At 43.7% G+C, this 72,089-nt stretch overlaps 4 protein-coding genes and 1 long non-coding RNA gene across 5 annotated transcripts in view; all 5 read left to right on the top strand.

Moving 5' to 3' along the window:
- The first annotated feature begins 1,610 nt into the window (after positions 1-1,610).
- LOC310794145 lies at positions 1,611-2,650 on the top strand. The gene is made up of 3 exons (XR_014553550.1): positions 1,611-1,745; positions 1,991-2,329; positions 2,484-2,650. It is a non-coding gene; the product is annotated as an uncharacterized lncRNA (long non-coding RNA).
- An 18,295-nt stretch (positions 2,651-20,945) lies between these two features.
- LOC310794136 (TBC1 domain family member 24-like) lies at positions 20,946-29,474 on the top strand. The gene is made up of 11 exons (XM_083656042.1): positions 20,946-21,171; positions 21,882-22,057; positions 22,689-22,950; positions 23,104-23,220; positions 23,557-23,973; positions 24,641-24,880; positions 25,159-25,314; positions 26,276-26,339; positions 26,506-26,604; positions 27,047-27,302; positions 27,736-29,474. Exons 1-11 carry the CDS (start codon positions 20,969-20,971, stop codon positions 27,912-27,914), a joined length of 2,169 nt encoding a protein of 722 aa, XP_083512168.1. The 5' UTR covers positions 20,946-20,968; the 3' UTR covers positions 27,915-29,474.
- Positions 29,475-29,809: 335 nt separating this feature from the next.
- On the top strand, positions 29,810-38,451 carry LOC310794138 (uncharacterized protein). Its single transcript, XM_083656044.1, has 3 exons — positions 29,810-29,895; positions 30,852-30,917; positions 35,139-38,451. Exons 1-3 carry the CDS (start codon positions 29,811-29,813, stop codon positions 36,245-36,247), a joined length of 1,260 nt encoding a protein of 419 aa, XP_083512170.1. The 5' UTR covers position 29,810; the 3' UTR covers positions 36,248-38,451.
- Positions 38,452-39,596: 1,145 nt separating this feature from the next.
- cfap52 (cilia and flagella associated protein 52) lies at positions 39,597-62,553 on the top strand (the record flags this gene model as incomplete). Its single annotated transcript, XM_083655847.1, has 14 exons — positions 39,597-39,657; positions 40,012-40,211; positions 40,512-40,651; positions 41,741-41,869; positions 42,183-42,282; positions 43,409-43,525; positions 44,414-44,514; positions 44,662-44,832; positions 45,461-45,609; positions 46,080-46,225; positions 51,928-52,079; positions 53,110-53,212; positions 60,157-60,268; positions 62,369-62,553. 14 exons carry the CDS (start codon positions 39,597-39,599, stop codon positions 62,551-62,553), a joined length of 1,866 nt encoding a protein of 621 aa, XP_083511973.1.
- A 5,314-nt stretch (positions 62,554-67,867) lies between these two features.
- The window catches only part of usp43a (ubiquitin specific peptidase 43a), a 99,621-nt gene continuing 95,399 nt past the window's right edge, over positions 67,868-72,089 (top strand). The window contains exon 1 of the mRNA XM_083656036.1: positions 67,868-68,586. Coding sequence (XP_083512162.1) covers positions 67,900-68,586 — 687 coding nt within the window. The 5' untranslated portion in view covers positions 67,868-67,899. The remainder of the gene's footprint in view (positions 68,587-72,089) is intronic.

Genomic DNA, 72,089 nt, shown 5'->3' with positions numbered 1-72,089 from the left:
CCAGAGTTTTGCATTTAATGAGTTAGCTGATGCAAATAAATGATGTATGATTTAGCAGGTAAACATTGTTTTAGTGATTGTGCCATTGCCACCTTGCCATTGCCACCTAAGTAGGATACTTAAATATTTCAAATATTTAATATTTTCACATTTTATGTTCTAGTATTTTCTGATAGGCATCTATCTTGCTCCAAATGAAATATCATTATACTCACACGTGACAAAGTGAAGTGTTAGCAGCCATGTTTTCTGGACTCATTCCTGCGACTCTATTCACTCTTGACCCAGCTGGCATTTCAACATTCAACGGTGAATCAACGTCATGTCCATGGTTGAATCAACATTGAATTATATTTCAATTTGGAGAGATGAATCAACGTTGATATTGCACCGTTCTTTCAATGTTTCTTTCTTTTCAACATTAAAGTCTTTCATCAACGTTGACTCAACTGTTGAATTATGTTTTTAGATTTTGAAAGGTGAATCAACGTTGATATCGCAACGTTGTTCCACCATCTTACTTTTCAATTGTGAAAGCATCTAATGTGGGTGCACATTAAAGAAGCTACGAGCAAGATTTTCGATTGTTATTAAACAGTCTAAATTTAATATCGATGCCTCACATCTTACCTCTAATATAAGGTGATCAGATTTCTGAAATGAAAATCGGGGCCATTTTCAGTTCTGCAGTCAAGAACACCATAGACAAATTCATGCTCTGATTTGATATTTAAAAAAACTTTGACATTTGGAGATTTCACTAATGAATAACATCTGTAGCATGACATGGTTGGGACAATGGAGGCTGTAGGTCTATTTTCACATGATATAAGTTCTTCACTATAGCTGTAAAAATGAGCCCGCTAGAGCCTCTTAAAGACAGTAATGTCGGCAGCAGATGAGTAGAAAATCGGGGATCATTTCCTTTTGTATTTTGTTCTAGAGATCTGTGATGAGTATGTTGGGGGGATCGGTCACCATGTGGGGGAGGTGAGGGAGGGTTGGGGATTTGAGTTGGGACTGGGTTTGTACACACTGTGGGTTTGTACACACTGTGGGTTTGTACACACTGTGGGTTTGTATCACTGATTCTAAAATGCTGGGTACTGAACCTCTCCTTTAAAAAATGAGCACAAAAAGGTGTTGACCTAATTTGATGTGTGATATGTTGTTTATATTTTGAGTTAAAAACAGTGTATATGCAAATGATGTTGAACACAGAATTTACACTCTTCTGGGCAAGATGCACCTAGTGACGAGTGATTGTGGAGATCTGAGCAGAGCAAGAGACCGAGAGGAAAAGGGACATAGGACAGGAAACACACACACACTGACGTGACAATTCATAATTCACTCCTTTAGATAAAACCTGTTGGCAACAGGATGTGCTGTATGTACGAGTCAGAGTGGTCATACTAAAAGCAAAGGTCAAATGTAAAAATGACGGGGGGGGGGGGGGGGGGGGGTGCGTGCAAGTGAGTGAGTGAGTGAGTGAGTGTGAGAGAGAGTGAGAGAGAGAGAGAGAGAGAGAGAGAGAGTTTAGGGTGAGGGTGGAGCTTTAACGGTATAAAAAGGAAGGAGACAGTTGTATTGAGTATTAGCAGGTTAGAGTAGAAACAGAAACAGAGGTTTCTTCAAAGCTAAACAGACTCTGGTTGGACGTACTGGACATTTTCTTCACACTGGATCCTTGATAGTCGTCATGATGATGAGAAACATCTACATTTACTGTTGTCTTCTTCCTGGTGAGTTACTTCTGTCTGTCTGTGTCTCAACCTGCTTTGTGCAGACATTGACAAATAATGAGCTGTATTGAACCATATCATTTGAGTGACACCCATTCAAAATTCAAATAAAGGATATTTACTTTCAAAGGATTTCAAAGTAACTTCAGTCTTCAGTTGATCAAATGATCGTCTATATTGTAGAGATGTTGAATGATGAACTCCAGGTAATAATTGTAAACTGTTTCCTTGATTCCCTCTTGTAGCTCTGAGTGTTGTGGAGATGATCACCGTAACCGGCCATGTTGGTGAAAATGTGACATTCACATGTTCAGACTGGAACTCCAGATCTTTTTTTAATGATAAAAATAAAGAAAAGTACCTTTGTCGGGAGCCATGCAAGAGACATGAAGAGAAAGACGTCATAATCAGAGCAGCATCTGGAGAATCTAAAATTAAGGACAGAATACACTTAAATAACACAGGAAAAGATTTAATTGTCACCTTCATTCAACTCCAAAAGTCAGACTCTAAGAAATACTTTTGTGGATTGGTGGAGATAGGCCGTGATCCATATATAGAGGTGAATCTTGAAGTTACAGATGGTAAGTTTATGCTCTTCATTGATAAATTATTTTTCATGTTTCATGTTAAGATATACAGTAAAATAAATCATGCTACCATCACCTTTTCTTCAATAGGTGATGATCTGCCCAAATAATTGATTGGTACTATAAATATATTATCTATTGATTTCAGCCATGCTTCCAGCTCCCAAGACAACTCCTAAACCAGTCATGCTTGGATCTACTCTCTCAGCTGCATCTGTGAACAGTTCCACCATGTCTCCATTTGATTCAGAAACTACTGATGTGTTTACATCGTACCCAGACCTTTCTACAACAAGCCCTGAACCATCAACACAAGGAGCTGGTATGGACCGTGCTCATCTGACTTCTATATTTACTAGCAGTATACCCGTGCAGTGTATTGAGCTGTTCAGCTATTAGCCTAGTTCACATTACACCCAAAGCAGCCATTTTTGGGTGTAATGTGACATAGGCATATTAGGCAGCATCACAAGTTTGGCCGTTAATCGACCTTACTTACCTCAAATCTGGCTCTTGTAGGACTGAATACTCACTCACTCACTCACACACACACACACACACACACACACACACACACGCACGCACACACACACACACACACACACACACACACACACACACACACACACACACAGACTTTGCGTTCTTATTCTGATACCTGTTGGGACACACAATCACTGGCCAAATGTAGTCAGGCGTCGCTCACAGAGTTGGCATGCAGCCTCTCCTCTCTCCCAGAGGGTTTTCATAGTCCAGTTAGGTTAGGTTATGTAGGTTAGGTTAGGTTATGTAGGTTAGGTTAGGTTATGTAGGTTAGGTTAGGTTATGTAGGTTAGGTTAGGTTATGTAGGTTAGGTTAGGTTATGTAGGTTAGGTTAGGTTATGTAGGTTAGGTTACAGTATGTAGGTTAGGTGAGGTTATGTAGGTTAGGTTAGGTTATGTAGGTTAGGTTACAGTATGTAGGTTAGGTGAGGTTATGTAGGTTAGGTTAGGTTATGTAGGTTAGGTTAGGTTAGGTTATGTAGGTTAGGTTACCCACATGCGGTGGTCTTTATACTTCCTGAAAGATTCAGCGTGATCACACGTAAAATGGCATAGCTGTGCCCGCACAGAGTTTCTGCTCACTCACTCATAGAGACTTTGCATTATAGGATTTGAATGGGTGGTGGTAATGACCCGCCGATAAAACCTGATACCTGAACAGAGCCTAACTTATGATAACTTATTGATATTGAAATTCACATCACTGTATCGTCAAGTTTCAGGTTATTCAGAGAGTAATGGTATTCACTGACTTACTGTAAGGCCAAGTTTAAAGAGAGACATGTTCAGTGCAGAGAATGTGAGGAGGAAACTGTGGTCAACTGTCTGACAACTATTATAACATTAAGTTTTCTTTCTTCCTCTTTTTCTTTCTTTCTTTCTTTCTTTCTTCCTCTTTTTCTTTCTTTCTTTCTTCCTCTTTTTCTTTCTTTCTTTCTTTCTTCCTCTTTTTCTTTCTTTCTTTCTTTCTTTCTTCCTCTTTTTCTTTCTTTCTTTCTTTCTTTCAGGAGGTGTACCATATTTTGTTGCGGTTGCAGTTGTCATGGTAACCTTATTACTGATAGCGGCGATGATGCTTTACAGGAGGAAAACCAGGAATCCACCAAGTAAGACGCACGCGCGCACACACACACACACACACACACACACACACACACACACACACACACACACACACACACACACACACACACACACACACACACACACACACACACACACACACACACACACATTTATATTCATATAATCAGTAAAAGGTCAGTCATGTTATCACAATCATGTTGTCCAATATGTTTTCAGTGGTGGTGTCCAGTGCTGGGAGCCCATCTGAAGATGCTGGAGAGGTGAATGACAACTTCATCATGAATGCTCATGTCATTCTGGCCAATAGTCCACTTCTGTTGTTCAGTCTGGAATAATTGTTCAATAATCTTGATGACTAAAAGGCTAAATGTAATCTCCTGTGTAAGAAATGACTGTTCAACACCGAGGAAGTTATATACAGTTATACTGTATATATACAATATTCCTCTAAATCTGGCTTCAAATGGCCAAAATGTTTCAATAGTTTTGTGATGCACAATATTTCTTTCAACTTTTTTCTTTCAACTTATCTTCTTTCTCTTTCGACCACTCCCTCCTATTTTCAAGGCTAATCCTGAATATGAAGAGATCAGAGGTGAAGGCCAGCAAACTGTGAGGTCACCTGTGATCGTCTCTACGACTGTCTACTCCTCTGTCACCAACACTGAAGGTGACCTGACCAGCGATCTCTATGCCAATGTTTCTGTCCACCAGGCCCCTGATGTCTACTCACTGCTGCAGCTACCTAAATCTCCAAAGAACGACGAGGTTCCAGTCAAGCCGCTGGGTCAATGTGCAGAAAGTAGAGCCACAGATCCCCAAAGTGACTTGTACTCTGTTGTTCAGTTCCCCAGAGGGCAGACTGATCTAGCTGGACAAAGCAACCAAAATGACTCTCTCTATGTCCTTGCTCAGTTTCCAAAGTCAACCTGAAAGTGTCCAACATGATAGAACTAGACTGGACAAAAAGGAAACCTCATTGATAATCATATTTATGACCTTGTATCATATGAGGGTGTGATGTGATGTTAGATAAAACAAAGAAACAAATTCAATCTAAACTAGAAAGGTGCACTTGGTGGAGTGCAGATCTCCGCCAGGCACCGCTACACCTAACAAGGAAAATAACTAATGTGCACATTTAGAGAGAAAAACATCAGTCAACAACATCACGTAATGTGTTATCTTTAATCTGGCGGAAGCAATCAAAGGTCAAACAACACAGATATGATGGTTTAGTGGGACTTTTGTGAAATAGGCTTCACCCACCAAAATTTTGAAGATGATTATATGAAAACGGTGTGGACTTTCCAAAACAGGTTTTGTGCAGAACAGTCCAGACATGCTGTGTGTTGTGGTTTGGTGAAGATTGGACCAAATTTGTAGGAGTAACAAAAAAGTAGTTTTAGACAAAATTCTAAATGGCGGCAATGTGACTTGACCCAAAAGACTGAAATATTACATTCGCTGCACTCCACATACATAAATGAGTCTGTGCCACTTCACAGCCCTCACTGCTGTTTTGAGGGCAGAACAATTGAATGACTGACAGGTCGTAAAACCAAAGAGAGAGTGGTTCATTTTCAAAAGTCAACAGAATGAGGTTGGGTGGGCCCGCTGATCACTAGTCGTTAAAGTCGTTATTGTTTAGTAGGTTCAGGATTTGATCTCTTTTCGTCTCAACGCCTCCTCGGCGCGCATTGAACCCGCCCACAACTCCCATTAACTTCATGCCTGGCAGCTTCAAGCTTCACGCACGCTTGGAAAATAGGACTGAATCCTGAACAATCGCTTGAGCAAGGCGTGAGCGTGGCTTCGTGACACGCTGGTGGTGCGAACGGCCTCGCCTGTTAACAAGGACGCCTAAATGAAACTTGTGGGTTCAGAGTCGGTTGAGCTTAGGTTGAGCGTTGCTTCGGCGTATAGTGTGAACGGGGGCTAAGACACTCACAGACATACACACACGCCCGTACACATAATCTCCTCCCGGCTTTGCGACAACTCGTCCAAAAGTTTCTTGTAATTGAAAAGCTCTTTGAGTTTTTACTACTGTTTGATATTTTCCTAGAATGAATATCATGGGTTTCCTGTACTGTATAAATGTAATACTGGACCTCCAAAATGTTTATGTAGGCTATTCATTAAAAGCTTGTTTTTATGCTTTGTGCTTTGCTTTATCTTCCTGTATTCAGAAATGTTCAACAACATTACGATGGCTCCCAGGGTCACAAAACATTTTCATCAGCCATCAATTACAAACTGCTAAACTCATGAAGAATTTCCTCTTCATGTCAATTGCATGTGGTCCACCACAGTTCATGTTGAGCTCCTGTGGTTTTGAAAACACAGTAGCAAGTCCATCACTTCATGCTTCACACATGCGGCCATTTTGTTTCCTTCATCACTGCAAACCTCCAAGTAACCGTCCTGTTTGGCCTGATCAAGCATCCTGTCACACACTGCCTTACATTATAATGTTATATCATTTCTCCACTGGCCACGTGCACTTTAACACATTGAATGCCAGCCATGTTTTCATTCCTGTAGGTAAGTTGTGCCAGGGGTGTTTTTGACGATTCTGGCTCATTTTAGAACAGCCGAGGATTCTTTTCTGTTAAGAATTCATGAACACCAATCATCTAAAAATAACTAATAGAATGTGTGCTTTCTCTGTCTAAAAGAGTTAGTTTGCAGAGTTAGTAGTTATGTAGATATTAGCCGTTGAGTACAGCATGGTTTCAGCGTCTGGAAATTTATTCAGAGATAAATGGCTTTTTGTGAAACAGTCACTTTAACCATTCATTTTTGGCATCAGTAAGACCGTCAGACATTCTAAACAATAGTTTTGAACAGTAATTTCCTCCATAACAACAGGAAACACCCCTCTCATTCAAACTCCTCCCTCCGTGTGTCTTCTCCTCCTTCCTCCTGGCTGTACAGCGGGCGTGTCAGAAGCGCTTTTGCTGCTGCCTGCCTGTGTGCCTGCCTGCCTGCTTGCCTGCGTGCGGACGCTCCTTGTGCGAGTCAAGATGGGCCGGGGAATGCGTGGGCGATGGGCAGATGTTGATTCTGGCCTTTCTGAGGTGTTTCAAAGTGTGTTTCACCTATGATCTATTTTGCAAATCGCTCTCCGCTCTCTGTGTGCTGCTGCCGGTGCGCGGCCGCTCTCAGGCAAGACAAGTCTTGAATGGATTACTGTAAAATCGCCACGGCATTTCCTTGAACGGCTTGGTCCCGCGGCAGTTTTTTCTTTGATTTCGGTCGTCTGGGGGAGCACTGTCAACACTTAGTGGGTCGGTAAAATAGATTATACACATTCTCTTGCTCCAATAGTGATCTCGAAGATGTAAAAGTTGTTGATTGATGTCCCACCGTCAAAAAAAAAAAATGTTTATGTAAGACGAGTAAACTCGGCTCTGGCACTTAAGCGTTGGATTATGTAAGACGAATTATTTCGGCTATGGCACTTAAGGTGTTAACATTAGTGAGAAATATAGTTGTCCTGAATATTTTATCCTACAAAGTAAAACCTGTAATATTTTACACATTACATTAATTTCGTCGATTTTAAAGATACTGGTATAATTTTGTACAGATTTTGAAGGCAAAGTCTGAAAGCAACCAAAAGAATTTGGGCTCTCCTTTGGATTATATTATTGATTATATTACTGATCAGAATCAGCAGAAGCAGGGGAAAAGGTATATGCATACAAGCTAAAACAAACAAGGGCAGTGGGTTGACAGAGGTACATAAAACAAGTAAACTGCTATTTACAGTAGAAATCTTACGCATGCTCGATTTCTATGGTGGAGACTTTCCCCTTAACTTACCCATGTCCTCCTCAGCCAGGACGGATTTATTGCATCACTGATGACACCACAATTGCTTGAGTGACATCACTGATGACATCATAATTGCTCAAGTGACATCACTGATTACATCACTGATGACATCACTTACGTCACAAATCATGACTGACACTGCCCGGACAGACAGACAGAGCCCAATTTTTTCACCAAGAAGAAGATACTGTAATAAGTGTGAGGTATAGTGACCGTTATAAATATGTTTATAAGAAAAGAATTGTATACCTATGTCCAGGAAGTCAGGGGTGGGCAACATTTTTTTTCTCCAGAGGGCCATATTGACATACATCAAATACGTGAAGGGCCACACATTGGAGGGCCCTATTCTCCCACAGGCCTTCGGCGCTAAAACGGGCCTTAAACGCAAAAAAACGTGCCTTGCGCCTGCTTTGGGAAGATATCAATATGGCTTTACGCTGCCAAATGCGCTTTAGGCCGAATGGGCGTGGCGCAGTCCCAGAATGGGCCAGAATGGGCGTGTCGGCCTTAAATCTCGGCGTACTGATATCTTCCCACCTGGCGTAAATTTAGCGCTTTGCGCTTTTGAAAACCAGGCCTATTCAGTGCGCCAGTTGCAAGGAGCGCTCTTCTGCCTCTCCCCTGTCACCCTTCTCTGTCTCTCTCTGAAACCAGGCCTATTCAGTGCGCCAGTGCTCTTCTGCCTCTTCTCTGTCACCCTTCTCTCTCTCTCTCTGACTCCCTCGCTTAGACAGGCACAACACACTTCCCATATAGGAAAAATAAGTTGTAAGTTGCCTGGCATGTCCCAGCATGCATTGTGCTTCTCCATTTTGCTACTAAATAGCAACCAAATGAGGCGAAATAGATATAAAAGGTCGATCTAAATTAATGTGTAATGGTAACACAACCTGCAATTGTACACATTTCAATATTGGACCAAATGAAACATCGAAATGAATACACCACCCTATGTGAAACATATATGTCCTCCTGGGCCTATATATATCTCTTGTGGATTTAACGTGATTTAGATAAGTGACAGCGTAACGTGCTTCTACTGTCATGTGCTATACTGTGATAATAGGGCCAATAACTTGGCCCTACTTCACATTTAGTTTTACAATAAAAACACATTTATGCCATGACTTTACATAATGTAGGGTATATTTATGTGCAAGCACATGCAAGCAAAACACTAATGAGGGTTTCAAACTTCCATGATTGGAATTTGGAAACCCTCATTAGTGTTTTGCTTGCACTTGTGTTTACCCTGCCTTTTCGACCCAAAATGGCCGCCGGGAAAAGGGTCTATTGCTCAAGTGCACATACTCAGGATGCGGTGCTAGAAATAAGCATGTGATATTTCTAGCACCCATAAAACCTTGCGACCTGCGTGTCTGTAGATACTTCAGTGATGTAGAGGCTACTGCATCTTCATCGTACCACATAATGCCTGTAATGACCTGTGTGGATACTATAGCAGGCAACAGTCATGTTCTGTTTCCACAGGCTGCAGGTCCAGACAGCATCTATCAAACCCTCAGCCCAGCCACTATGGATCAGGACCAAGTCTACAGCACTCTCCCACCCTCTGACAGAGTCAGCCATGTATGTGTTTCTCTCATTTAGCTACAGAGTTCAATGTACTCTGCATTTCCAAGTTGTGTTCTCTCTCTATTCTCCTTACCTGCTGTAGATAATATTCTCCATTTTCTCAGGATGCAGCTCCAGAGCCCATCTATCAAAATCTGACCCAAGCCACTGTGGAGGAGACCTACAGCACTGTCACAATTAACCTGACATGATGAGACACAACACACACACACACACACACACACACACGCACACACACACACACACACACACACACACACGGTGTTGGTCGATCCTGTCTATATCTTAGGGACATCCACTTTTAAATAGAGGCATATCTAAGGTATGACGGCTACTGGCCTGATGTTATTTTCTTATGTACTGTGCCTTTTCTCTATTTGGTTGTATAATATGTGTATATATTTGTATACATGTTTTTTATTAACATCTATTATATATCATATATATTATTATATTATGTATTCTCATTGTGCTGTTGTTAGTGGCCATTTTGTTTCCTTTGACACATTACATTGATTGTATTGATTTTAAAGATACTAGTCATTTTTGTACAGATTGTGAAGGCAAAGTAACCTGAAAGCAACCAAAAGAGTTTGGGTTCTCCTGTGGATTATATTATTGGTTATATTATTGATTACAATCTGAAGCATCTAATGATTAGATGATTAGATTGTAATCAGTCAAATGTATTTTGAAAGTAAACCCATCAAGCCTGTGCTTACCTATTTCTATAAGGCTGGCTCTTTTAAGTGAGGTTCTATCAACCTCTGGTTTATCTGAAATCCTGAATCCCAGCTCAGTAACCATGGTAACATATGCCGCAGAACTAGCCTGGCTTATCTCGATATCAACCGGGCTTAATATGAGCCCACTCAGTAACCATGGTAACATATGCCTCAGAACTAACTCCCTAAAGACAGTTATGCGCTGTGTATTTTCACTCTGGCTTCACTCATATCATGTAAAAAATAAAATAACTCATGAAAAGAATGTCTCAGCACTTTCACTGTCTCCAAAATCAATCAAACTTACATTCACTCCCATTTATTTTCTTGGACCTCACCAGAGTTTTGCATTTAATGAGTTAGCTGATGCAAATAAATGATGTATGATTTAGCAGGTAAACATTGTTTTAGTGATTGTGCCAAGGCTTGCCACCTAATTTTAAGTAGGATACTTAAATATTTCAAATATTTAATATTTTCATATTTTATGTTCTAGTATTTTCTGATAGGCATCTATCTTGCTCCAAATGAAATATCATTGTACTCACACGTGACAAAGTGAAGTGTTAGCAGCCATGTTTTCTGGACTCATTCCTGCGACTCTATTCACTCTTGACCCAGCTGGCATTTCAATGTGGATTCAACGGTGAATCAACGTCATGTCCATGGTTGAATCAGCGTTTAATTATATTTCAATTTGGAGAGATGAATCAACGTTGATATCGTACCGGTCTTTCAATGTTTCTTTCTTTTCAACATTAAAGTCTTTCATCAACATTGACTCAACTGTTGAATTATGTTTTTTAGATTTTGAAAGGTGAATCAACGTTGATATCGCAACGTTGTTCCACCGTCTTACTTTTCAATTGTGAAAGCATCTAATGTGGGGTGCACATTAAAACACGGGGTCCATGAACCTGTTCCAACTATTTATTGGCAAGTGAAGTAGTGGATGATGGTGGATGTACAAAGGTGTGTGTGTGTGTGTGTGTGTGTGTGTGTGTGTGTATTTGAGAAATGTATTTGAGGTACAAATACGTATTTTGTATTTTGAAAATACATGAAAATACATTTTATAAAAACTGATAAAGAGCTGCAACAATTAGTCAATCCATCAATTCATTGCCAAATATTACATTAATTGCCTATTTTGATCATCTTGTTCATCATTTTGAGCCATTTCTGTAAGGAAAATGTCCTAATTGTCTGATTCCAGCTTATCAAATGTGAAATTTTCTGGTTTCCTTAGATGGTAAATCATGTCTTAGTCCTCTGTGACAGTATTCTCCTTTGTGTACTAGGGTTGGCACCATGGACGATGGCATCGACTATCATCGATGGGCCGACCCCCATCGACCTCTGACACTTCTACATCGGACCATCGTGATTATCTGTTTGAATTAAAAATTTGGCAGATTTAATAATAAAAAAGGCTATCTCCACTCAACCGCGACACACAGGGGACGCACAGGCGGCATTAAACAAGCGGCAAAGCGTACCTTATCCCCAGTTCAGAGAAGTGGTAAAGCGGAGAGGAAGATAAGATAAGCAGAAGTCGGTTGTGTTGTGAAAATGTTAAGAAAGAAGAAACTTCACGTTCTTTCCTGTTTGCAACCCAATGTGAGTAATGTTAAGTCTTCAACTGTGAATTCAACTCACCTTTTTCCAGGAACTCTCTCCATTACATACTGTGTAGGCTGCCTGCTGCTGTGTTTCTATCTCTCCTTAACGTAACCTAATGTTAGATTCAAAACTGAGCCCACACAAATCTAATGTTAGCCGCCAGTAATTTTGCCCCTTTTCTGCCAGCTAGTTAAATTAAACACACACACGTTGTTGGTCACGATCTGTAACGTTAACGTTTGATTGTTTTGCGCCTTTCAATATTGCTGGTAGTGATAGCCTACTGTTTGAATCGCCTGGCTCTGTGCTGTAGTAGTAGCCTATCCAAGCCCGCTTGTCTCTCATGACATGTAGAGCTCAGCTGTCCTGTTGTAAACGTGAACGTACATTGCAGTGGCGCAGCCAAACGGCACCACATGGACTTCATAAATCATTAATTAACCCCATCCCCCGTCAACGACGATGCCAACGTCCATCGCGATGTTTCACTGTGGAACCATCGCAATGGTTATTTAGGTGACATCGCACAACCCTATTGTGTACCCTAACACATTACAGTTCTTTCATTTCAGTTTTAGCTGTTTTTCAGCACAGCAAATTTCTCCCTCACTTCAGCTGTTAATCACCTTCTGTGAGGGCTTTTGACTTACAGGCAGCATTTCTACATGTTAACCTCAAGCTTTGGAACTTTGACCATGTTAGCCCTAGATATCTGACATCATAACAGTATCCCTGGAGATGATGCGCCATGGCTGCAGTTATGGAAATCGCCGGCTCCACGGGCTCCCAAAATCATGACTGACAGACAGACAGACACCGCCCACCCACCTTGGTGCCATCGTGCAAATGTGCGCCATTGGCTCATACTACATCAGAGTTGCTCGAGTGACATCACTGATGACATCACAACTGCCTGAGTAACATCACAGTTGGGCAATCAGTGGCTCGAGTGACATCACTGATGACATCACAATTGATCGAGCGACATCACTGATGACATCACAGTCATCACCCACACTGCCGCCACACACACTGCCACCCACTTTGCCAATTTTAATTAAGAAGATAATTAGTTGTGTCTTGATACATACAATATGATACACTGGTTTGAATATGCAGTAAACCATTTCATTTGCAGATAGGCCAGTGCATGCAATATCTAATCATCAATTTATATTAGTAATTTATCTCTGGGGGAATTTCCACCAATACAAGGCTTCATACTAGACGAAGAAGTGATGTGAAGTCTGAGTCAAGACCCACCCTACTCTGCCTCTGATTTGTCATTGAGTTTGTTCTGAGGGTAAGCCAATGAGAGGTAGAGTAGAAGTGACATGTCACATTTTTTTCCCCCACAGTTTAAACCTGTGTCAATGGTAAGAATGTGTCAATTTGAGAATCAAATAACATAGAATTAAAGAAAAAAGTATTTTATGTATTTAAAATACACAAAATACAAGGTCTGAAAGTATCTTGATACAAATTACATCTTATTTTTCTCGGTCCAGCCAAATACAAATTAAATTTAAAAACAAATTTCAGACCAATCAGCATACCAATACAATAGTTGGTTAAACTCATACAACTAAACGTTAATGTGCTGTTAGCTTAGACAGCTAACGGCTATTAGCATCCATGGTTTTGCGAGATGAAGCCTGAAGCTCGAACGCACGTAGGTCGGAGTCGGAGATGACGTGTTTCTCACTTGCCACTTGCCAGCTCCTACCATGTGTGTGTGTGTGTGTGTGTGTGTGTGTGTGTGTAAGTGTGTGTGTGTGTGTGTGTGTGTGTGTGTGTGTGTGTGTGTGTGTGTGTGTGTGTGTGTGTGTGTGTGTGTGTGTGTGTGTGTGTGTGTGTGTGTGTGTGTGTGCCTGTGTCTGAGAGGAAGAGGAAGAGAGTGGAGCTGTAAAGGCTGTCTGGTTATTGAGTATTAGCAGGTTAGAGTAGGAACAGAAACAGAGGTTGGACGTACTGGACATTTCCTTTACACTGGATCCTTGAATCCTTGATGGTCGTCATGATGATGAGAAACATCTACATTTACTGTTGTCTTCTTCTTGGTGAGTTACTTCTGTCTGTCTGTGTCTCAACCTGCTTTGTGCACAAATGCCATGAATGAGCTGTATTGAACCATATCATTTGAGTGACACCTATTCAAAATTCAAATAAAGGATATTTACTTTCAAAGGATTTCAAAGTAACTTCAGTCTTCAGTTGATCAAATGATCGTCTATATTGTAGAGATGTTGAATGATGAACTCCAGGTAATAATTGTAAACTGTTTCCTTGATTCCCTCTCGTAGCTCTGAGTGTTGTGGAGATGATCACCGTAACCGGCCATGTTGGTGAAAATGTGACATTCACATGTTCAGACTGGAACTCCAGATCTTTTTTTGATGTTAAAAAAAAAGTAAAGTACCTTTGTCAAGAGCCATGCAAGAGACATGAAGAGAAAGACATCATAATCAGAGCAGCACCTGGAAAATCTAAAATTAAGGACAGAATACACTTACATAACAAAGGAGATGTTTTAATTGTCACCTTCATTAAACTCCAAAAGTCAGACTCTAAGAAATACTTTTGTGGATTGGTGGAGATAGGCCTTGATCGATTTATAGAGGTGAATCTTGAAGTTACAGATGGTGAGTTTATGCTCTACATTAATAAATTGTTATTTTTCATGTTTCACGTTAAGATATACAGTACAGTAAAATAAATCATGCTATTATCACCTTTTCTTCAATAGGTGATGATCTGCCCAAATAATTGATTGGTACTGTAAATATATTATCTATTGATTTCAGCCATGCTTCCAGGACCCAAGACAACTCCTAAACCAGACATGCTTGTATCTACTCTCTCAGGTGCATCTGTGAACAGTTCCACACACACACACACACACACACACACACACACACACACACACACACACACACACACACACACACACAGACTTTGCGTTCTTATTCTATACCTGTTGGGACACACAATCACTGGTCAAATGTAGTCAGGCCTCGCTCACAGAGTTGGCATGCAGCCTCTCCTCTCTCCCAGAGGGTTTTCATAGTCCAGTTAGGTGAGGTTATGTAGGTTAGGTTAGGTTATGTAGATTAGGTTAGGTTATGTAGGTTAGGTGAGGTTATGTAGGTTAGGTTATGTAGGTTAGGTTAGGTTATGTAGGTTAGGTTAGGTTATGTAGGTTAGGTTAGGTTATGTAGGTTAGGTTAGGTTATGTAGGTTAGGTTAGGTTATGTAGGTTAGGTTAGGTTATGTAGGTTAGGTGAGGTTATGTAGGTTAGGTTAGGTTATGTAGGTTAGGTTAGGTTATGTAGGTTAGGTTAGGTTATGTAGGTTAGGTTAGGTTATGTAGGTTAGGTGAGGTTATGTAGGTTAGGTTACCCACATGGGTGGTCTTTATACTTCCTGAAAGATTCAGCGTGATCACACATAAAATGGCATAGCTGTGCCCGCACAGAGTTTCTGCTCACTCACTCAAAGAGACTTTGCATTATAGGATTTGAATGGGTGGTGGAAATGACCCGCCGATAAAACCTGATACTTGAACAGAGCCTAACTTATGATCACTTATTGATATTGAAATTCACGTCACAGTATCGTCAAGTTTCAGGTTATTCAGAGAGTAATGTTATTCACTGACTTACTGTAAGGCCAAGTTTAAAGAGAGACATATTCAGTGCAGAGAATGTGAGGAGGAAACTGTGGTCAACTGTCTGACAACTATTATAACATTAAGTTATCTTTCTTTCTTTCTTTCTTTCTTTCTTTCTTTCTTTCTTTCTTTCTTTCTTTCTTTCAGGAGGTGTACCATATTTTGTTGCGGTTGCAGTTGTCATGGTAACCTTATTACCGATAGCCGCGCTGATGCTTTACAGGAGGAAGACCAGGAATCCATCAAGTAATGCCTACCCCACACTACAGGATAATTTGCAAGATTATGGCCAAGATTCCCCCCTCCCGATTTTCTCGGGGGTGCTCCCGATTTGAGCCGCGTGGGGCAGATAATCTTCCCAAATTATCCTGTAGTGTGTGGGGTTCAAAGATTCACAATCGGGAAGACTGCCTCTTCCCGATTGTGAATCGGGCATATCTAACATGTTAGATATTTACAACCCGACAGGCGATTGCATCTTGAGCAGAGAGCCAGTAGTAGCTGTGTTTCCATTAGAGTTCTTCGCAAAATAATCTGGTCCACGTCCGCCCGCAGAAACAAAGGACGAGGAAATTGTCATCGAGGTGAAATACCCGTGCGTCTTTGAACGGGACGGAAAACTAATGCTATACTGCAAAGCATGTAGCCTACAACAAGCGCTTAGGTCTCATATGCTTCCCGCATCGGCGAGTGTCTGCACGGAAAAGTGAGTCAAATCAGCAGACGCCCCGTCCACAAGGCACCTGTGCAGACGGTTTTCGCCTGGCCGTGCACAGTAGGCCTACACCCCGAATGGACGCGGCTGGGCGGACAAAGTGGAGTTTTCAAGACTTCCGTGAGCAGAAACCCACACAGTGTATAAAAGCGCCACACGTTTCCTCGTCAAGATTCAGTGTCTCTCATTTCCGTGCGACAGCCCAAACTTCAAGCATAATTCCAGCATAACGCTATACTGCAAAGCATGTAGCCTACAACAAGCCTACAACATACACCTCGACCAGCACATCCTTCAAAAACATTTTACATTTTTTTTAAATAAGATTTGTTTAGAAAACGAAATGACACAAATGTTATTATTATTATTATTATTATTATCATTATTACTACTACTACACCCGGTGCGCACACTGAATAGGCATTTTAAAAGTTAACGTCGAGCCCTGCTTCCAAGGTGAATCTTCGGCATAATCTTCTAGTGTGTGGGGTTGCGTTTGAACAGACGCGATTGTGTGTGTGTCCCAAGATTGAAATGTAAAAAAATCGGCTCTTTCTGTCCTGTAGTGTGTGGGCTCTCAAGATTTTTATAATCTTCAAGGATTTGAAAATCCTGTAGTGTGGGGTAGGCAGACGCGCGTGCGCACGGACGGACACACACACACACACACACACACACACACACACACACACACACACACACACACACACACACACACACACACACACACACACACACACACACCTACACACACACACACACACACACACACACACACACACACACACACACACACACACACACACAGATATTCATATAACCAGTAAAAGATCAGACATGTTAACACATGTTGTCCAATATGTTTTCAGTGGTGGTGTCCAGTGCTGTGAGCCCACCTGAAGATGCTGAGGAGGTGAATGATACATTTATGATAGCTGTTTCTTCCATGATGTTCTGATGGATTTCTGATAGTAATGACATGTTTTGATGTCTAGTAACAGTGTTGTCCTTTGTTAGAGAACCAAAGTTACACCCACTTCCTGCTTCAGCACACAAACTAAAATCAACAAGGTTTACCATGCATGAGTAAACATAGAGTAAAAGCCATCATCTCACTACTATACTGTATAAAATAAGGTGGAGGGGTGCGCTATGTGGCACACAATAGACCCTTCTCACGGGGGCCATTTTGTGTTGAAAAGGCAGGGTAAACACGTGCAAGCAAAACACTAATGAGGGTTTCAAACTTCCATGATTGGAATTTGGAAACCCTCATTAGTGTTTTGCTTGCACTTGTGTTTACCCTGCCTTTTCGACACAAAATGGCCCCCGTGAAAAGGGTCTATTGCTCAAGTGCACATACTCAGGATGCGGTGCTAGAAATAAGCATGTGATATTTCTAGCACCCATAAAACCTTGTGACCTGCCTGTCTGTAGATACTTCAGTGATGTAGAGGCTACTGCATCTTCATCGTACCACATAATGCCTGTAATGACCTGTGTGGATACTATAGCAGGTAACAGTCATGTTCTGTTTCCACAGGCTGCAGGTCCAGACAGGGTCTATCAAACCCTCAGCCCAGCCACTATGGATCAGGACCAAGTCTACAGCACTCTCCCACAGGCTGCAGGTCCAGACAGCATCTATCAAACCCTCAGCCCAGCCACTATGGATCAGGACCAAGTCTACAGCACTCTCCCACCCTCTGACAGAGTCAGCCATGTATGTGTTTCTCTCATTTAGCTACAGAGTTTAATGTACTCTGCGTTTCCAAGCTATGATCTCTCTCCTTACCTGCTGTAGATAATATTCTCCATTTTCTCAGGATGCAGCTCCAGAGCCCATCTATCAAAATGTGACCCAAGCCACTGTGGAGGAGACCTACAGCAATGTCACAATTAACCTGACATGAGACACAACACACACACACACACACACACACGCACGCACGCGCGCGCGCACGCACGCGCGCACGCACGCACGCACGCACACGCACACGCACACGCACACACACACACACACACACACACACACACACACACACGGTGTTGGTAGGGACATCCACTTTTAAATAGAGGCATATCTAAGGTATGACGGCTACTGGCCTGATGTTATTTTCTTATGTACTGTGCCTTTTCTGTATTTGGTTGTATAATATGTGTATATTTGTATACATGTTTTTTATTAACATCTATTAGATATCATCTATATTATTATATTATGTATTCTCATTGTGCTGTTGTTAGTGGCCATTTTGTTTCCTTTGACACATTACATTGATTGTATTGATTTTAAAGTAATTTTGTACAGATTGTGAAGCCAATTAACCTCACCAGAGTTTTGCATTTAATGAGTTAGCTGATGCAAATAAATGATGTATGATTTAGCAGGTAAACATTGTTTTAGTGATTGTGCCAAGGCTTGCCACCTAATTTTAAGTAGGATACTTAATATTTTCATATTTTATGTTCTAGTGTTTTCTGATAGGTTGTATCCTTCAGTAGGCATCTATCTTGTTGTATTTTGCTCCACCATTCATTAAAATAAAAGGGAGTAAGTGGGCTCTGTTTGTTTACATTTTTGTCCCACAGCGAGTGACATTACTGATGATGTCATAGGCATTGTGACATCATTATTGACCAAAATCCTCTTATATCCAGGTGCACTACAGGTGAATTACCTGTGGCAGAGTCTGGTTTTGTCTCTGGCTTGTTATGTCATCTTTGTGGGTGAATAAATAGCTTTGGTTGCACTGTATACCACCACCGCTAATCGGGTCAAGCCTAACAAAAACAATGCCTAAAACACTCCCATAGAGATACCACAGACCTGAACATCAACATCACCTTTCACATCTGGAAAAAATGTAATAACTGTTGTCCAATCACAGTCATGATTACCTCATTAATGATTCATAATCAACTGTGGCTTGCATCATCTGCCAGCCAGGAGACTTGAACTCAATCAAGTTTATAGTATAGGCTGTCCGTCCGTAATTAAAATAATTGATATGTTTACTGTGACTGTTTACAACCTGGGCATGCAGACACAATTCCCTCTCTACACGAGGAAGTGAATTCATACCAGTGAAATTCAAATGTCAGGCAAAGAAGAGGTGTCACAATAAACAATAATATATTTGCCAAATGATTATGGAAGTTTAATACAGAAAACCTATGAAGGCATGAGAGGACAAATTTAGATTTTATGACGCTATCATATTTAAGTTAAGTTAGTTAAGTTAAGTTAAGTTAAGTTATCCTTTATTTATCCCCATGGGGAAATTCATCCTCTGCATTTGACCCATCCTCTAGGAACCTTCCTAGAACTAGGAGCAGTGGGCAGCCGCAGTGCAGCGTTATACCATAATTCCATTACAAGCCAGTTGAGACAGGTGATTGTACATAATTTACCTCCAGCTATATATAATACTCTGACACCCACAATTGTAAGCACAAGCATGTGTGTGTTGTCTCTGCCTTCAAGGGAGTCTCTATGTAGGAATAAAAACATGCCCATAAAAGTACATTTCAAAGTGAAAAAATATGACATTAGAAATTAGGCCAAAGAGTTTGTTTTTGTACTCCATTCATTACATGTGGAGCCCACATAGGCCTATGTGAGATAAGGTACTTGTAGAGGTTTTCTGTTTCATGGCCAAACAATGGCTGTGTTTAGATCAAAACATACACCTGTTGTGTGGAATAATAACGTTTGGTAGAATTCTTGGAATAGCCTCATCGTGGCATTTCAGCGCTACGCATGAAGCACTTTCACAGAACCACTGGAGGAGCTTTCTCAGAGACGAACACTGACATCTACGGCGTGATTTGTTGTCTATTTTTAGTGGAAGTATTGTCATGTTGTCAAGTTAATGACCTCTGAAACCATTTAAAATAGCCTACAGCAATGTGCGGAGCGCAGTAGTGATGAACAAAATGGAAATGTTACCCTTCATTATTATTATTATTATTATTAATATTATTATTATTAATAAAATAAGCATTGCTTCATACTGTACTAGCGGTACCCATGCCGTGTATCGAGTGATTTTAAAGCTGTCTTAAAGTTAACTTTCATTTATAGCCTAAAATCAGGTGCACAACGACATACCCTGAAATTCATGTGTGGAGCCTCCATGCTGCAGAACGGTGCCTGTGTGCCACACGGTGCCTGTGTTCCTGCAAGATTCAGCGTAATCATACGTAAAATCGCATAGCTCGCATAGCTCACTCACTCACTCACTCACTCACTCACACTCACTCACTCACTCGCACTCACTCACTCACACTCACTCACAGAGAATTAGCATTCTTGTTATAGGATTGTTGTAGATACTGTAGACTACTGCAGTAGTGCAGTGTATTGCATATATCGATGATCTCCGTTGTCTGGCATTTTTGTTTATAATATGATTTATTGATTTATTGATATGATTTACAGATTTATATGGGGACAATAAAGTTGCAGTTGTAACCTATTCTATTCTATTCTATTTTACTGTAATGGATTCATACTGGATTTTGAAGGCCACTATGGATATTTTTTGTTTTGTTTTACAAAGCTGCCAATGTTCAGTATCTTCTATTCTATTCTCCTTCTGCAAATTAAGTCGCCTGCAGGAGACACTTCATGTTGCCACGTTGGGTATAGGGGACAAGAACGACAGGGGAATTTTCCACTTGCAACAACACCTGAAATCACCACAAACAAAGCGTACCACTGTGCTGCCCTCACATGACCGCCTTGTATAAAACCCTCATCCTCACAGCGCTCTCGGCTAGTAAACAGTGAGACAGATGAGACGCCATACGTCCCAGAGTGATCATGATTGATGTGACAAGAAAGCCGGAGTTCTCCAACTGTGGGACCATGAATTTAGGCTCAATGGACACAACCGCTGAAGACCTGAGCTCTGCAGCAGGAGGCGGGAGCAGGCAGAGGTCTCACTCCTACTACAGCCCCGAGGACGCCAAGAACTACGGCCTGCAGACCCACACAGAGGAGAGCTTCCTGAGGCCTCGCTCCAGGTATGTGTGTTCAGCTCCACATCTAACGGCTTTCTTCTTTGCAGTGCGACATGTTGTCATCTCCAGATTTGTTATTTGCCAGGAACTAAGTAAATTCATATTATATGTTTGTATTTTTGCACATTTTTGAGTTGTTGCTGAGATTAAAGACAGAAATTTGCAAGAAAAAAAGTTTTGTCTCTTTTTTCGGATTTCCCCCATCTTCTCCCCCAATTGTACTTGGCCAATTCCCCTGTTAGGCCGGTCATTGCTCCACCCCCCTCTGCCGATCTGGGGAGAGTTGTAGAGTAGACTAACACATGCTTCATCCGATACATAGCCGCTTCTTTTCACCTGATAGCGAGGAGTTTCACCGGCAGGACGCATGGTAGGATCACACTAGTTCTACCCCCAGTTCCCCTCCCCGCTGACCGACCAGAGGGGGCACTAGTACGGCGACCAGGACATATCCCCTTAATCCGGCTCCCCGCCGCAAACACGGTCTATTGTGCCTGTATGGACGCCTGACCAAGCCGGATTATCTCTTTTTTTTTGCAAATTTCAAAACTTTACCTACATTGGCCCTAATACCCACCCATACATCAAACTCGTATGTTTAGTTATGTAATGTTCAGTTAAGCTGTTACAAATTTGGATGACAGAAGCGCCACAAAACAAAGAAAGCGATTGAGATTGAGCATCAATCTGATACTGAACCAACTGGTCTCCAGGTCCTTTTACAGCTATGAGACGTCAGAGCTTGACTCCGACGATGCAGAGCAAAACACCAGGAGGTCCCAGCGGCCCAGATCCAGCTCCCTACTGCAGTACGAGGCCACCACAAAGGACAAGAGGTCCTCCAAGAAGTCCAAATCCAACAGGCACTCGCCCTCCAGAGAACTCAATGGTAATGAATTTTGAAAGTGTTTAGCTCATTTCTGTTGGAAAGAGGAACTACCCATGCACAGTGTTGGGCAAGTTACTTTCAAAATGTAATATACTACATATTACTAGTTACTTTCATTTGAAAGTAATAAGTTACTTTACAATATTACTTTCTGTGTAGAGTACTCGTTACTTGTTACACTACCTTTGCATTACTTTTACCAAAACAACAGCAGCAGCAGAATGACATCGCCGCCCCGGAACCATCCCGAAAAATAATTTCAACCGCCTTGAAATCAGTGTAAACAATCCAAAATTCTAAATGTTATTCTTTTCCTTTGTTATTGTCATCTATAGTGGTTATTTGCATAAAAACACACAGTTTGATTATGAAATAATTGTATCTTTTTTAAATATGTGCTTTGATTTGATCAAATGTAACTCAATTTGTAACTTCAGTTACTTGACAAAGTAACTGGTATAATATTACTGAAATCCTATAAGTAATAAGTTATATTACTGAGTTACTGCTAAAAGTAATATATTACATGTAATATGTTACTTTTGTAATGAGTTACCCCCAACACTGCCCATGCACAATGCATTCATATGCTACTAAGTCCAGTTACAACCACTACTCTGTGTGTTTTTAGGCAGTAAAGGCAGCCTGAAGTCAATGTCCATGATAACCATCTCTGAGTCCGACAACTGGGAGGTCAGCTCGTGCTCAGGCATGAAGTACGGACAGTTTGTGGACTGGGAGAAGATTGACCCTGAGGCGGCGGAGAGATACCAGCGCTTCCTGAAGAGCGAGCAGCAGGAGATGAAGATGATGGGCCGTGAGGGCTCCTGGGCCACGCCCCACACACTGAGGGCCAAGGCGTACTATCACATCATCCATGGCATCTACTCCAGGTGAAGCTTTGCGACTTTGAACGGAATCACATACAATTTAGAAAGATCTGTCTTAGCTGTCATTCATGTGTAGACTTCACTGACCTCTCACTGTGTAGATTGTGACAAAAATCCACTGAATCAAATTATGTGAATGTGAATTGATCTCTGCAGCTGTTCCACCACTCCAGACAGACACGTCTACTACGATGTTGCCAAGAAGCTCTTTGGAGAACAGAAAATGAGCACCCACCTTGTCCCGGAATACATGGAGGGTGGAGAAATACCCAGGTATAGATAGCTATGGGACTGTGTTGCTAGGGAACAGTTTGGAACTACTATAGCTTATGTCCTGTCAGTTATTCTACTAGCAAACACTGCAACAGGAAGTAAGCTGAGGAAAATTTTGAATGTTTATGTATATGAACCGAAGACAATTTTCAAACTTGGTGGACAATAAAGTTATGTTTAATATTCAATTCTATTCAATTCTTGGGATGGTCTTCTCTGTTGTAGCCACAATGTGTGATTTGAACTGAGTACAGCTTGAAGACCAGAACATGTGTGAATATATGGTGCATTAGATTGCAACCTGATTGAGATATTGCTTCCTCTTCCCATATCCAGATACTGTCTCAACAAAGCCGGCCTGAACTCCGTCAAAAAGATCCTTCTTTGCCTCAGCAAGTATTTCCCAGACATGAACTTCTGTCCCATCCTGCCCGCCCTGGTCTCCCTCATCCTCCACTTCAGCGAGGACGAAGCAGAGTGTTTCCACAGCGTCAGCCGGTTGATTTCCTACAAAGACCCCAACAAGCGTTACATCGACCAGACCTTCCTCACGTACCGCGCCTCTTGCATGACCTTCGGAGACCTGGCTAACAAGTACTGCCGCGGCATCCGCAAGCTGATCGCAAGCTCTCATCAGAACCTGTTTGAGTTCTACTCAGACTGGATCATGTGGATCTTTGCCGACCTTCCATTCACCTACGCCATTAGAGTTCTGGATGTCTACCTGTTTGAGGGCTACAAGGTCCTCTACAGGTGTGTTGTATAATATTTCATTGATTCCCATATGGAATGTTTTGGTTGACCCTTGGGCACGAGGTCAAGCATTTGCACGTGTAAACAAAAACTCTGAATGTATATTCTTATGAAATGATCATCGCGTACGCAAGTTTGTACAGTAGAAGTCTATTAGGGCTATTGTAGGTGAAATTTGTGTGAAATTTGCACAGAAAATAATCCAAGATTAAAATCTGAAACTTGCAAGAAAAATAACCCCTGGAAATTTGTGAGGGAGAGAAAAACGCAATTTCTGATATTAACCCATTGATACCCGATGCAGCATTTGCGTGTATATCCCTCATTTGTGTGTGTATCCCTTTAAGACCGCGAACCGCGTCACGTGGTTAAAGGGATACACACACAAATGCTGCATCAGGTATCAATGGGTTAAAGTAAGAAATTTGCATGAAAAAAGATGAGAAATTTAAAAGAAATCTTGCAAATTTCCGATTTAATCTCAGACATTTTTCCTGAAAAGTTTGTATTTTTCCCCTTGCATATTGAACTTTAATCTCGTAAGCGATGAAAAACAAACAAACAAACAAACATACAAAGTCACCTATAATGGCTCTAACACTCTTCAATACATTTCACATGAATGAGAAACAACACAATAAAAGCATGGAACGATGCTCCTCCGTAGGGTGGCCCTGGCTCTGCTCAGCCTCTACAAGGTATCTGTGTCGTCGCGCGTGTCCGATGTGGAGGACTTCAGAAGAGACATGAAGAGCTTTGTGCAGAACGTGGCGCGCCACTGCACCGCCGAGAAGCTTCTGGAGAGGGCCTTCGTGATTCAGATGGCCACACGGAGAGACCTCAACCTGCTCTTCAACGCCAACAAGACCTCGCTCATGCAAAAAGGCGTCAACATCCACCAGAAGAGGTGGGTGAGAAGGGACAGTGTTACAAAGCAGTCAGAGAGAGCCACTTTTGTGGGCAAAACTTGGATAGGGTATATGGGCAGCTGCACCTGCTCCAGGGCAGGGGGGGTGGAACAGTACTTGGGCACAATCCAGAACCTTGTGCTTTTCATAAGGAATGTCGAAGTGAACAGTAGACTGTCAGGTTATGTGTGGATATTATTACTGAAAGAAAGATCCACGTTTCCCCTATTTGAACCCCATATTCCCACACCATAGCTCTTGTTTGGTGTTCCTCCAGGCAGTCAGTCCAGACGGTGGACTTCAGCACCTTCAGCTCCAGCGTGGTGACGGGGACGGAGATGAGAGTGGTCTGGGCCTGGATACCGGAGCGCTTTGCCCTTTTCAGCCCCATCAGGCTGTACAGCACAGCGGAACATGACAGAAGTCTGGCTTCGTGAGTAACTGCTTTTCACTACTTGAAATTCCACTCAGAAAGCATCTGTGGCACTTATTAAGCATATGAGGTGTTACCTTGCAGGCATGAATTATGGCTATAGATATTGTTTCCTCCATATATCCAAATCCTCCATATCTTTCAATCTGTTTGTTCTTACTTGCCTTTCTAAAATGAGGCCAGCTCTATGGATCAATAACCACTGACTGAACAACAAGACAGTATCTCTGGGCAGTGAAAAACTGCCCCAGGGGTTCAGTTACATAACAGAGAGAGACTGTTTTCACTATCAACATGTTTGCTTTCAGTCTCACACAGCTAATTGACATGCAGTTCATATAGGTGGGAAGTGTTGTTTAAATGGAGAAATATCTCAAGTTGAAATTTGAAACCCCCAACAAAGGTAATTTAGTTGTTTTGTTTTGTTTATTATTTTTGTTAGATGATTCCACCAAACAGCACAGCTCCAAAGTGAGAATACTGAATTAGGCTAGGCCTCCAGGCTATGATTTGTGTTTTAGTTGTTGTTTTTGTTCTATAAACAAAACCTTGGGTACATATGTACAGTATGTTGAGCATGTATCTATGCAATATGTAGGCATATATGCAAGTACCTGTTTGTGTGTATGGGTGGTATGCATACCTGTTGACTGTGCCTTTTATTCAAATTATTTGTCTGTATGACCGAATGCACATTTTGTATTTAAAAAATATTGTGAGAATACTAGGAATTCTGATCATTACTGACAACTGTTATATAACTATAAAAAGAGCGAATTATAGTGTCTCTTTTTTCCCTGACTTGCCCTGATCTTAACATGTCTCTACAGCAGCTCTTATAGTAGTTTTCTCATCAAATAATCAATCAATCAATCATGTATTAAATCAAGACATTGTCTGGCTGATGCCAATCTGTGGCATGTTAATAATGTATCACATGGGTATGTTTTTCCTCCTAAAGATTCTACTCTCATGTGGAGGGGCACGAACCAGCAGTCTTAATTCTCAAAACTATTGATGAAGAGGTAATGTTAAATCACAAATTTGAATAAAGGGATGCAACTGCTGCAAACCAGTTGGATGAGGTGATTACACCTCACATTTCTCCTTGCACGATGTTGATGATAAGTGTGCATAATAAATTCTGTATATAAATAATATTTTATGGTAATTTTGTTCCCCATTTCACAGGTGTGCGGTGCCTTCCTGTCAACAGATATGATAGAAAGAAGAAAGCATGATTCTGAGGGACTCACATATTTTGGAACTGGGGAGAGTTTTGTTTTCACGGTGAGAAAGTGTCCCTCATGAGGAAGGGCTTCCCTTCAACTCTGATCAGTCACATTCAATGATTCAAATTTGCTGAAACTTGAGTTGTTCGGGTATCGGCGAGACTATATGCACCGATCCGATACCACATAATTTATTAGCCCAAATAAAAGGTTTAACTTGAGGCCATACAATAATAATAGCAAACAATCATATCACATCCATACAGGGTTAGTAGTATACAGCTGTAAAAAACAAAAAAAAACAAAAAAACAATTAAAGAAAAAATTAATAATACTAATAATTATATAGGATCGGTACTCGTATCGGCCGATACATTAGTTCAGGTATCGGGAAAGGAAAAAGATGTACCGTAACATCTGTAGCTGAAACATGCATGAAATCAGTGCATTCATTACCAGTCAATTATTAATTATATCATCATTATCAATGATTCTTTTAGCTGCGGCCCAGGATGGAGCGCTACCAGCAGCCCATGGTGAACATCATGACCAGGAGAGCTTCCCCTCAGCTGTCCGGCCCTGACGACTGCACCGCCACCCTGACCTGTCCAGCTGGGACCCCGCAGGACCCCAGCTACCTGACCATCCCCTTCACTGCCCCCTCAGAGGAGCCCATGTCTGCCAAGGAGCCCAAGAGGCCCAAAGAACAAGGAGCCTCCAGGTTCATAGCGGGCGATGACAGTCGGCTCGTTATTGGTAAGTGAACATTGTGTAATGTACCGTAAGCCAGGCTTTGTGGGCCATTTGTTTAGATGTAACCTGTGTTGTGTCACGTCACGCCCCCCCCCCCCCCCCATGTGGACGGCGCTCTAGCTAGGAAGCTAAAACCCATGGGCTCTAGAATCTGTCACTCGAGATGTCTCTTAAGGCATCGGGGGAGTGAAGTTTCCTCACACGGCTACCGTTACATAGAAAAGAATAGTACAATACAATACAATAGAGGCTGCTCATATAACCATGAGTTTGTGACAAAACAGTCTGACGTTTTTTGTTGTTTTTTCAGAACTACCCTCTCTGTTACTTATATTCTTAGTAGTGATGTGAGCAGGCAGGGGGAGTGTTGACAGTATGCATGCATTGCTGACATGACGTCTTTACAGTGGCTGTGATGACACATGTGTTCCCCCAGGTGGTGACGGAGGCCACGCCCTCTGCCTGCAGGAGGACCTTGAGGGAGGACACACTGAGCCCTGTGACACATTCAATAGCGTCCCCCTCTGCAAGGGACAGTTCAAGATCCAGTCCCTGGAAGTCTGGGGGGTCCAGAACTCCATTTCCTTCTCTCACTGCTTCTCCTCCTCTCAGTAAAGGAGACCACAACTTGGTAGTCAAGGTTGAATCCGACAGTTTTTCTTGATATCCTTGGACTTGATTTTTTTGTGTATATTTTCAAATATTTATTGTCCAAAATGCACATTATGCACGTTATAGAGCACTTGAGTGAGATTTTACTTGTTGACTTGTCAGATGAATCATCTTGTCTTAATAATGCAAGTTTTTTTAATGGTTTATTTAGAATTTTCTTTCTTCTATTTTCTTATGACATTTTGCCATTCATCAGAATTTGACAATTAACATAATTACACTGCATGCCCCATCATATCATAATCATTGCAGGTATATCTTCCTGTCTATAAATGTGTATCCCCTCTTCAAATCGACTTACACATTTTATAGCCTATGTGCAATAGGGCAAAAGCAAAATTAATTTCCAGATAGCAAAATTATTTTTCCCCCCTATTGATATTTGATATAGTTGAACCTTTTGAACCTATGAGGAACAGACATAATGTCAATATCATTGAATTCACTCTCACTGTCTGAGTTCACCATCTGGATAATGTAATCACTTGTATTATGTTATGATGTGTGCATGCTTCTATGTGTGTGCTTATAATGTACGGCATGCTACTCTGCTGTACTATACTTTGTTGATTATGTACCCAGACATGTGTTATTAAGAAATAGCTGACCCAATGTGTGCATGTGCACGCCGTGTGTGTGGTGTGTGTGTGTGTGTGTGTGTGTGTGTGTGTGTGTGTGTGTGTGTCTGTGTGTGTACTCGCTTGAGCTAATGTGCACGCGCTTGACCCAAATTATTTATTTTCACTTGCCCCGGAGACACAGGCAATGGGGACCTAATTTAAATAGATTCCCGACCCATTTTGGGTCCCTGGTTTATGAAGCCCTTGCTGCCTTCAAGTGCTGGCGGAAATATTTCAATTTCAACATTGAACTGGTAAATACGGTGTGTTTGGAGACGGTCGGAGTTACAAAAACATACACAGCTAGCTAATTTCATTGGTAAAATGGCTGTTGAATTCAACATATTGCTATAATCAGAGCAAAACATATACACATATTGCATAATTACACCTCAAATTAGGTCAACAAACACTTTGATGACGTCAACTCGGACGAATCGCAGCTCAAAATGATACCCGACTTTCCGACCTGTAATTCCGACCTCGATGACAATTTTTTCCTCCGTTCCGAGTTGTCTTGAACGCGGTATTAGTGTGGAGCATGGAAACTGTGTAAACAGCAGCAATTAACTTAATTAATTAGTAAGTAACACAGAAGTATTTTTTTAGATTATTTTTGGGGCATTTTTGCTTTTATTTGGATAGGACAGTAGGCAGACAGGAAGGGTGGTGAGAGAGTAAAGGACCTCAGGTCGGCCGCGCGAAGGACTGAGCCTCCGTCGTATGCGTGCTACCAGGTGAGCACAGTCATTTATTTTATTATTATAACTTATTGTGTGGTATTCTATGTAAATAATTTGTATTGTTATAAGTTATATGTTCTCTCATTGTTAAACTTTTAGTTGTCATACATTTTTGTTTTTAATAAAAGTCACTTACATGCCTGGTACAAAAAAAATCCTCTTCACTCTGCTGCTGCAGCACAAAGCTCTGTGTCACTTGATGCCTGAAATAAAACAACATAACAAACATCATTATTATCATCATCAGCATTATTATTGTTGTTGTTATAATAATAACAACAACAACAACAACAACCATTAGTAATAATTATAATCATAATTTGTATTAGTATTAGCATTCGTAGTAGTAGTAGTAGTATTCGTAGTAGTATTTCCAGCCAGAAGCATTTAAATGCAGGTTATGTACCAGGAGAGGTTACGAGTAACACCTGAAGGCAGCATCTGGGAGGCCAGCTTGCGGCTAGTTGCGAATTGCGATGCATCGACGCACCAGGCTGCAGCACCGCGGCGCCCGACACACACCAGGAGAACGAACATCTACTAATTCAGCCAGCTTTACAGGTAAGATAACGTTACTGGTTATATGAAAATAAGTAGCGCTACGGGAAAAACGATTATCGTGCCAGCTACAAAGGTGGAATGCAACCGCTTTCCCCATCGGTAATATAGAAGCTAACGCTAAGCTAACATTAGCTAGCACATTTGCTTCACTGTTTGTATGGCGCGCGCGTGTTAAACTCAGCTAAACATAATTATTGAGCTTGGGTTTGTAAAACCGATATCTGCAAAGCAACCCAGATAATCTGGCCACGACCCGTTCTGGGGAGAGATCATTCAGTTAAAATAGGAATCGGTCCGTGTCCTGTGGCAAGGAACACCAAGTTTGAAGCTAGCCAGCTAGATGGCTAACATTAGCCGTTTTGTTTGTTAGCTTGTATTCATGGTTGCCAGATCAAATTGACAGATTCCAGCGGCCCAATCACAACTTTAAACCAGCCCAATTCAATAAAAGCCAGCCCAAATCATAATTTTGCCAGAAACCTGTGTAAAACCGTAAAAACATTAACGCATACGCAGTATTAAACACATCAGTAAGCTTCATACGGTATCTGCATAAAATAACCAAAGATGAAAATGTTAACAGTGAAGAGAACATTGTAGGTTAACGTTAGATCAATAGGCTATCGGCTATCGCAACCAACAAGACTTCAGTCAGACAACCAAATACACAAAAGAAAAAAAAGCACTGTTCTAGTAGACCTTAGGTCTAATTCATACAGCAAATAATTCCACAGATTGGGACCATAATGGCTGAAGGCACCTCCTAGGCCTGAAATGGTGAATAGGCTAATTCAACTTTAATGCTAAGTTACCCATTCTAAATGCTCTCACCTTTGTTACCCCTTAAAAGAGCAGCAGCGAATTACTCTTCTACGCTAACATAACATGTTTACAATTCCCCTGTGTGTGTGTGTGTGTGTGTGTGTTTGTGTTTGTTTGTGTGTGTGTGTAACTAGGCTGCAGTCAAAGCATCATGGGCCCAGACACGCCAACTGTGATTAAAACCGAATCCTCGGAGGAAAGTAAGTGTACATCAATCACCAGTAACAAAAATATAGAAAAAAGTAAATGGGATAGAATATATATATTCATATAAAATTATTATTATAGTTGGATCAACTCGGACCTATTTCGTCATGCAGTGGTTCAAAGAAAGTGCCTGTAAATGGAGAGAAATAAGGGGGGAAATGAAATGACTAGAGCGAAGCCTAGTGTATGGCCAAGCCTTTCAAAACGTTTCCAAACTGGTCAGTCCTCCTACTGCGTGGTGAAGTTAAAGTGCTCCGGTGATGAGACGGGTCTGTTAGTATGTCTGTATTCTGCAGCCGCGGCAGGGCGTTTCTGTCAGTGTTGGAAATTAACTTTTTCTTCCACCGGCCAAAGTGGCTGGCATATTCTAAATTCTACCAGCCATGCATGATATATATATATTTTTTACCAGGCAGGCACATGTTGTAATCACACTTTTGTGTTTTGTGGCTGTTTTGCCCTCGCTTAAAGGAGTGTGCGCGCACGAGGGAAGCACTATAGCATGATATTATAAATTGATCTATGCTTCTCCATGTACCCCTAGGGATACATGGAGGCACTAGTACAGGGTTACCTGAGAGAAAGGGGAAAATGGAAACAAATTATTGGATGACTGGCTGTCGGCAGTGCTTAATTTCTAAACCAAGAGGTCGCAGAGCACAGTGAGTGCTACTAAAAATAGAACCGTGCGAATTGTAGAACGCAATTAGGTGCACATGGGTGAATACAGAGTTCAATCCTTCAATTCATTTTTATAAGCCGTGCTTTTATCAAGGCTGGTGGTCGTTATTCAGTGTTGCCCAGAAATCAAACTCGAAAGAATGACCACGACCTCTATTTCCAAAGTCTCAGGTGAGGATCCTGATCATGTTGCCGACACTGAAGATGAGAGTCCTCCATCATCGCCACTGCAGCTGGACAACAATTTGTTCAATTTGATGCTATGTGCTTCAGGTATAAGTATACATGTTCTCCGCAGCGATTTGGACCGTCGTAGGCGTTGTGGTCGAAATAGTACTCCAAGCCAGTCCTTGAATGCGCTCCGTCGGGGCCACGTGGCAGCGTGCTTTTCCTCCGTGTAAATAGACCGTTTTCTTCCCGTGTTCTACCCATATCGTCATTATATGACCCCTAAAGAAACATCAGACTGCTATTCACCCCCGGGCTATTTCCACTACTCTTTACAGGGATCTCATTTCCTCATTCGGGGTGAGTTTCACCAATTCTCGTCAAGTCAGTACACAGCCCAGCCGGCAGGAGCTAACCCTAACCAATCATCACTCCCCATGCCTAAACTCAACCAATCATCACTCCTCATGTCCCTCCGGCTGATTCATCCTAGCATGGACCATTCCCTCCAGTGTTTGCCAGGCCACACATTTGCTTGAGTGTTTCGCCATGGAGCTTGAGACAAATGGAGATAATAGGCCCGGCTGCTGCCTGGCCAAAAAATGGCAACATCATGCACAGGGAAGAGCCCACATTAACATGAGTCATGACATAAGTTTTCTTATTTCTCGCCACTTTCAGGCACTTTCTTTGAACCGCTGCATGACCAAATAGGGATGAGTTGATCCAACTTTGATGTTATGAGTGGAAAAAATAAAATGAAAGACTTGTTTTTTTAGTGTTGATTGATGTACTTACTTAGACTGCTATTTAAAATGTCAGATGTGAATTTAATATTTCCAATAATTACACAGATCTATGCTATCCAATTGAGGGAATTTGACATCAGGTGGAGAATAGTTCATTCTGAGCCTCAAGTGAAGGCTTTGTCACCAATATGTCTTTAATGATTGGTCACTGTCGGGGTGTGAAATTAACTTTTTGACTCGCCAGCCAAATCTACTCGCCATTGGCAGTTGGCTAGCCTGGGTTAGTCTCGGCTCCCAGACGTTTGGTGAGCTGCGCCACCAAACGTCTGGGAATTTCACTTTCAGAAACTGTCTGTCAGAGCCCGGCGAGAACGGCCGGCAGCAGACACGCCTACATTTATTATTAGAATTTTATTTGGTAGCGGCAATGCCATTTATCATAGTTCCAATATAGAGCAAGACACCGATGTGCTGCAAAGAGAGTTTATACCTGTTGTTTATTTTACAATAATTTTTCCTACCCGGAAGTGGTCCGCTTGCTACTGTGAGTCATCAGCAGGCTCTGTAACGTTAGCCTCGGGAGTCAGGTTTATCGCTGGGGAAAAGACCTCTAGCCGCCGGGGCTGGATGAAACACGCCCTATTAACAGGTTATGTTTGTTTCTAAGTGATTAATATGTTTCTCCGCAAACGCGCCGATGTTTTGCGAGACACTGGTTCTGCATGAGCGTCACTGCCCCCAGAAAGCAGGCCCGCCCACAACACTCATGATTGGTTCTCCGATGCAAGGCTTCCAACAGCGCCACCTAACGTTATGCAAAGATTTAAATAGTAATATTCTCAGTCTTACAGGAGTGAAACGGATTTAAGACTGAGGGCTAAGTCTAAGCCTGGGTAAACCCAGGTGACCTTTATGTGCTATCAGTCATGCCTGTGATGTCAGGCTAGCAGTTGGCTACTGTTAATTTCGGACCGTGGCCACTGTGTGAACCTAGCCTTTTGCATATGTTTTTTCTTTTCATCTGTCAACCTGTACTTGAAAAGGGTCTTGTAACCACAATGTTACAGGATGTAAATGAGCAAGTGAAGACAGTGTGTGGGTGTTCCTTCTTCAAAGTACATATACTCCGCCTACACAGTGCACACCTGCCACAAGACTTTTCAGGTGTGCAAGAGACTTTTGATGATCAGAGAAAAAAAATACTAAAATTATATTGTTCCAGCTTCTCAATAGTGAATATTCTCTGGTTTTTGTGTGTATTTAACCCATTGATACCTGATGCAGCATTTGCTTGTATATCCCTCATTTGTGTGTGTATCCCTTTTAAGACCGCGAACCGCATGACGCGGTTCACGGTCTTAAAGGGATACACACACAAATGCTGCATCAGGTATCAATGGGTTAAGAGCCATTTGAAACGGTTAATTACGTTCGTGAAACCAAATCGTGTGTGCCCCGTTTATTATGAATATTGCTTCTTCCTAAACATGACGACTCCCCCGGCACCGTGTATTCAGGCTTAATTTAGTCCATTAACTTTCTGAAGCCTTTGCCCTTGACAAAAATGATGCATTGCCGTGATGAACTGTTTGCAGTGTGGCTAACTAGCACTGTGGCTAACTAGCAGTGCTAGCTAGCACCAGCAGCCTCAGCTTGCAGGTTAATGTCCACAATCCGCATGCCCGTGCTGAATGTAGTTACGCATTGCTCTGCCAGTTTGATCTGACATAGCCTTACTAGATCAAAATACTGCCAAACCGCGCTGGTTTTACATGTCATCACTGTCCGTTCCATAGACTGTAAAAACACTGGCTTGTGTACATCTGTGCATGGCTACCGAACCTTGCTATACGCAAGTTTACGTATGCTGGCATTGTACATTATTAATTTGTCCGACTAGTATTTCCAGTCCCGATTAGAGAGGTAGCAGATGTCTTCTAAAACGTTTAACCGACTACCCGCACACATCCCTATCTAGAGACAGATCAGATGGGTAATCTTCTTTTAGGTCATGTACCCATATCAAATGAATTCCTCATGCTTTTCAGTGTTGCAAGGACACGTCAGGGATATTGTTTTGATATTTAAAATGAGAGAAAGTACTGCTAACCCTAAAGTAGGTCAAGTTGTAGACCTGGGCTTTGGCTACCTTTGTTCTCCACACCTTTTTGTATCGGGGATCCCCAAATAGATGCACAGCGAGGCCAGTCTGAGGAAATATGCTAGATTAAGAATGCTGTGCTTAATTACTAAGGACTTGTCTGTCTATACTGTACGGGTGTGCTATTAGCAAGCAGAATGAAGTTGACAGTCATTCCTATACACTCTCTCTTGCTCATTTCTAATTAATGTAAGTCTAAGTAAATGTGGAATAAACTACCCCTTCAAAAGCCAACAAGGAACTCCTAAAGCACCAGACCCCCCTTGAGTTTCCTCTCTGTGCTCAGTTTATTTGAATTACAAGCCATTGGCAGTAGCTTATCGTTATGTGTTCATTGTGTTATTAGCCATATATTTCCCTCAAATCATTCAATAAAGACTAGCAGTGGCAGATTGCGTTATATTGACATTCTGCTAATTTGACAAATGTTGTTCTTGGATCTGCTTGTTTCTCAGGTGCTGGCGAGGTTGGCGTTAAGGTCTCGGACTCTGACTCTAATGACGATCCAGCCCCCTCTGCATCGGAGGAGCCCAAGGCCGAGCCAGAGAGCAGCCTCTCGGACAGGTGCTGCGCCGTCTGTGGGAAGATCTTTGACAAGCCGTCCAGGCTGAAGAGGCACATGCCGGTGCACTCGAGGAAGCCCAAGACCCTGCACCAGTGCGAGCATTGTGACAAGAGTTTCACCCAGCTGGACAAGCTGATCCGACACCAGAGCAGCCACAGGAGCAACACGCACCCCTGCCCAGACTGCGACAAAGTGTTCAACAGGCCGTCCAAGTTGGAGAGGCACCGGCACACTCACCTGAAGAAGCCCAAGGTGCCTCATCAGTGTTCCTTCTGCCCAAAGTCCTTCAACAAACTCAACAAACTCGTCCGCCACGAGCGGATGCACACCGGCGAGAAGCCCTTCACCTGCGCCACCTGCGGCAAGGCGTTCGCCGACTCGGGCCACTGCAAGGCGCACGAGAAGACGCACGAGGAGCAGCCGGAGAAGCCCCACTGCTGCGCCGACTGCGGCATGTGCTTCTTCAAAGCCTCGGAGCTCCGGCGGCACTTCCGCTCGCACACGGGGGAGAAACCGTACTGCTGCGCCCTGTGCGACAGCTGCTTCTCCCGCTCGGAGGGGCTGAAGCGCCACATGCGGAGCCACACCGGCGAGCGGCCGCACAAATGCCTCGTCTGCGCGAAAGGCTTCTACACCCGGCAGGATTTGAAACTGCACGGCCTCGTCCACACGGGGGAGAAACCGCACCTCTGCCCCGTGTGCGGCAAAGGCTTCTCGCAGCTGGGCAACATGAAGGAGCACGAACAGAACGTCCACATTAAGGCGGAGAATTACATCTGCAACGATTGCGGGGCGACGTTCCACCGGTACAAGTCGCTGACGTATCATCAGCGCTGCCACACGGGAGAAAGACCCTACCTGTGCCTCACCTGTGGGCTCAGGTTTAAATGGAGCCACTCGCTCGCGAGACACCGCAGGACGCACGCACACAGACAGATGTCTATGGACTCGTCCAAGGACTTCACTTTTGAAGGGCCCTCTGAGAGTTCCAGTTGTTGAAAACTGGAGGATAAATCCTGTGGGAAGTGATAACATTGAATCTTTTTCTGAAGCCGAAGTTAAGATAAGATTCTGTTTTACATTAAAGTCAGGAGGACTAATCTTATCTGAGTGACCTTTCACCTTTGCTGTTTGCTTGGCTCATTGTAAACAAAATATTTGTGAAGAAATGATGAAAATGGTTAATTTAGTACAGGGCTCCAGACTAACCTTGTCCGTCAACATTTTAAGTTATTGACACCAGTAGACAATATTGTGGCATCAATATTTTCAGCGTTCCCACAGTCACGAAAAACCTGGAAAAGTCATGGAAAATCAACTTGTTTTGTTTGGCAATGAAATGCCACTGAACGACAAGCTTGATATACTGTAACGGTTATGTTCAAGTCAAGCTCTTTCCATAAAGCCCACCAGCTTTGATATCTGTTGGCTAGTTGTTGATATATTGGCGCTCTAAAATCACCTCACATTACATGAAATTCTATTATCGATCCTTGAAAAGTCATGGAAAAGTTTTTAAATTGTATCCATGAAAATGTGTGGGAACCCTGTATTTTGGTCCGGCGATTGCTTCACACACTCTGTAATTAATATGATCATGTCTATTGAAATGTGTCGACAATGAAAATGAATGTTGTGCCTTGAATGTTATTGTGCTGTATCGATTGGATAAACATAAATTGTGCACTCCAGTCAATATTGAATCAGTCAATATTGAATTAGCCTATTATGTTGGACAGCTCTGTTCACATTCTCTATACCAGATTTTGGCTTGCTATTACCGTAGTTAGAACTCATATTGTGATGTGAATTCTCATTTGTTTGTAACCAAAATGTCTATCCCAGACAACCAAAGGAGACTTGGCCTACCTTATGACCGAACACAACAGGTGAAGTGTCATAGTCAGCATTTTTTGACCCACTCCAATCATGTAGAACCTCAACCAACCATAATTTAAGTAAATGTTTTTTGCATTGGGCTAATCTTAACTTTATTGGAATTTTAGTTGAACCTAGCAAATACTAGCTTGAGTGCATGGTCTGGGCTAATTGTATAGATCAGAAGACGTACAGAGAGCAGTTATCACTGGGATAAAGAGGAATTGACCTGTGCTTTTCTAAGAATGGACCGACCCTGGTAAAGCATTCTGATCACATGAGCAGTACTGAGCACAAGGTGTGAGCACACTATCAGGATGGTTTTAGCCAGGCTTAACTGGACCGGGCTTAATCATAAATAGCCTATGTTCTTTAAAGGCTTTGTAAAACACAAAACATCCGTAGTATCTTTTCCTCCCCATGGGAAATAATGAACCAACATTTCAGATTCTTGATTGGATTTTGCCACTGGCTCTGATGTGAAGAAAGAAATTCAGTGGCTCTGCTAGGAAAAGCACAAATACGACCAAATGGAGGCACTCTGGACTGGAGCCCTGTCGATAGCAAGTTGCTTAGTTTGCTGCATATGGAGTAGTATAAAATGAGCTGCCATTCCAGTTTTTCATGTTTGTAATAGTTCATGGGGAATGTGGGATTATCTGGGGTCTTAAATTTTTTTCCCCTAATTGATATTTTGTAGACGGTTAATGCAACTATTATGATTTGATGCTATTGTTTAAGTGGACTCAACAATACACAATGTGTTTTTTATATATATCTATACTGAGCTGTATACCACATCTGTTTACTTGGTAACCCACTGTTTAACCCTTGTGCATCCATGTATGAACAGCCAGACGCATTGCATCCTGCTGCAAGTTTCTAGTTGCAACAGTGGTACTTAACTGTAATCTGCATCCTAGATCATCAGTATTGCAACAAACAAGTGGTACTACTTAAGTGTAATATGCATCCTAGATCATCGGTATTCAAGTATTGCTGTGCTCAAATACATTTTTCAGTTATAAATGCTCATACCTTGCAGTCTGCATAAAAGCAGCTAGATGCGTGTAGAGATGGTACAATGTCCTTCTAGAAGGTCGTTTGAATAGAAAACTGTTGAGTCACAAATAAACTGATTTCATATATAAGAAGAGCTGTTGCTATTGCATATGTTTTTTGTAGGTGTATGATGACTTCATCACCTGTTGTGTCCTTAAAACACTATCTGGATTATACTTATACATTAGCATTACATATGACATTACATGAAGAAGATATATCGTGAGTATTAATTGCGTGAGTCTCTCTACATGTGTGTTAAAGACCCCTGTAAGTCATGTTTTAAGATGTATATAAAATACTCTACTTTCAATAATGTGTGTCTGATGGTTTTTTCCACAAAAAATGTAAATGATCTTATTAAAATCTAGGGGCGTGCCGGTACGTCCCGGTGACTCACCTGGTAGAACGCGTACCATTAGTCCTTCACACAGCCGATCCAGGTTCGAATCCGATCTGCGGTCATTTGCTGCATGTCCAACCCCTCTCTGCCAGTCCGCCCCCGTCGCTGTCCAGCCATACTGTCCTATCAAATAATGGCAACAAATAATCTACAACTAAAAACAAGTCCGCTCCTTTTACAATTGAATCCACTTTATTGGAAGAAATACAGGAGTCCACAATCGCCAAACTGCATAACTGTAAACATTGCAGCCTCTCAAACCTGAAGTGATGGCATGGGATACAGTATAGAATGATCTATCTAGCATGTGGGCAATGTTTGTTTTCTGTTTCAAGAAATTTGGCCGGCCACAGCTATGCCGTTTTACGTACGTTTGGGCTGAAACTTTCAGGAAGTGTAAGCCGGATTTTTTTAATAAGTTAATTGCCCTTACCTAATGATGATGTGATGTCATCAGTGATGATGTCATCAGTGATGTCATCCTTCCTGGCTGAGGCTATATAAGTTCAGTGATGATGTCATCAGTGGACACCCATCTCTGTACACAGGCTTTACAGAAGTTGTGGCTACATGACAGGAGCACAGGATGTTTAAAGATGTCACCGCATGTCTCCCTCCCAAAGCAGAAACACACCAGGCAGACAGCTTTGAATCAAAGCCAGTTACCAGTCCGTTGTGTTGCCGCTCCCTCCTCCAGAAAATTAATTGAAAGTTTGAGTCGTGGTTCTTCTGAAACTCCTATTTCGTGAGAGCAGTCCATGAGCAGTCGGTTAGCACGTGAAGGCAGCATGAAATTGTCAGGAAGTCACACCAACCAATGGCATTGGCCAACAGACCCCCATCTGTTGCTAGGTAACGTTTGTTTGAGATTAGCCTCGAGGCTAGTTGATACTGTACCAATCAACCCGTTCGCCAAAAGTTTGCGTCTGTAACTTGACTTTTTTTTTTTACACAAATAAAACTATACCTGCAGAACAGACTGAATATATATCTAGTTTTTCAGCCATGTCCCGTGATACTCAGGACACTCCTCAGCTGGAGTTGGAGGCTGTCATAGGATTCAACGGTGAGTGATTTCAAACCTAAACGGTAATTCGTTGAAGATGTATCAGGAGTTCCAGTGCACTGTGGGTTGGCATAGTTAGGTTACAGCCTCAGAGTTCGATTAGCCTACTCATGATTTACGTTTTCACTGTAGTCGAATTCTGAGGCTAGCTTACTTAGGCTACACCTTCTGACTACAGTGATGTTATTTACCTACTAGCTACTATACATGATCTGGTCTGGCTGTGCTCGAAATTAGCTAGGCCATTCTCTTTTTTTGACACTATTGACAACAATGCATTTCTCTTCCTCTGGCCTTTCCTTGCTTAAAACAAAATGGCACACTAAACTTATGCTACTTCTTTTGTTTCATCAGGGTATTTGTTTTCGGGCCTGAGAGTGCATCCAGACAGAGAGCACCTGATATATCCTCTGGGATGCACAGTCATACTGAAGGCAATCAAAGATGGCAAGCAGGAGTTCCTGCACGGACACACAAGCAATGTCTCCTGTGTGTCAGTGTCCAAAAGTGGATGCTACGTGGCCTCTGGAGAGGTCACCCCCATGGGTTTCAATGCAAGCTTAATTTAAATGATGCATGCTACTTACTCCCTTGTGTGAAGTTGATGATGATAATGGCCCAGATAAACGCCTCAGCTTTCAAATCATCATAATTAATTATGTATTTCACCGTTTAATGAGCGAAGGCAAGAAAAATATCTAGGTTTGAATCCATTCAAGGGATGGCAAAAATGTAATCGTAGTGAGAACTCCCACATGGCCACTCCTACATTTCCATTGCCCGTGTGTCCCGTCGGAGTCTGTCTGAAACGGCCTTTAGTCTGTGATTTAATCTGTTTTTTTTTGTGTGTCTAGGCTGATATAATAATCTGGGACTACGCACAGCGAGCGATCTATGCCCGACTGCAGCAGCTCCACAAGGCCAAGGTGGAGGCCCTGTCCTTCTCTCCCAACGACAAGTACCTGGTGTCCCTTGGGGGTCAGGATGACGGCAGGTAAACATCCCGCTGGCTGGTGCAACCCGGTGCAAGCTGTGCTCTCTCACTGATACTCAGCACTGTGAGGAGTAGGCACACTTTTTCAACTTGGATGGAGGCGACTAGTCTCAAACAAATCAGGGTATACAATGTGCTCACTCTAAATCTAAATGTTACATACATCGTAAAAAACAAGATTTATCAGAGTAAGCAACAACATTACCATACATAGTCATCTTTTTTTGAATGACCAAATTGTTTCCCACAGTAAAGGTTCATTCATGGTTACTGCGGTGTGTCCGGTGCGGGGGTCTGACCGAGCTCCGCGCCCCTCTCAAAAAATTGTAACTCCGCAGAGGTCTCCGCTAAGGGCGCAGTCAGTTCCGAGGCGGATTGGCTAATGGTTGCTATGTTAGTTGGTTACTAGGGAAGTATTCTATTGGAGCAAACTGACTACCTGACAGCTGATTCTGGGCTCCCTGCAGACACTGTGCTGGTACTGCATTTAGCATAAAATGCTGTGCCTCTGCACAGACAACGGTCTTGCTGTGAACACCGCAAAGCAAACACTGGACACTCCACAGTAACCATAAATTCACCTGAAGGCTTATACAGCATTTTGCATGTTTTTTTGTCATTGATATAGAACAGTGTTTTGCCACCGTGCAGTGCTAATTTAAGAACATTTTCTGCAAATCATGCCTGTTCTTCAGTACATTTTAACTCTGCATTTCCACACCTTACCTGTGCATTTTCACACATCCACCACCAGCCACTTGTTGTATTCAGAAAGAAGTATACCACAATAATCGCCACAAATGTGCCTTGGGACTGTACCAATTCTGCACTTCAGAATCAGAATCAGATTTATTGGCCAAGTATGCACACATAAAAGGAGTTTGACTCCGGTTTGTGTCGCTCTAACTAAGTACTCACCCTGTGTGAGTCACTCAGAAAAAGATATGCACAAGTAAAGCAATCAAGGCACGGGTACACACAAACATTTACAACATTTAGCATGAGCTACTATATACAATAAGTGTGGTGTAAAAGTGTATATTTTAAAAATGTATATATGAAAGAATGTGTGTCTCTGTGTGTTTTCAGCTTAGTGGTATGGAACATTGAGACCAAGCAGGCGATCTGTGGGAGCCCAGCCTCTCCCCTCAGTACCGGTCACTGCCTCACCATACAGTACTCCAACACAAACGACAACATCTTCGTCTCTGCTGGAAAGTGAGCGAATGACACCTGCTAGCATGCAGTAGCCTCCACGTAGTCTCAACCTAGTGCTTATGTGAACACTAGTAGTTACATTCATTTTGTATGAATGAATGGAATCTTTTTTTCAGCCTGATACAAAACACATCAATACTAATAATGATGCATAAAAAGTGTGGCTGTTAATGTCTACAGTACAATCTCTCTTCGTGGCTTGTAATTCATTTCCCCTTAGCATGGCTACTGCCATGACATTCCTGTTGTTCTCTCTTATGAATATTGCTGTTCTCTTTGTACTTCTTCATGTGATTGGTGTGTTTTTGGGCAGCGGCACATTGCGAGTCTGGGAGCTGGACCTCCACAACCGGAAGATCAGACCAACCGAGTGTCAGACTGGCAAACTGAAGAGGGTTGTCAAATGCATCGAGGTAATAATAATAATAATAATAATGATTGGATTTATATAGTGCCTTTCCAAGTGCTCAAAGCGCTTCACAGAATCATTATTCGTTCACACCATTCGTACTGGTGGTTCGAAAGCGTGGCAGCCACACATCGGCGCTCAACGGCCCCTCCGACCACCATCATTCATGTCTACATTCATACCAATCATATGAGGCAAGGAGGGTTAAGTGTCTTGCCCAAGGACACAACGACAGCAGCTGGGAGGGAGCGGGGATCGAACCGCCAACCCTTGCGTCATTGGCCGACCCGCTCTACCTCCTGAGCTAAAGCCGCCCGAGGTGAGAGGCTATTCACCTTATGTTCCAACACAGGGGTCAGCCAGTTACTTCCTGTTGTGTTTACACTTCCTGTGACAGTACAGTACTAGTGAGCAGGTAAAACGGCCGGTGTTTTGAACAGGAAGTCATAACACAACCGGGTCAAGTGGGCGGGGCTACATAAGGTGAATAATGTGCACCATTTTCTTTATCCAGTTGGTTACACGGATTGCTATAGAGCTCAACAGGCACGTGAATTTTCGTGACGTAGTTTTCCCCAGAAGTAAGTTCCGCGTCCATTTTCTCCATAGACATTTCGATAAATCCAAATATAACAAGTTTTAAGGCTCGAACCAAGCCAACACGTGATCCTGAGAATGTTGAGTGACCATAAAACATTCAGTTTAAGTGAGAACAAAAAATAACAAAAGGGAAAAAAATCGATCTCCCCCCGTTGTTATTTCTAAAGACAGGTGTTTGAAAGGGGCAGGCACTTTTCAAAAAGCTACCTGGCAGGTGATTGGATGAACCATCTGTCTATCACGTCTATCATGGGCTCGCTTCTCACTGTCGTCACACCAAAGCCCGCCTGTAGCTGCCTCTGATTGGTGTGAACCACTGGTGGTTCAGATTCAAACCAATAGATTGGAGCATGGCAAGATGGACTTGCCGTGTGATCGTGATCTCATGATCTTGCGTGAATCCAGCTGCCTTGCAAGGTTAGATATGCAGGGCATAGCTGAAAACATAACAACAGCTAATAAACAGCTGTCCATATTAACTGAATGTACACACTAGGCTACGTATGGTAATAAAGTGTATTATTACGCAGATCTCAGAAGACGATCAGTTCATTTTCTGCGGCACGAGCAGCGGAGACATAATGAGGCTGAACCTGAAGACTGGCTTTCTGAATGGCTGCGGGCCAGTGAAGAAGAAACACAGCCAGGTAGGTCACAGTCATTACACTCCTAACTCCTAACTCCTAACATTTCAGCTGCTGCTCATGCTAAAGGTCTCTGATAGTTCAGTCTCAGTGGGCCCTCTTGCTGATCCAACCGTATCCCTGCTCTTTGGGCAACATATACAGTCTCTCATATCACATCAGGTTATACATCTTATATAATCTGCGGCCGTAATTTCTTATGATCTGTGAGATGATAAATATGACAAAGTGTATCCACTGAAAAAAATGTAGGACGTACCTTTGTTCCATTGCTGAAATCCTGAGTCTTCTTTCTACATGAAATATATTTGCTTTTGCTTCACTAGTATCCAGAGTGTATCTATAAAGGGGGTTGGAACTATTTTAACGTTGCAATGATCTAGTCTTTACTTCCTGATTAAAAAAATAATAATAATTGCCTCACAACAATTTGAGCCGAAACTTCTTATTAAACTCTTCTCTCAGCATAACTCTTTGTAGATAGACGGCTCGGCTAATGTCCTAAACATTAGAGCCATAAATATGAAAGTGATGTTTTCTTGGGGGGATTAGTTAGAGTTGAGGTAAAAGTACTCGCCTACCACCGCGGAGACCTGGGTTCAATTCGGCGGTATTTCCGGCTTGGTCAGACATTCCTACAGACACAATTGGCCGTGTCTGCGGGAAATTGGCCAAGTACAATTTGGGAGAAAATGGGAGAAAGTCAGTGTAATAGAAAAATAAAGCAACAACAACAACAACAACAACAACAACAACAAGAAAGAAAAAATAAATTTATGTTTTCTGCTTTTGCTGAATCTAGAAACTGCTGCAATGCTGTATCAGCCTTTTTTTTGGAAGCGGGGCAGCATCTTTCTAGCCTGTTCTCATATCATGCCTCTGTTTGTGCAGGGGGTCAACGCCCTCAGGATCCTGAAGTGTGGGGACCTCCTGGTGGGCTCTGCCTCAGGCCTCCTCACTCTCTGCTCCGGAGCCAACTTTAAGCCTCTCAAGTCAGTCCAGCTATCATTCATCCCCATAGCTACGAACCGCCCATACAAGGCCCAGGCAATCTCTCCCTCTGTATTCATGCGTTATGACACGACTGTGTTGTCCATCATAGTTATTTCTCCTCCTTTCTTCTTGTCTCCCCACTTCAGAGAAGTCCAGCTGGAAAAAGCAGTGACCTCTATCGCTCTGAGAGGAGCGGGACAGCAGTTCTTCGTGGGGACCGAGGCCGCTCAGATCTACTGCTGTAGCTCCGAGGACCTCCAGGCTGAACTCATCTCCACCAGCCACAACAGCTCTGTGAGAGACGTGGCCATCCCTTTGTGAGTGGCAGGCAGAGACACTCATTTACTGACGGCACATTTACTGTCGGTTAGTTTATTACGGTTAGGATATCACATCAAAAACGTCACACTACTTCTAAATAGTTCTGCTTGGGTCAGCACAACATTGTTGATGGCATTTCTTTCTTTTCTTTCTTTCTCTCTTTCTTTCTTTCTTCTTCGTCGTCGTCATCTTCTTTTTTTAAACTTTATCTCACTATTTGAAACTAGTCGACGATGACTGTGTAGTGTTGAAGATTCATGTTAGTGTTGAAGATTAATGTTCAGTTGAGATCATGTAAACCACCTTCTGTATCTCCGATGCATGAATTCAATACCCCGTTTTCCTCACTAGAGGGCGATATATGCTTGCTTCGTCCATGTCTGTCACTTATGGACTGAGTAAAACACTATTGATGGTGTGTTATAGAACCGAGTTATCTTATTCTCTCTTCACTTGTATATTATGTGCATTGAACCAAGCGTATTTAATCACAACATGAATATCATATTGATATTTGGGGGAAAGAACATACAATCAACTCATGACCAGGTGAACAAGCCATATGCCTGTGCTCTCTTTCACGTAACTATAACTCCACACATCTCTTCTCGGTTTCTCTGCCAGCGGGACGTCTGAGTTGTTTGCGACCTGTTCCCGGGATGACATCAGGCTGTGGTACAAAGGCAGGCCCAAGGAGCTGCTGCGCATCAGTGTCCCCAACATGACCTGCAACGCCCTGGACTTCATGGTCGACGGACACAGCATCATCAGCGGTGGGTATCAGGAGATCTCTGCAGACAAGTCATAGAGGCTTATTACTTGCTCAGCTACTTATTATGAGCTGTAGCACGCAGCGATAGTTGTATTTTGTTCTTCAGCAACCTGGAACATTGTTATTCATGTCAGTGTTTCCCCTATATAGCCTGCTGCTGAATAACACTGTTGAAAATAAATACATTCAGTCACACTTTCTATGAAGATTATGTCTATAATCATTTACATTATGAGCAGAGCACATTCATAAGATATTATAATACATTTATAACTTGACTTAATTGAAACCAATTTTTTGTTATGCTTCACCACCGCTGCTACAGCTCCATCCTAGGGGAAACCCTGAATGTAATAGAACAGGCTTCCATTAGGATTAATTAACTGTCATGTTGACTCATGTAGTGAAGCAAAATTAATATCCTCGGTGACGCACAACGAGCAATAATACCTGTGGCTGTGCGTTTCCCAGCGTGGAACGATGGTAAGATCCGTGTGTTTGCCCCGGAGAGCGGCCGGGCCATGTTGGTCATCCATGACGCACACAGCATGGGTGTGACGGCCATCGCTGGCACCAGGGACTGCAGGAAGATCATCAGTGGCGGGGGAGAGGGACAGGTCAGTAAGTGTTATTTGGATAAACACTCAACCTTCGGGCACCATGTCTTTAATAGGGTTTGGTTAAATACCCCTAATGTCATGTTTTAAGATGTAGATAAAATACTCTACTGAGAATAATAATAATAAATATAGCCGCAAGCGGCGATGCGGGGTCCAAGCTTCCGGTGACTTGGGGGGTATATGTCAGATAGTGCACATTTATTCAGACTAATATGCACAAGTAAACAAAGTTTGGTTGAGATCCGGTGACCTGACGGTTTCCAAGCAGTAGTAGTAGCAGTAGTAGTAATAGTGTTGGTAGTAGAGGGAGTGGTAGCAGTAGTAGCAGCAGAAGTACTAAGAATAGTAAATGGTAAATGGACTGCATTTATATAGCGCTTTTATCCAAAGCGCTTTACAATGTGCCTACATTCACCCATTCACACACCGAAGGCAGCCAGCTGCCACGCAGGGTGCTGGCACAGCCATCGGGAGCAATTTGGGGTTCAGTGTCTTGCCCAAGGACACTTCGACGTGCGGACTGGAGGAGCCGGGGAACGAATCACCAACCTTCTAATTAGTGGACAACCCACTCTACCTCCTGAGCCACAGCTGCCACTAGTAGCCAATAGTAGTAGTAGTAGTAGCAGCAGCAGCAGTAGTAGTAGTGGTGGTTGGCTGTTATAGCGCCACCATCTGGTAGATTGGTGTAATTTTTTCCTCTGAGTAGTGGGTGATGTCTTGAAACTTGAAGTAGTACTTGGATAGAAAGCAGTTTTTGTGTACAATATCCCTTTAAGTATCTGGACAGAAAGTGGTATTTGGGTAGAACATACTGTCAATACGACAAGTACTTCTCTGGCTCTGCAGATACATATAATATGGTCTACAAAGTTAAATACAACAGTCTGGATAGCTCACTTGGTAAAGCACATGACTTATGCTAACTAAAGACCATTGCCGCTCAAAGTTCAAACCCCATGTGGGATGAAAAACTTTCAACTTCAGACAGTTAAGTCAGTGACATTAATTAAAACCCCACATGCTGCCTCCTTATTTTGCGGTGTTTCATGAACTTTTTCAATATCTTGGAAATGTTAGCTGGAGATTGCATGGCTGTGTTCAAGAACGTGTTTTGCAACAGGAGAGGTTAGTTCTTGTCTCATGATGGAGCTTTTGTGTTCTGAAATCAGAATTTTCAGTTGTCATTGTGTCTTTCCCACACACACATCAAACCATAGGGCGTAGTGGCGTCCACTACAGAAGGTTGATGGGGTTTATCCCTGAAATTGCTTTTGGTGACTATAGCCAGCACCCTGCATGGCAGCTTGTCATGCAGTCCATTTACCATTAAGGACATTTTTGTATTACACACATAATGCACCACTTTACATTAAAAGTATGCCCTGAATGGAGGTGTTTGAACTAATTGGTGTGGGTTGTGCTGTTACAATGAGCACATGAGTGACAAGGATAATTCAGATTGAATTCTCTTTTTGGACCTTTCACATGTGAAGACACAATAATGTATTGGAATGTTTTTCCTCTCTCATCTGAAAGAAGGCTCCCAGCAAACACAATTACATCATGATGATGTTCTGATATCATCTTTCAGTGACGTCCAGGACTAGGCCAAATCACAGCCGATTTGAGGATCATTTAGACATCTACACAGGAATGTCAAGATGACGTCGAAATATGACATTACCATGAATAGGCATATTCAGTTATTCTGCTATGTACACAGTGTGTATTCAGCAGCGTTATACATAATTATATCCAGATTAACCTTTATTCTACATTTTCAAAAAATAAAACAGTTACCTGGCCGTGGTTGGAACCCAGGACCTCCAGCTTTGGGGTCTGCTACTTTACCCCTACACCATCCTTCCACAGCAATGACGAGGCACGGATGTAACCTTATTATGGCATAAACTTGTTTTTATTCAAACGTGGGTGTCAAGTCTTTGTGGATCGGGCATTACTGTGTGACATCTAAACCAACTGTGTATTATGTTACAGCAGATGCAGAACCCCAAAACACATTAACCCCACCCAAAATGCTACATTCCAACTTCCAGTAGTAGTAGTAGTAGTAGTAGTAGTAGTAATAGTAGCAGAAGTAGTAATAGTAGTAGTAGTAGTGTTGGTAGTAGTGGGAGTGGTAGCAGTAGTAGCAGCAGTAGTTGTAATTGACCGGTTAATGAGTTGTGGGCAATTTAGTGTTGGCGTGTGTTTCATTAAAAGTTTCGAGATTTAGCATTTCAAAACGGTTTCACGTATCCAAAATCCTTTACTAACCTTAGGTCGGGGTAGTCCATAGATGGCCCAGAAAAAGTTTTGTGTGATTTGGCCAAACGGTCTAGGAGGAGCTCGCAAAAGTAGGTTTTTGATCAAATTCAAAATGGCGGAAAATCTACCACGCAGAAATGGGCGTGGCCTAGTGGGTTAGATACATGATGCTCCAGGGAAACCAGTAGATGTGGAATTTTGATTCTACAGCTCGCAGTTCAGAAGTTATGGACCGACAAACGTGAAATTGGCTGTTATAGCGCCACCATCTGGTGGATTGGTGTAATTTTTTTACTCTGAGTAGTGGGTGATGTCGTGAACCTGTGTGGAAAGTTTGGGTGATGGGGGGTGTATGGTTTCTGAGATCCACACACTTTTAGGGCAGGAAAAGAACAAAAGTAAATACACAAAAGTTTAAACATTTATCATTTCAAGACGGTTTCAGGTATCCAAAATCCTTTAATAACTTTGAGTCAGGTAAGTCCAGAGATGCCACAGAAAAAGTTTAGGCTCATTCAGGCAAATGGCCTGGGAGGAGATAGCAAAAGTAGGTTTTTGATAAAATTCAAAATGGCGGAAAATCTAGGCACACGCAAATGGGCGTGGCCTATATGGATAGATGCGTATTGATCCAGGGAATACAGCCGAAGTGGAATTTTGATTCTACGCCTCACGGTTCAGAAGATATGGACCATAACGCGAAATGGTCTGTTATAGCGCCACCATCTGGCCGATATGGGTAATTTTTTGTTTTTGAGTAGTGAGGCACATTTACAATCTATGTGCCCAGTCTGGCTACGCTGAGCATTACAGTTTCTGCTGTACATACAGTTTTACCGGAGAAGAAGAAAAATAAATAAATAATCGGAACAGATACAATAGGGATCCACGCACTTCGTGCTTGGACCCCTAATAATTGTCTGATGGTTTTTCTCCACAACAATTAGTGCTTTGTACTGTAGGTGTTCTCATAGTGCTCTGTGCTGTAGGTGTTCTCATAGTGCTCTGTGCTGTAGGTCTTCTCATAGTGCTCTGTACTGTAGGTCTTCTCATAGTGCTCTGTGCTGTAGGTCTTCTCATAGTGCTCTGTGCTGTAGGTGTTCTCATAGTGCTCTGTGCTGTAGGTGTTCTCATAGTGCTCTGTGCTGTAGGTCTTCTCACAGTGCTCTGTGCTGTAGGTGTTCTCATAGTGCTCTGTGCTGTAGGTCTTCTCACAGTGCTCTGTGCTGTAGGTGTTCTCATAGTGCTCTGTACTGTAGGTGTTCTCATAGTGCTCTGTGCTGTAGGTCTTCTCACAGTGCTCTGTACTGTAGGTGTTCTCATAGTGCTCTGTGCTGTAGGTCTTCTCACAGTGCTCTGTGCTGTAGGTGTTCTCATAGTGCTCTGTGCTGTAGGTCTTCTCATAGTGCTCTGTGCTGTAGGTGTTCTCATGGTGCTCTGTGCTGTAGGTCTTCTCATAGTGCTCTGTGCTGTAGGTGTTCTCATAGTGCTCTGTGCTGTAGGTCTTCTCATAGTGCTCTGTGCTGTAGGTGTTCTCATAGTGCTCTGTGCTGTAGGTGTTCTCATAGTGCTCTGTGCTGTAGGTGTTCTCATAGTGCTCTGTGATGTAGGTGTTCTCATAGTGCTCTGTGCTGTAGGTGTTCTCATAGTGCTCTGTGCTGTAGGTCTTCTCATAGTGCTCTGTGCTGTAGGTGTTCTCATAGTGCTCTGTGATGTAGGTGTTCTCATAGTGCTCTGTGCTGTAGGTCTTCTCACAGTGCTCTGTGCTGTAGGTGTTCTCATAGTGCTCTGTACTGTAGGTGTTCTCATAGTGCTCTGTGCTGTAGGTCTTCTCATAGTGCTCTGTGCTGTAGGTCTTCTCATAGTGCTCTGTGCTGTAGGTCTTCTCATAGTGCTCTGTGCTGTAGGTCTTCTCACAGTGCTCTGTGCTGTAGGTCTTCTCATAGTGCTCTGTGCTGTAGGTGTTCTCACAGTGCTCTGTACTGTAGGTGTTCTCATAGTGCTCTGTGCTGTAGGTCTTCTCATAGTGCTCTGTGCTGTAGGTCTTCTCATAGTGCTCTGTGCTGTAGGTCTTCTCACAGTGCTCTGTGCTGTAGGTCTTCTCATAGTGCTCTGTACTGTAGGTCTTCTCATAGTGCTCTGTGCTGTAGGTGTTCTCATAGTGCTCTGTGCTGTAGGTGTTCTCATAGTGCTCTGTACTGTAGGTGTTCTCATAGTGCTCTGTGCTGTAGGTCTTCTCATAGTGCTCTGTACTGTAGGTCTTCTCATAGTGCTCTGTACTGTAGGTCTTCTCACAGTGCTCTGTGCTGTAGGTGTTCTCATAGTGCTCTGTACTGTAGGTCTTCTCATAGTGCTCTGTACTGTAGGTGTTCTCATAGTGCTCTGTACTGTAGGTCTTCTCATAGTGCTCTGTACTGTAGGTGTTATCATAGTGCTCTGTGCTGTAGGTCTTCTCATAGTGCTCTGTGCTGTAGGTGTTATCATAGTGCTCTGTGCTGTAGGTGTTATCATAGTGCTCTGTGCTGTAGGTGTTCTCACAGTGCTCTGTGCTGTAGGTGTTCTCATAGTGCTCTGTGCTGTAGGTGTTCTCATAGTGCTCTGTACTGTAGGTGTTCTCATAGTGCTCTGTGCTGTAGGTCTTCTCATAGTGCTCTGTACTGTAGGTGTTCTCATAGTGCTCTGTACTGTAGGTCTTCTCACAGTGCTCTGTGCTGTAGGTCTTCTCATAGTGCTCTGTGCTGTAGGTGTTCTCATAGTGCTCTGTGCTGTAGGTGTTCTCATAGTGCTCTGTGCTGTAGGTGTTCTCACAGTGCTCTGTGCTGTAGGTCTTCTCACAGTGCTCTGTGCTGTAGGTGTTCTCATAGTGCTCTGTGCTGTAGGTGTTCTCATAGTGCTCTGTGCTGTAGGTCTTCTCACAGTGCTCTGTGCTGTAGGTGTTCTCATAGTGCTCTGTGCTGTAGGTGTTCTCATAGTGCTCTGTGCTGTAGGTGTTCTCACAGTGCTCTGTGCTGTAGGTCTTCTCACAGTGCTCTGTGCTGTAGGTGTTCTCATAGTGCTCTGTGCTGTAGGTGTTCTCATAGTGCTCTGTGCTGTAGGTGTTCTCATAGTGCTCTGTACTGCAGTAGGTCTTCTCATAGTGCTCTGTGCTGTAGGTCTTCTCATAGTGCTCTGTGCTGTAGGTGTTCTCATAGTGCTCTGTACTGCAGTAGGTCTTCTCATAGTGCTCTGTGCTGTAGGTCTTCTCATAGTGCTCTGTGCTGTAGGTGTTCTCATAGTGCTCTGTACTGCAGTAGGTCTTCTCACAGTGCTCTGTACTGTAGGTGTTCTCATAGTGCTCTGTGCTGTAAGTGTTCTCATAGTGCTCTGTGCTGTAGGTGTTCTCACGGTGCTCTGTGCTGTAGGTGTTCTCACAGTGCTCTGTGCTGTAGGTGCGCGTGTGGGAGCTGCAGCCGAGAGGCCACCGACTGCTGGAGACCATGAAGGAGCACAAGGCCAAAGTCACCTGCATTAAGATCAAGAGCGACGACAAAGCGTGCGTCACCGCCAGCGCCGACGGTGCCTGCATCATCTGGGACTTAGTGTGAGCGACCCAGCTGCATATCAATCACACATGGAGTACCACAGGGATGACGTAGTTTTGTAGGCTAACCCAGAAGCCAGTGCACTTCTGCTTCCCTCATGATCCTCATTTGTGGAGATGATCTTGCTGAACACAAAGTTTCATAAACCTTTGTTGACCACAGACCTTATTTCAGGCATTTAACACAAATCCCCATAGAAAAATCCCATTGACTTTGAGATGAGGGAACCAGAAGTGTTAACCTCCGGGTCTTAAAGACTCATTCCTGCGATACTCTGAAGGCAAGGCAAGGACACAGATGCATAGACACACACATGTCAGCACACAATTTATCCTTTTGGACGTTCATAAATCTTTTATTTTTTTACTGCATAATGCGCTCTTTTGGGCATCACACATGCAGATGGAAATGCCATACACCACTGGAGAGCTGCCTGAAACCATCTCCACTAAACTGAATATTGTAGTTAATTAATGCTGTATTATTTACCCCACAAACATAAAGTGGGTGACCCATAAACTTGATTTTACTGAAACTCATCTAGGTCAACTTTGCTGGGAGCAGATGAGTTGAATAAACGGATGGGAAAATGCATGTTAGTGTGATTTTAAACATCTATTATCTTACATTATCCAGTAGAAACATGTCTGATGACAATGTGGAGCCAGCAGACAGCAAATGGCAGTGGAAATTAGAATGTGCCGCCTTTGGGTCCAAGTTGTAACGAGACCAAAATGCTGAAGGTGCTCTTTTGGTTTGCCCATACAGAAATAACAGACCGTAGAAGGCCGTTATTGACTGATTGATTGGCTATAAACATAACTGAACTGAACTGAACTGAACTGAACTTGGGTTGGCTGGGAAATGGAAAATGTACCATCCTCACAGCAAACGACACTGTGCCGTCACGTGAGACCACATGGCCTTTTCCTTAGACCGTTTGCCATGCAGGTGAAACTCACCCTCCTCTCTTTCTGTCTCTCCCTCCCCTCCTCTCCTCTGCCCCCTGCTGGGCGTCCCGCGCTGTAGGCGATTCGTGAGGAATCAGATGGTGCTCGCCCACACGCTGTTCCAGAGCGTGTGCTACCACCCGGAGGAATACCAAGTCATTACCAGTGGCACTGACAGAAAGGTGTGTTTCACAGCCACTCACACTCATTTACCCAATGTGTAACAATGGCTGTGCATTCAAAACGGAGCACTTCAGACAGAGCCTGAACTGATAGGCTGCATAAAGGGACAGTACACAATAAATAAGGAGGTTTTTGAACTGTGAATCATGCAAAGCTACTCTAGTGGAGTCCCAGAATGAAACAATAATCAATTACATTAGCATAATAGGGTCCCTTTATGGGCCAGTGCAGACAGAGCCACGTATATAGAAGAGTCGCGACATCTCCATTCACTCCAATGGACCAGTTTTTTACTCTCAAGAGTTCCAGGAAGTAAGGTCCTGGATTAAGCAGCACTGTCAAGTTGCAGCAAAATGGACAGTTTGTGTTTTTTTTTTCTTTTTCGTTAAAAAAAAAAAATCAAATTGTACATTATCAGCTTTATTTTAGCATTGAAAAGTAGCGCGAGACCCCTTCCTGGCTGTTCATTGGCTAATGAGTCACGCATTCTGGTCCTCCGCTGACGCCACTCTCTCTCTAAATTGCATTGGAGCCTCGCACAGTCACAGATGCATGCATTGTCCATAGATGATATAGAAAAGCTCGTAGTATTTTTCTCAGCTCGATGCAATTAAGCCATTGTGTTGGCTGGCAGTCGACCTGGCAAACGCACTCTGCACTTTACATCTGTGGTTTTGTTCGCAATTGCTGATTGTTAGTGATTAACTCTGTAGCGCTTGTTTACATGCCCGGGCTGGACCCACACTGTGGGCCTGACTGCGTGCCGAGAGGTGAGGACAAGTTGTACTGATTAACACTGTAACGCCGTGGATGTGCCGAGCGAGAGTGCGAAAGAGAGAGAGAGTCAGAGGAGGGGAGGGGAGGGGAGGGGAGGGGAGGGGAGGGGAGGGGAGGGGAGGGGAGGGGAGGGGAGGGGGGATAGAAGAGAGCGCTGTGGCGTTCGCTGCCTTCCTGCGGATGTGCCGATGCCACCCGTGCACCGGCGTGCCAGATCCACCATCTGCTCATCCCGGGACACAGGCACTCTGTCTGCCCTCGCTCTCTTCCTCAGCCCTTCCCTTCATGCCTTCCCTCACCTTGCTGAGTAAACCCCTTCCCTTCATGCCAGCCCTCACCTTGCTGAGTCAATTCACACAAAGTCATTCAACAGTGAAGAGTGGACAAAGGGAAAAAAGAGACAAAAGAGAGAGAGTGGGAGTTTTAAAGAGAGGAGAAGCCACCCGCAGACACGGCCAATTGTGTCGGTAGGAACGACTGATCACACCGCTAGTCTCCGCGGTGGTAGGCATGTGCTTTTACCTGTACAGTACACCACCCAGACACCTGTACAGTACACCACCCAGACACCTGTACAGTACACCACCCAGACACCAGGAGGAAGCAGTGCTTTTACCTGTACAGTACACCACCCAGACACCAGGATGAAGCAGTTCTTTTACCTGTACAGTACACCACCCAGACGCCAGGATGAAGCAGTTCTTTTACCTGTACAGTACACCACCCAGACGCCAGGATGAAGCAGTTCTTTTACCTGTACAGTACACCACCCAGACGCCAGGATGAAGCAGTTCTTTTACCTGTACAGTACACCACCCAGACGCCAGGATGAAGCAGTTATTTTACCTGTACAGTACACCACCCAGACGCCAGGATGAAGCAGTTCTTTTACCTGTACAGTACACCACCCAGACGCCAGGATGAAGCAGTGCTTTTACCTGTACAGTACACCACCCAGACGCCAGGATGAAGCAGTTCTTTTACCTGTACAGTACACCACCCAGACGCCAGGATGAAGCAGTGCTTTTACCTGTACAGTACACCACCCAGACACCAGGATGAAACAGTTATTTTACCTGTACAGTACACCACCCAGACGCCAGGATGAAACAGTGCTTTTACCTGTACAGTACACCACCCAGACACCAGGATGAAGCAGTGCTTTTACCTGTACAGTACACCACCCAGACACCAGGATGAAGCAGTTCTTTTTACCTGTACAGTACACCACCCAGACACCAGGATGAAGCAGTTCTTTGATGGTGTGCTGAGTGGAGGGGTTGAACCCCAACGTTGGATATGATGCAGTGGCCCTGTGCCTCTCTCCTGTGTTGGCTTGCTTTTTCAAGGGTTGTTTTGCTTTTTCGATGGACACACTGAGCAGTGTATTGTTTCCAGTCCTATTACGCGTATTATTGTGACATTATTATTTGCCTCGAGTTGAATGTAGCCTTGACGCTTTATATGGCTGAATTGTAAAGTATAGCACCCTTACCTGAGAATAGGGACGTTGCAACCGTTTTTACAATAAAGCAGGAGCCCATTGACACTGTTAGCATAACATGATGATTTTGTCTTTGTGTTGATGATGTCCTTGAGGAGCTCACACACGAGCGCAGACATCATGGTGCAATGAAGTATGCACATAATAATCAAGGACACACTGTATGTTGGTGACAAAAGGTACACGCGGCTCCCTCCCTCTCATACTTTCATGGTGGTCATTTCTGCGGTGGTATTTGATGTAAAAAGGTTGAGAACCACTGGAATAGAGAATTGGTAGCTTTTTACTGATGGACGGGATGACCTAAAAGGCCTTGTGAAAGGATAGCTGTTTCTCCTCCCATGGCAAACGCCCTGTTCCCTGGATGAAAGGGGAGCGAAAGCTGACATAGCAGACAGCGCCTGACATACTTGCTACAGTAGCCTGACATGACAGGCTTGGTACAGTAGCCTGACATGGCAGACTGGCTACAGTAGCCTGACACGACAGACTTGCTACAGTAGCCTGACATGACAGACTTGCTACAGTAGCCTGACATGACAGACTGGCTACAGTAGCCTGACATGACAGACTTGCTACAGTAGTCTGACATGACAGACTTGCTACAGTAGCCTGACATGACAGACTTGCTACAGTAGCCTGACATGACAGACTTGCTACAGTAGTCTGACATGACAGACTTGCTACAGTAGCCTGACATGACAGACTGGCTACAGTAGTCTGACATGACAGACTGGCTACAGTAGCCTGACATGACAGACTTGCTACAGTAGCCTGACATGACAGACTGGCTACAGTAGCCTGACATGACAGACTTGCTACAGTAGTCTGACATGACAGACTTGCTACAGTAGCCTGACATGACAGACTTGCTACAGTAGTCTGACATGACAGACTTGCTACAGTAGCCTGACATGACAGACTTGCTACAGTAGCCTGACATGACAGACTTGCTACAGTAGCCTGACATGACATACTTGCTACAGTAGCCTGACATGACAGACTTGCTACAGTAGCCTGACATGACAGACTTGCTACAGTAGTCTGACATGACAGACTTGCTACAGTAGCCTGACATGACATACTTGCTACAGTAGCCTGACATGACAGACTTGCTACAGTAGCCTGACATGACAGACTTGCTACAGTAGTCTGACATGACAGACTTGCTACAGTAGTCTGACATGACAGACTTGCTACAGTAGTCTGACATGACAGACTTGCTACAGTAGCCTGACATGGCAGACTGGCTACAGTAGCTTTGCTTGCTGCATGTCATTAACTTGCTGGTGGCCCAGGCTGTGGCTGTGGGCCAGTTTCCCAGGCTGAAGTGAAGGGAACACAGATGGGCCAAAGCAACTCCCACAGGTGGGAGCCTCTAATAAGCTGCTGAAATGAGCCGAGCGGGGAGCGAGACGTTGTGACTGGAGGAGGGGGAGAGGAGTTGGAATGTTTCCTTTCGGCACCCTGGGACATACCTAAATATCAATTTCACACAGACCAATAAAAAGTAATCAGGTGATAATGATAGATGTTATTTAGAAGTGCATGCTGCTTTATTTGATGGCAGGCTTTGTTCACACCACAGGCAGAACATAGGCAGAACTGAAGCTTGAGGCAGGCTCAAGCTGAACTGACGCTTAACCGGTCACATTAGGAGCAGTCTCTTTTCCTCAGCGCCTCACTCACTCGTGCCTTGAACCCGCCCACAACTCCCATTGACTTCATGCCTGGCAGCTCGGGTTCAGCGCGCTTGGAAAATAGAACAGAAGCCTGAACAATCGCTTTAGCGCAGCTTCAGCGCGGCTTCAGCGTGCCGTGGCATGCAGCTGGTGTGAACGGTCTCGCCTGTTAACAAGGATGCCGAAATTAAACTGCATGGCTTCAGCGTAGCTTCGCCGTGGTTTCGGTGTATGGTGTGACCGGCCACTTACAAAGTTTTTTGTTGTTGTTGGTAATCATATCGGAAACAAATACTATCTTAGATGAATGAATTGGAATATTGTTTCCATTCGGTGATCAGAATGAATCAGTCTCTCCTCAGGTGGCTGCTCTGCTTTTCTAAACGATGTTTTACAAAATCATTTTGTTGGAACATCAATACCATCAGCAGCCAGCAGGTCATTCCATTCCATCTGAACGAGCCATTTGGGAGGCAGGGAAAGGCATTGGAGCAGCCCCCACAGAAATGCTCCTGTGCCCTGTAGGGACAGCTGTGCCCTGTAGGGGCAGCTTATTGCTTTGAGTCCTCCTGCAATTCTCCAACTATAAATATGTTTTTTTCTTCTTCTTTTGTTTCTCTTCCATTCCATTATAACAAACTGTATTTGATATGTCTGCGTGAGATTACATTTCCCCTCCCATAATTCATTATGTCTTGTGCTGAGAAATTAAATCCAGCCTCAGAGGCTATTCTCATGGATGTTAGGCTTATTCTAAGCAACGCCCCCATGTAATATGAACTCTTATTTTCCTTTCACAAATAACGTACTTAATAATTCCATTCTTCATTTCATATAGTTCAGTCAAATAGAATACTTTTATGAGCTTCTGTCATTTGTATAGAAGCAGACAGCCTTGTGGAGCAGTCAAAAGTCAGGCTATATATATAGTAGGGGTGGCTTTAGCTCAGGAGGTAGAGCGGGTCGGCCAATGACGCAAGGGTTGGCGGTTCGATCCCCGCTCCCTCCCAGCTGCTGTCGTTGTGTCCTTGAGCAAGACACTTAACCCTCCTTGCTCCCGATGGTGTGCAGGCACCCTGCGTGGCAGCCTGCCGCCATTGGTGTATGAATGGGTGAATGTAGACTATCTACTCATTGTAAAGCGCTTTGGATAAAAGCGCTATATAAATGCAGGCCATTTACCATTTACCATATAGATTTTTCTGTCATTCGATTTTAACTTTGGTGTGTGATGTAGAATAAATTAAAGTAGGAGTTCTTGATTCAGAGGTTTGGCTTACTTGAATACATTTAACTAGCAATTTTGTGTGCGCTTATTTCTGGGGTGGATACTCTGTAGACCAGGGGTTCCCAATCTTTTTTGTGCCGCGGACCGGCAGATACAGTAGATGGGGAAAAAAGTTGCGGACCGCTTGTCAATTATATATATATATATTTTTAATAAACATAGGCTATAGTATTATAGGCTGTGTGGTAGTTGAAACATAGTTTCAAGTTGACGTTTATTTATGTTTGTAGTTTGTAAAAAAAATGTTTGTAATGTAATGTAATGTTTTTTTTACTGGGCTGACGGCCCGGTACCAAATGCGTTGCGGCCCGGTACCGGTCCGCGGCCCGATGGTTGGGAACCACTGCTGTAGACGATGCGCAACTCAAGCGCTTATAGCGCACCGCGTGCTTCATGCGCTTCACGCGCCTGTGTCCCTTCTGGCTCGAGCCAGAGAGACAACGACTGGGCGCGCGGCACTCTAGTAAGCGCATGAGTTGGCATGAGTTTGGTCACACCCCAAAAAAGTGTGCCCATGGCGCATCGTCTCCAGAGGCTCCACCATAGAAATGAGTACACAAAGCGCGCCAAAATGGTATTTCTAAAGATTAGGCTTAAGGCCCAGTGCAACATCATGACATCCTGAGTCATGTCAACTGTGTGGTCAAAGTCCTCCCCACAGTTTGACTTTGAAGTGCAATCTACTTAGCCTGTGTTGGGCTAACTTTGAAGTGGCTTCAGGACTTCAGGGCACAGACTGGGAGCTGTAAAGGCGTGTCACTGAATCTTCCATCAGTGAAGCCATATTCACAAGGACTATCTTAATGACTGGACCCATCTGGCCCCTTGATTTACCTTACCGCTCTGAAGCCGTTATCAGCTTTGCCGTTTAATAGACCCCTTCTCACGGTGGTGGCCATTTTGTGTCGAAAAGGCAGGGTAAAACACAGGTGCGAGCAAAACACTAATGAGGGTTTCAAACTTCCATGATTGGCATTTGGAAACCCTCATTAGTGTTTTGCTCGCACCTGTGTTTACCCTGCGTTTTCGACACAAAATGGCCCCCGTGAAAAGGGTCTATAACAACAAAGGGCCTCTCTGGGCACGTGGCATTGTGACGTCGCTGCCGCTCGCGCTATAAATAACTTCAAGCAGCAATTGCCTTTTTGAACGCCCTGATACTTTGACAGCTGCAAAGCCCGTCGTGATGATTACATCTCATTTAGATCAGCCGACGTGCTTTTAACAGCGGTGTGTGACACGTTGAAAGACTCCAAACCACAGGCCCGCTCGTTTCCTTACAGGATAATGAGGATAAACAAGGCGCTAAAGGCATTAGCTGGAGGACACAGACAAGACGTGGCTGCATATGATCACCATAGTAAACGATACCGTATGGAAAGTGGGCCTATAGCAGAGAAGCGCTCTGTCTGTCCACGCAAATGTGTCAACACTCATTGGTAATAATACCGCGCGCTACAAACTGCAGTGAACAGAACAAAAGCAATGTGTATCATTTATGGTGCATAGTACATGATTTATTTTCCCCCGGGAATTCTTATTTAGATTAGGTGCTGCGCTTCAAACAGGCTGCATAATGTCACTCGATGCACAGCACAAAACTGACACACAAGTGTGTATAATAATGTAGGACGCATTTAAGCGCTTTTCACTCTGATGATGCGATCGGTTGTTGTATTTCTTCCCCCTCAGATCGGCTACTGGGAGGTGTACGACGGCTCGGCCATCAGAGAGCTGGAGGGCTCGCTGTCCGGCGCCGTCAACGGCATGCACATCTCACAGGACGGCACGCACTTTGTCACGGGTACGAGCAGCCACACATCAGCCGGCAGCTTCTGCTACACTCTCTCTCTCGTAACGGGACAAGCCCCGTCTTTTATTGTCACACGAACACATGCATGCGGCCACAACACACTCATGCTGACGGTGGCCGGTGAAAAGTGTCCTCTGCATTTAACCCATCCAGGCATGTCCTTTCCTCCGGGGGGCAGGCCAGGAGCAGTGGTCGCTTTCTCGCACAGCGCCCGGGGACCAACTTTGGATGTTGTCGTCACTGGTCGGATGACGATGACGATCTGATCTTCTGCATGTTTTTAGTGGGGGGGTTATATACGGAGGAGCCCCCTGGGGGAGCACGGGGAGAACATGCAAACTCCACACAGAGAGAAAGGCCCTTACGACGAGATACCCCACCTGGGCAGTGGGCACTGAAGATATGGGGGGGAACACAACCACAGCGCCCACAGTGTCCCAGGCGAGAATCGAACTCAGGACCTTCCAACTGTGAGGCGACAGCTCTACCACTGAGCCACCGTGCCCCCTGTCACTGTCACTGTCACACCTACTCTCTGTGTCTGCATCAATTTGGGAGAGAATGAAATGACTAATCTGATCTAATCTCTTGGGTACATGAGCGCTCATTAGGTACACAGTCGTCATTTCATACTTGTTCATTGCCGATTATTAACATTACATTACAGTACATTACGTCATTTGGCAGACGCTTTTATCCAAAGCGACTTACAATAATAACACATTTTTGTCAGCAATAGAGCAATCAACTATGCAACACAGTCTATGACAACAACAACTTCTGATGGAATAGTGGTAAAGTTAAGTTAGTAAGTAGTTAGTACGTTTTTTTTGTTTGTTTTTTTCTTCTTAAGAGAGAGAGAAGGAAGTTAGTTTCAAGAAGGGCCCAGATGGAGGCTGAAAAGGTGTGTCTTTAGTCTTTTCCGAAAGATCGGCAGTGATTCGGCCGAACCTTGCGAGGCAGCTGGATCCCGTGAGATCATGAGATCACACGATGAATCCATCTTGCAGCGCTCCAATCTATTGGTTTGAATCAGCGTCCTATGAGGCAGCTATGGGCGGGCTTTGGAGTGACCCCAGCGAGAGCGAGCCATGGTGATGGACAGATGGTTCATCCAATCACCTGAAGGTGTTACACGGGTGATGAATGCTCTCCCCAAGTTGTCCTCAGCTCAAGATTCAAGATTCAAGATTTTTATTGTCACTCCGTAGTACAAGTATCACATGTGAAATTCTTGTGCTGTGGACTCCGTTTACAACATAGTACAAAAAATAACAGGGCATATGAGTGCAGGAAAACAACAAGAGACACAACAAGCAATAAGGCAGTAGAGTGATAAGACAAGTCAGAGACAGTTGCATATTCACTGCACATAGGTGCACATGGCATGTGCATACTTTAGACATACTTAAACATAGTTGACGTTCTGTTTGCACAGGTGCAAATAGCATATACCTAATTAAACATACAATTAAACATTAGACATACGTAATGGTAGCAGCTACAGTATGGTACAGTACAGCTACCTCACTATTTGTGTATGTTAAGGAGTCTCGTGGCCTGCGGGAAGAAACTGTCCCTCAAGCGATTTGTGCGTGCTTTTGGGACCCTGTATGAATGAATGAATGAATGAATGAATGAATGAATGAATGAATATTTTATTTTCGTGTCTGGCTGCACGCAGCCCATCCCTTACGGGATTATTCAGACACATTTTAAATACAACAATTGTTTCTAGTGCCAACACACTGACACAAAATAATAAACATTATAAATACAATATATGACTCCAATCAGACCTACACAAACTTTTTTTTTTTTTTTTTTTAAGAAAAAGGATGTTAGCGGCCCTGTATCTCCTCCCTGAGGGTAACAGGGAGAACAGGCTGTTGTGGGGGTGGTTTGTGTCTTTAATGATCTTCAGGGACCTCCTGAGGCACCGCTGATTATACAGTTCCTGCAGTTCTGGCAGCTCACATCCTGTTACGTGCTGGGCCGGGTGAGTGTGGCCGGCCCATGTCAGGTCCTGGTGGATGTTGACTCCCAGGTACTTGAAGCTCACTGGTGTCTTTTGCCCCTCCTCCGTGCCAGGTGGAGACGACAGGCTGGTGAAGGTGTGGAACTACCTGGACGGCGAGGTGACCCACGTGGGCGTGGGCCACGGCGGCAACATCACCAGCGTCAGGATCTGCACCAACAACCGCACCTTGGTCAGTAGCAGCGCCGACGGAGCCATTCTCCAGTGGAGGTACCCCCACCCGCCCGCCACCTCCTAACCTGCCACGGGGAGCCATGGAAGACGGAGGCAGCAGTGACTTTTAAACACACAACACCATCCTCACACACCCAACGTCCACCAAACCAACTGTCTTAAGGTTCCTATGAGCAATTAGCACAATCCCAGACTCACACTAACACTAGAATTAATACTAACACTAACTACACTAACTAACACGACACTACACTAACTAACACGACACTACACTAATGGCGCATTTCAACCGCATAGTGTCGTCTACTCGACTTGCTTTTGGTAGCTGCTGGTTTTCCATCAAGTACCCCCTCAATGTGTTTAGGCCGAGCCTTTCATTTCTCTCACAAATGAAGCATGGCGTTAGTTCATGCGGGACACACTAGTCATAGGCTACGCGGCTACGCCCCGGCTGTAATCAGCTGACAGCCCGCTGATTGGATCAACATTTAATCATTCACCAATCACATCCATTATCACAAGGCGGTCCATTTAAATATGCCTCCCTTCTGCACTGGTCTTTGCTACTCCAATGCTGCCACACACATCGCTGCTGCTGCAATCGTCTGTTCAGGCTAAGAAGCAAGAAGAGGAGGCTGAAGGCAGCAACACAAAAGACCGCTGAAAATAACAAATCCTAACGTTACACACCATAGTAAGCTAAAAGAGTTGCTACAGTTAGCATATTATGTGCGCAATGCAAGAGGATTCTCTCAGAATCAGTAGTCTGCAGACTGTCTGCAGTGTTTTCACGTCACATTATGGTACCTGCTCAGCCCAGAGGAAGACCAAAAAAGATGAGTGAGGCGAGCCGAGCCGATACCGACGGTCGAAATGCTCCATAACTACCCAGAGCAGACTACATTAAGTAGGCCTACTAACACTGCAGAGTGATTTTTCAGACTACACTAAGTAGGCCTACTAACACTGCAGAGTGTTTTTTCAGACTTCACTAAGTAGGCCTACTAACACTGCAGAGTGATTTTTCAGACTACACTAAGTAGGCCTACTAACACTGCAGAGTGATTTTTCAGACTACACTAAGTAGGCCTACTAACACTGCAGAGTGATTTTTCAGACTACATTAAGTAGGCCTACTAACACTGCAGAGTGATTTTTCAGACTACACTAAGTAGGCCTACTAACACTGCAGAGTGATTTTTCAGACTACACTAAGTAGGCCTACTAACACTGCAGAGTGATTTTTCACACTCTGACCAAAGGAAATACATGCAATTTTGATTAAAAGGTGATGGCTGTCACTAGGGGTGTCCAAAAAAATGTATTCATGTAAGAATTGTGATTCTTATCTTAAACAATTCTGAATTGATTCACAAATCACAAGAATTGATTCCCCCCTTTAACTTATATTTCTTGAAGTCACTGAGAACTAAGAAATACGAAGACATTTTTATTTGTGCAAGTTTAGTATGAATAAATGTTATCTTTTGTCTTAGGTTTGCCTTTGTGTGTTCTGTGTTTACATTATTGTAATCAGTTGATAAAACCTTTCCAAATAAAAAAACAGGGCATAATCTTAGACGCTTTATTCTGCCTTCATGCCATTGCTACACCTCCTTTCTTAGCACACAGCACGGACTGGAGTAGATCCTGAAATAGATCCTGAAATCCCCCTATGTACTGAATTGAGAATCGATTTTGAATCGGCAATCGTTTTTAATCGAAAATCCATTTGGAATCGAATCGTGGCCGCAGGAATGGAAAGATTCACGCTCCTTGCTGTCAGAGATTGTTTTTCCACCAGTGAAAGGACATGATATATAGGGAAGTGATAACGGTGTTTTCTGGTTCCGCTGTGTGATCTCAACACTGGTCGTTCCCCACCGGTGCTGAATCGATGGGAATTCAAATTCAAATTAGGCTTCAAGGTGCCAGAAGTTAGTCTTCAAATCAAAGCGTCTGCGTCCTGCTTCTTCATACCTTTTGTCAACAACAGAATTAATAGTGTACTCCATGCCTTCTCGATGCCCATTCAATCTGAGTAGGTAAAAGAAAGAACGGCTACATTAAATGCATATTTCACTCAGATGTTATTCCTCTCTCACCGCCGCTGTGGAGAGAAAGCAGACGAGGAGGAGGCCCAGATATCACACTGTCAGCTAATCTATCAGCGCCAGGCCGGCTCCCCGGGGAACTCTGCTCAAAGAGGGAGGAGAACGTGTGAGACAATGTCTCTCCTCCCAAAAGCCCACTCCTGACTATTGTTCAGAATGCCTGGCTTAAATAATGAAACGCTCGCCTCTGCTACCCCCAAAAGAGTAAAATGTCAAAATCCTGCTCTATGAACGAAGCCAGCGAAGCCCACCCCGGCTCGTTAAATTATGGCATCGCTCTCTGTGACCCCATTGCTGACCTGGTTGTGAACAGATGGCATACGGTCTTCATAAGACACAGCTAGGGATGAAATGATTACCGGTTTAATGATAAACCGTGATCAAATTCCTGACTGAATTCTTTAGTATTACTGTTTATTTTGTTTTATTTCCGTTAAGACCGTCAACCGTGTAACCATGATTACCGTGTTACCATGATTACAATGCTTTGAAAAACACAGTAAATACTGTCCATCATCAGCCAAAGTTAGCAACAGTCTCCCAGACGCAGCCGTGCAGCCTTGCTGAAATGATCAGTACTATCAGTACTTTTTGGGTCTGAGTTTTCAATATAAAACTTTGGTTGAAATTATTTCAGTGAGTCTATCAGTACTTTTTGGGTCTGAGTTTTCAATATAAAGCTTGGTGAAATGATTTCAGTGAGTCTATCAGTACTTTTTGGATCTGAGTTTTCAATATGAAGCTTGTTGAAATTATTTAATCGAGTCTATCAGTACTTTTTGGGTCTGACTTTTCAATATAAAGCTTGTTGAAATGATTTCAGCGAGTCTATCAGTACTTTTTGAGTTTGAGTTTTCAATAGAAAGCTTGTTGAAATGATTTCAGCGAGTCTATCAGTACTTTTTGAGTTTGAGTTTTCAATAGAAAGCTTGTTGAAATGATTTCAGCGAGTCTATCAGTACTTTTTGAGTTTGAGTTTTCAATAGAAAGCTTGTTGAAATGATTTCAACGAGTCTATCGGGACTTTTTGGGTCTGAGTTTTCAATAGAAAACTTGTTGAAATGATTTCAGTGAGTGTATCAGTGCTTTTTGAACATTTTCAAACTGTTTTAACAATACCGCAATAATACCGATAAGTGTGATCATTTTAGTCACTATAATCGTGATAGGAAATGTTCACACCGTTTCATCTCTAGACACATCATGGTATTTTATGTAAAGGAGATGTAAATGTGTGTGTCTAAATGCATTCGGTTATGACAGTGTTCCTCTACGGCGCTGGCATAATAGCATGGGGAAATTATAGAAATATCACTATTTGAATAAATCAGCACATCTGGCCCACTCACTCAATTCAATCTTTGGTAGTGATGAGCTGTGAAATTAAGCTTGTGCTGATCAGAATCTGAATAGGCTATAGTACAAAAGGTGCCAGATTCCCATTGAAAGCCAACAGTGGCAGTGCACATACAGTATCGCGGCTGGGCCATTGCCTCTGTAGTCTGCAGCATTCGTGTTGCTCAATTTGTACAGCTTCCAGGGCGTAGGCAGGCAGCAGCGTTATTGTGTGTGAAGACGGGACTATTTATAGGATACATCTGTGTGTGAGTGCTGAGACATGAAGTAAGCAAGGTGTTTCAGTAGGAGGCAGCGTGACTTAAAGAGGCCATGTCACCAGCAGAAGAGTTGCACAAGAGGTTAAAGGGGACATATTATGTTTTTCTATATTTTGTGTTATATATATATACCGTTACAATGTTGGATGTTCATATTAAACATGACCAAAGTTTCAAATAATGAGGTAAACGAGAGGTTAGGAGAGTTCAACGAGAAAACGGGTCTAGGTGATGTCGTATAGACATTAATCCAGCATTGTTCAAACCATACCCAATCAATGGGATCCTATGGAGACAGCCTTGAGTGCGTGATGTCACAATTTACTCTTCCAGACTTTACAGACTTTTTACTTAATTGAATTCTCACATTTTAAAAGTGTGACAGTCGACACAACTTTAACACTACTACATACATATATACATCAAACCATTCAGCTACTTCTGCTTTCACTCAGAATGTCAAATACAGTATAAGGGATGCAATGTATAGTTTTTGAGACATTAATGTTTGTTTGACACAAGTGTTCCACTCTTTTTCACAGTATTTCTGCTGTCTGCTAAAGAGACAGGAGCTAAATGGAAGATTTCAGACAGTGGTTGAACTGAGAGGCTGCATAAAGGGACAATACAAGATAAATACATTTTTTTCAACAAGCGCTGTTTTTTCTCATTATTATGCGCTGGCCCTGCACACCCTAAAATATTAAAATGTGAACTTGTAGCCTACTTTGAGTAATGTATTTAGCCGGTACTTTTTTTTTATACTTTTGCTTGAGTAGGTTTCTCAAATGGTATTTTTCACTTTTACTTGAGTCACTTTTATGAGAGTAATTGTACTTTTACTTGAGTAGGCTTAGAGATTTCCAGTCCTCTACCCAGTAGCCTACCCACCACTGAGGTTATGTAATAATTGGTCCTACAGTAGGGGGCGTTTTAGGCTACCTTTTACTAATTGTTTGACACCTGCTAAGGACAACTTCCTCTCTCTCTCTCTCTCTCTCTCTCTCTCTCTCTCTCTCTCTCTCTCTCTCTCTCTCTCTCTCTCTGCCACTGTTGAGTCAGGATATGTATCTGAACATATCACGTGCCACTGTTTACATTTCATTAGCTGCAATAAATTAATCCAATCCAGGTTAATTCTGGGGTAAGTTAATTCCTTAACGCTGTCAGACTGAGAGAGAGAGAGAGAGAGAGAGAGAGAGAGAGAGAGAGAGAGAGAGAGAGAGAGAGAGAGAGAGAGAGAGAGAGAGAGAGAGAGAGAGAGAGAGAGAGAGAGAGAGAGAGAGAGAGAGAGAGAGAGACGAGTCATCGATGAGGAAGTGTAGCTCACTGATTACACGGGCGACGGGAGGGGAGGCACGCAGCTCAATCCGTGTCCAGTTCCTACTCTCTCACGCGCGTCACCACTGTCAAAAACGCGCGGACTGTTGCCCCCGTAGTATGCGGCGTGCTGCTGGGGATTATCATCGGCATGCAAAGGGAATAGTATTATTGTCGTCATGTGCCTTATTGGCACGGAGTGTGTGCCACCTGAGTGGTACTGTTTCTAGGGAGAAGGAGAGAGGAGGAGGAGGAGGAGGAGCGGTGGGCAGCCTGGCGGCACGGGCAGGTGCGACTCTACTCCACACAGCCTGTTTCATTCTCTCTCTCTGAGTCTGGACTCAGTCAATAACAGCAGCCATGGATACCCCCCGCAAGGAGAGCAAGGTAAGAAAACAACCCATGAAGTCCAAACCGACCAAGCGCAACAAGGGAAAGAAATCCAAAACGGCGAGATTCTTCCGGAGGAAATCGCTGCGCTCCGTGGGGAGTTTCATGAGCAGGCTCCTGAAAACTTTGGGCACTTTGGCGCACTTTGGCGACGCAGCGGAGCCGCCGCCGCCACGGGGCACAGCGGAGGACGACGACGGCGGCTTCGGCAAGAAGAGCGCCTCGTCGTCGTCTACGGGGGGCTTCAAAGACGAGTTCCCCAGGAGCTCCACCACGGTGTCCTCCTCCTCGCACGGCGGCGGCTCGGTGAAGGAGCGACTGTCGTGGTGCTACGGCGACAAGACGCCCGGCGTGCTGGGGCTCAAGAACCACGGGAACACCTGCTTCATGAACGCCGTGGTGCAGTGCCTCAGCAACACCGACCTGCTGGCGGAGTACCTCGGGCTGGAGCAGTACCGGGCGGACGTGTGTGGTGGCGGCCGCAGCAGGCAGCGGGTGAACGGCGTGGTGAGAGGTGGAGACGAGCCGCAGCAGCAGCAGAGCCATGGCCGGGCAGAGCAGAGCCATGCCCGGGGAGAGGTGACCGAGCAGCTGGCCTCGCTGGTCCGAGCGCTGTGGACGCTGGAGTACACGCCGCAGCTGTCCGTGGAGTTCAAGGTGAGGAGATGCTGCCTGGCTGCGGCTGGGAACCTGTGTTTCAGTTACTGGTGACTGACACAGAGATGTTTAATGTTTGTTTGTTTACCAGTCGTCTGTCAATCATAATAGCATAGCCTAAAGGATAGGCTACTATATTGCTTTTGCAAACAGGAAATCATTGCGCTCATGTCCAAGCAGATTTGAATACACCTGACATGAATTTAGAGAGAGAGAGAGAGAGAGAGAGAGAGAGAGAGAGAGAGAGAGATCTGATTTCACCTCTCCTATTAGATTTTTTTGTTCCCCCCTTTGGAAATTCTATACACAGAAGTCTTATGTTTTGTTGCTTTTTTCTGTTATGAGAAGTGAAAGTAAGGCTTACAGAAATTCCCCTATACATACAATAATCCATCAGTATCTTTATCTTATACATTTATCTGAGTGCAGAATCAGCCAATCTGGGAACCCAGGTAGTGTTGTAGTCAATTTACTATATCTTGAGTTCAAGTCGAGTCCCCATTACCTGAGTCTGAGAGGGTGCCTGCACTCGCACAGAATTGAATAATGTCATGTTATAGCTATTCATATCTTATGGCAAATTATTAGCGCCTTAAAAATGGGATTGTTAATATCAATTAACAAGTGCTCATCCAACTTCCGAGTCCGAATGCCGAATGCAGAATCAGTCCGAGTCATCAGTGCTCAAGTCCAAGTCGAGTCACGAGTCTTGAAAAAGAGTCCAGGACTTGTCGTCGAGTCACTACAACACTGCAAGCCAGCTGATGTATTGAGCTCAGTACAGAGAGTACAGCACAGCACAGCACACAGTCATCATCTCTGGCACATGTTGATCTCCCACAGCTCCACTGGACGGCTTAGGGGGGGATTTGTGAGCGATATTACAAACTGTCATGGCCGGGGGGGGGGGAGGCGTCGTCGTGGGGGGTAACTCAAAGTAAACTCAGTTAACCCACCTCTTCGAAATGAGGCGGAGAGTGGACTAATCTATTTTCAGATCAACTGTATCAATCAATGTGGAGAAGGATAGTTTTTTACCACTACACCCCTGGTCATCATGGCCCTGGTCATCATGGACCTGGTCATGGCCTTTACTAGCCTGGTAAACCAGCCCGTCACGTGAACTCACATTTCATTTGACGGAGAACCAAATGAAATGTGAGTTCACGTGACGGGATGGTTTACCAGGCTAGGCCTTTACTATCGCTGGAAGAGATATCTGGCTTTGTATGAAGGTAATTCACAGCAGGCAACAGTCGACTTACCCTGTGTGTCCAATTAGTGTGACTAAAAGGCACAGGTAGAGTTTCAGTCGTAGGGGGAGGAGTCGGCCAATGGTCCAAACAGGTGAGGCAGGCCAGCAGTCATAAAAAGCTCCATCACAACAAGAGCCTTACTGGCCTCACAGTTGCGACACTCTGTTCCTTGTTTGTTTAACAAGAGTGCTGGTTGTGCGCGCGCACCTGGCTAAGGTTTCAGCTCTGTCTGTACGCACGCACGCACGCAGGCTGCCGTGTCCCCACTCGGCTCACCTGCCCTACATCCAGCCTGCATCCAGCCTACATCCAGCCTTCAAGGTGGTCTGTCTGCATTCCCCGGCTGGCTGCCTGCTGGGATTTCTTTCACATGGTGCCAGAGAGAGAGAGGGGAGAGACAGCGCCTCCTCTCTGCTCACACTGGCCCTGCAGCATGTTGATGAAACTTAACCCAAGATGGCTTTGTAGAAAGTCAAGAGTTTCAAATGGACCGTGGGTGCACTGCTTAATCCCTTCACTTCAACAGCCAAGTTGTCAATTATGGTGAACCAAACACTGCCCAGGTTTAGTTTAGTTTTGTCTTTTTCTTTACTTCAGGACAAGTGGACGCTGTTAAAACTAGACAGACATGAGGACATGAGGATGAGACAGGGACGATGTGTTTGTGAGGTGACATGTAGGATTCTCTGAGGCATGTTTGGAACGGGGACGGCTAATGAGAGGCATGATGACAAAGCTAAGAAGTAAAGGGTAATAATGATGATAACAGAGGATGTGGGTGAAGTGGGGTCGTTAACTTGACATTGCAATGCCCCTGGTGACCACCAGTCCGCGGTCTAGTGACCAGCAGACGCCAGGCCTACCCGCGGGGCAGACTCGACACGGCGGGGCGAGAACGAGAGAGAGAGTGACGAGCGATCATCAGACAAAACATAACGGAACAAAACGTTGTTGTTCCGTTGTTTTATTTTATTTTATTTTGAAATCCACATGTAGCAGTCTCCACATAGACTGGCAGTGGGCACAACACACACACACACACACACAGTGTGGCATTTATGCATGGATGAGAGTCATGCACACGCGCACGCACACACACACACGCACGCACGCACGCACGCATACACACACACGCACGCACGCACACACACACACACACACACACACACACACACACACACACACACACACACACACACAGCCTTCCCTCTGGGCTTATTAAATAACACTGACCCAGTGGGGCCGGCTGACTGGGCTCTGCTCTGTGGCATCAACAGCCTGGGGGAAGTTCTAGGCGAGTGGGGGAGAGGATGTGCACACATGCATGGGCAGGCACACAGACACATCATGCATGGAGCTACTCAATGGCCCAATCCAAATGTCCAGAGAGACTCTACTACACTTGCTGACTTGTGCACTTTGCGGGCAAACAAACAAACAAAAGCGGGGGGGGGGGGAATTCGAACTTTCCATTTTCTTCCCCATTTTTATTTTAGTTTTTTCCTCCAAGTGAAATGTTTTATGGTCACTCACGATTCAGTAGGTCACTGGTTGGCTTGGTTCCAGCCTTAAAACTCGATATATAAGGATTTTTTATTTGGAAATGTCTATGGAGAAAATGAATGGGGAATTCTCTTCCTGACCAGGAGACATCACGGAATGTCACGTGACTGTTGGGCTCTACTCGTCACAACGGTTCCACTCCAACCACTTCCCACGAGGGAAATCCCCCAGGGAATTCCATTTTCCCTAACTGACCAATCACGAGAGACCAACGGATCATCTGTTTAGAAAACATAGAAAACATAGAAAACATAGAAAAAACATAGAAAACATCTGTTTGAATAAATGCCTTCAAAGCAGAGTACTGTTTGGATTTCAAAGTAGGTGTTACTTGTAATCGATTTAAATTGCAATTGTTATTACTCCTCGGCACACTTGACAACGGGAAACAGCTTGACAACGGCGGTTAGTCCCGCCTGTTGCGCTGTTTATTGACGCTGATTGGCTCATCGTTAGTCCCCATCAGTGCTGATTGGCTAATCACTGTTGCATGTCACGATGCCAGACAGACCAGAAGCAGCCAACTCAGTGGAGTGGGCAGATTCCGAGGTGTGGACCCAGGCAATCCAGGCAGTGAATTCCATTCATGCATAGCTCAGTACAGGACCGCTGGTTTGATTGGGTTTGTCTTTGATGATGTTCATGTGAATCCTTTATCTGTGACTTTGTTCTACATCCACAAGA

Source organism: Poromitra crassiceps (genome assembly GCF_964638095.1).
Source record: "Poromitra crassiceps genome assembly, chromosome: 19".
Lineage (NCBI taxonomy): Eukaryota > Metazoa > Chordata > Actinopteri > Beryciformes > Melamphaidae > Poromitra > Poromitra crassiceps.
This window is presented reverse-complemented; position numbering and strand designations above follow the sequence as displayed.

Coding starts and splice junctions, on each gene's coding strand:
- LOC310794138 (XM_083656044.1), top strand. CDS start 29,811: ATGCATCGACGCACCAGGCTGCAGCACCGCGGCGCCCGACACACACCA. Junction 29,896..30,851: donor TAATTCAGCCAGCTTTACAG/GTAAGATAACGT, acceptor GTGTGTAACTAG/GCTGCAGTCAAAGCATCATG. Junction 30,918..35,138: donor AACCGAATCCTCGGAGGAAA/GTAAGTGTACAT, acceptor CTTGTTTCTCAG/GTGCTGGCGAGGTTGGCGTT.
- LOC310794136 (XM_083656042.1), top strand. CDS start 20,969: ATGATTGATGTGACAAGAAAGCCGGAGTTCTCCAACTGTGGGACCATG. Junction 22,951..23,103: donor ATCCATGGCATCTACTCCAG/GTGAAGCTTTGC, acceptor TGATCTCTGCAG/CTGTTCCACCACTCCAGACA. Junction 27,303..27,735: donor TGACAGTCGGCTCGTTATTG/GTAAGTGAACAT, acceptor GTGTTCCCCCAG/GTGGTGACGGAGGCCACGCC.